Genomic DNA, 72089 nt, shown 5'->3' with positions numbered 1-72089 from the left:
TCTGTGTGCTGTGGTGCAGCTGGAGAACCATACACCGATGCAAGTGATGTCATTTTAGCGGAAAATGTAGTTTTTTACTTTCAGGGCTTTATAAACCTATACAGGTGTTTTTAAAAGTCATGTTTGACTTTATGCTTTTCTGTATCATTTCTGGGATGCTAGGAACTCAAATTGCACTGCTGGAAATAGTTTATTTTGATGCACCTGCTGTTTTTTTGCAAATTTGCAAGATAATATTTAATTTCGTTTTTCCTGCAGTACATAAAAATTGGTGTATCTCAAAAATAAAACTATTGTTAGGGTTCATTGTTGAGAGAGGAATCCATAAATAACCACAGATCCAGTCCAGTGTGCAATTAGACAGTATTTTAATAAACACATGTGTGAGTTCAACAACCCAATCAGTATTGAACTGTCTTTACCATATTCAGACAACAGTTTTATAGGGCTAAGATAGTACAGCCCCCTTTTCTGTTGCTAAGCAGATTTAACACATACGTCAGCCTAAACCACAATGACTTTTAACATAGTCTAAAACAGAACATCTTCTTCGGGTCGGCGCCAAGCGCTTCCTGTCTCCATCCTGCCCAGGCTTATCTTCCTGGAACATCAGGTGCACTTCCTGTACAAAATGTCACTCATGCACAACTTTGCAGTCATAGACTCATTTAGTAGGTAAGAGTTTATCTGTGTGTGTGTGTGCACGTGCGGGGGCGCGTGCGTGCTGTGTACTGTGTACGTGTCATGACCTCTCACTATTTGTGTCTATATGTGTGTCTCGCCCTTAAATGCTCTCACATCTCACCCGTTACACTTCTGACCTTCACGTGACCAGGAGCCACAGCTCTTTAATAAGCTCAAATGCAATCCTGTATAAAAGATTAAAATCATTTTCATAACACAGGTTTTCCTTCTCAGATCTGCCAATATGTTTGCTCCTCCTAATATAGTCTAAAAGTAACCCCAAGCAAAGCAATTTGAACTTTCCCCTATCAGTGATCCCTCTAAGCGTGTGTGTAATAACACCCTGCTCTTTGGCTTGCACTTAACCTCTGGCTTCAGTTTCACTTCTGCAAAAACATGCTCTGCAGACGCGTTCCGTTTCCTGTCTCATTTTGGCACAGAGTGTATTTTCCTATCTCTGCCCTTCTACACAGAAACCCTGAGATCATAGAAGCATTAAAAACATTTAAAATTATAGTTTAAAGTGGTTCTTCTTGGACCTGTAATAAAGACTGATATAATACCCATATATTTGAACATCTGAATGCATCTGGGAAAGCAACATCACTATTAATACTGAAATGATAATGATGATTATAGAGATAGCAGCAAATAATAGCAGGAAAATATTTCTATTCTTCACACTCCCACACTCGACCTCTGGACCACCAGAGGTCGCAATACATTATGTTGGGTCACTCCTTGGCCCCTTCAGCTGCTTTTGTCCACCCCTGACGTCATAAACTTTAGGATCACTGACCCTCTCTTATTCTCTTCATTCAAACCTGATTCAAGCTAATATTACTCAAAACATGAACCTAATTTTGTATTTGGTTTTTGACTTTTATTCCTATATAATCTTAAACATCACTCATCTCAATCTACAGCATTTTAACAGTCTTACAGCACTGCTGTCATATGTTTCCTGTTGTTCACTCTATTCAACATCCTGTACTGTCACAGCTCTGGCCTAAAATCACCTTTCACAAGAATATCATCATAAACACTTATTCTACACAAGGATCAAAGGAAAAACAATCATTTTAATCAACTAAGTGTAAACACATATAATCAATTACTCCTGAATAAATTTCATCATAGCTAAAAGCTCCCTAGGAACAACTTCTGCGTGTTGACACTAACTTCATTTTAAAACTCACAGTTCCTGTGTTATAACCTGTTTTAATATATCATTTTATTTCATTTTGCTGCTCTTAATGTAATGGTACATTCTAATTATATTTTATCAGTCATTATATTTTATCAGTCTTAACCAAAATATATATAAGCTTTTTTTCCTTTGCTTCTGTTTTAAACAAAAACTTGGTCACTTCAACAAGCATTTGTTATTTTGTAACTACATTTTATATAAGAGGACTAATTTAGAGCTGCAGGTGTTATCTCAATATTTTATATGTCACTCAGTTTAGCAAAACTCCTATTCAGTTCCTCTTTCTGTCATTTGTTATTGGGTCAACTCACATTCAGTTAAAAGCTGAAGGAATTTCAGGCCTTTTGCCTCAAGTCAATACTGTCATGTGTGTTAAGAACTCCATATGTCTGTAAGCGTGTGCAATCCTTCAATAACTCAGGTCATTCTCACAGTAGATTGGCTAATCATAATGTTAACCAAAAGTTTGTGACCCTCAAGAGACGACTCTCTGAGCCACAACTCCGTTAAAGGCACAAAAATGCAATGTGTATGAAAAAATCATTTCTACATATATAATCTCCAATATTATTCATTTGAGTCAGCGAGACTTTTAACATCCTCATAAAAAGCTCTCCTCTACCCTAGAAATAAATCTATTTACTATCTGTTTCTAAAGCCTACAATATAACAGCTTATCCTAAAAATCAAAAAGAAATCACACATTTTCTACTCATAAAATGTTCACTATTTTTCCCCAAAGCATATCCTTTATTCCCACAGTTTCCCTTTAAGTTTTATATACCACTTCTTATTAACACCAGCAATTCATCTTCTAAACAGAATTCAGTTCATTTTAATCCTCTCTTTAAAGAATTTAAAGAATTTTCCCATCTCTAAATTATCAAAAAAAACCCAATCGTTATAAAATCATAGTAAAACCCATTTCAAATTAAACAAATTAAATCTTAAATCCCTCTCTTTTTTTGACACATCTCATGTGGCAAAAAAACTCAACATGCTTCACCCAAGCTTAACAAATTAACAAGGGAAAAAAGGTTAGTCATATCATATCATTTCTCAGAACACTTCAGCCATCTTCCTCTCCGGTATTTTGCTCCAGCCCTGAAAACCTGTGTTTAAGGAATAAAATCAATTTAATTATTATGTCAAATCTTCTCCAAATCGTTGCTCCATCGAACTCTGGATCCTTGGAACTTCCTGAAAACAAAACCTGTACTTTACATTCCATACTCTCCCTTTATGATCCAGTCTGTGTCATGACAAAAAACAAACTTAAACAGAACAGTTATTAATCATGTGTTACCTCAGTTAATGGTAACTTGAATTTCATCAAACAATGTTTCCCTTTTAGCATTTGGCATTCTATAATGTAATAACATGATCCAACCCCAGTAAATAATTACCTCAAAGCACACATCAATATCCCAAAATCAGCATCCCCAGATTTAAGTCTCCCACTCCTCCTGTTTGTCAACCTTTTATTTATTTCCCCTCTTGGTCCCATCACTCGCATTCACACACATGCATTCACACATGATATTTTTGCTGATACTGCAGCCTTCTGCGCACGTCATCAGATGCTCCACATCAGCAAAATGAGCTCAATCATTTGTTTTATTTCGTTTTCCTTTTTTTTGGAAAATAGTTCGCTATACTTTTGACTGGATTGAATCGATCAATCCATTTTTAGACAGAGACTTGCCGCCAATCAGTCTCTGATTGTAATCAATTATAATTCTGTAATGCCCACCTGATTTTCGTACTTGGTAATTTTGTCAGCGCCGTCAGTTCACTCTCCTCCAGGCCTGCTTAAAACAAAAATGAAAAAAGAGAGCTGATTATTAGCTCATCAAAGTACAAAACAAAATCACCTGACAGGTTTCCCCGAGTGCACTACTACAAAAAATTTTGGGGCCCCTCTCAGACATATCCATGTCTTAATCAAACACCCTCTCTGGAAATAAAACAACAGCCTCCAAAATCAGAAACAATCTCAAAGTTCACCCTTTCAACACACCGAAAACCTCGTCAAAAGATCAAAGACCGTTTGCACAACGTCTCCCTTCCTCACTTTGCCATGTTTTCATTCAGCATATGATATAAACCGATTTCAACAACGTATCATCCTTAAATTATAAATTTCCTGTCCAAATCTGCTCCTCTGAGCAGACCTGACCACCGTAATCAAATATCCTGATACTTTACCATTATATTTTGCCAAATGATCCTCCACACCAACGCTCTCTCTTGAACTGAAAGCCTCCGACACACACGCACACAGGAAGTGTCTCTGCTCATAGACTCACAGCTCAACTGCCAACTTGACAAGAAAATTACATGTTTACACCTTATCACATTATTGAATGATTTTCATTTTCTTTCTATAATAATCACTTGCTTTAATCACTCAGTACGAGAGCACTCCTAAGTCACTTTTTTTTAAAACTGCTTTAGTCCCTTTTCTTCTGTTAATTCCCATAGCTCCTTTGAGTCAACTTCAACCTCAAGCTTTAAGTCTATTTTATTAAACATTCACACCATTCTATCACTCATACAAGTAGCAAGCTGATCTTCATTGCATACGCTTGTGTTCTTAGCCAGGTTTTTAATCAATGTCTCTATGCATTAAGCTTCAGGAGCTTGTCTTGGTAAGGTTAATGCATTCTTCTGTTTGTATGCGTATGTGTGTGTGTTATTTTTGCATATATGGCTTCACAGTCTCCCAGACCCTTCCCAATTCTCCAGTTAAGCAGTCAGTTTTCTTTTCCCCGAATTACTAACCCAAATTTTTGATTTCCCACCTTAAATTACCGCCCTCCTGGTCTTCAGCCAGGAGCTAGGGCTTGCTTTTCAGGTTCCTGGACACATCATGCTGTGAACAATTCAACCAGAAACTTGCCTTAACTTATCCATTGATGTTAACCTCTAACTTTCTTCCGACTGCTGGATCTGGAGAGTTGGTCCAAGCCTGCTTTACTCCTGAAAACAACAAAACTAAGACATTTTCATTATTATCACAAGTGCTTAAATGACCCATTTCTCTGTCTCTGGTCAGAAACACCAATTATGCCATGCATGTAAGCGTGTTCTTCCTTGCATTTTATGTATTCATGTTAATGTACTCTACATGTAAGCTGTTTCTTCATTGCATCTTAAATTATAATCAGTTTTACTTCATGCATTTTTACTGAGGTTTAGATTCAAACTATCTCACTTCCGATTCATTTCAAAAATAATCTCACATGTAACCATTTGTATGTGTTTTCTATTCATTAAGGTAATGACAATTATTTTCTTTCATTATTCTTACCTTTTCTAATGTTTACCTCTTTGTTATGCGGTGGTGGACATCCCTAAACAGTCATGAGTTCAGGTTTCAATTTTCAGTCCAAACATATCCTGTATTCTCGCAATTAAACTCGTCCAGCTTCATCTCTCACCGGTCTCTTTCTCCTTCACAATGTCCTGTTCGTGCTTCAAAGCTCCAGCAAACACAGTCTCAACTCAGCTGTTGTCTTCTTCTCTGTTTCTTTACAGTCTTCTCTTTTAAGTTAAGTCCCAGCATGGCAAAATATCACTCAATGTCCAGTGCTCTTCCACAATTCTTTAAAAAAAAAAAAAAAAAAAAAAAAAAAATGGGCAGGGATAGCTCAGTAGGTAGAGTGTCTGCCCCATGATCGGAAGGTCGGGGGTTCGACTCCACTGAACGGCTACCCTGAGGTACCCCTGAGCAAGGTACCGTCCCTACACACTGCTCCCCGGGCGCTGCATTGGTGGCTGCCCACTGCTTCACTGGGTGAATGGGTTAAATGCAGAGGAGTAATTTCCCTTCGGGGACTAACACAACACACTTTACACTTTACTTTACACTTTACACTTATCCCACTGTTCAACTGCCCAGCCTGTATTTTCACAGTACATGTTGCATTAATCTTACATGCTGCTGCTGGTCCTCAGTCGTCATCAGTGTTACTGGATCAGTGGCACTGTCGTTTGCCTGCTGTATTCAAGTCCACGATGTTCTGTCGGTCTTCATCAGGTGATTGACTGGCCTTTAAGCTTCTTCTCAGGGTCAAAGACAAAGTGAGAGATCAAGCTGCACAATTTCGAGCCAAAGCCTGGCTTATTTTCTCCCAATTCTATTAATCTATTGTTCTGGTGCTGCACTCAAGGTTCCAAAGTTGAGAGACGTCCACCTGTATTGACACACTAAAGCATACAATTAGTATCATATTCATTTTTTCTTAAAGGCTTCATTTGCTTCATGTGCCTCATCTATCTCTCTGTGTTCTTTCTTTACACACTCAGTTCCTTTTATGGGCATGCAGAGTTCCTGTTCACTATTTCCTGTTCTCCGCAGAGTCTGTCTCTCTTTGTATTTTGTAGTCTAAAAACCCTCTTTAATTCTACTAAATCTTGATCTAAAAAACAATACACCTTCATGTCACTCACACACATTTAAATAGAGCTCTTTCAAACATAAAAATAAACTCAACCTCTCATACCATCACTCATGCATTTCTTGAATTAAAAGCACTTTCAAACTTTAAACATCCTATTTTACATCACAAAAGAAATATATTTCACACTCCTTTATTTCATACACACTTTTAAATGCTCTATCCTCTTTCAGACGCCATAAATCGTCTCACGCGCACTGCCTTTTCTCTCTCAAACTTCCATTTTCCACTCACTCAGACAAATCATGCAGAGTCACTTAAATCAAATACTGACAGCATTCACACGGTTAAAATCACTCGAAATACGCTTTCATGCAAGTATCTTGGACATGCCTTCCATGATCAGAAAGAGCAAGTCAAAAGAAAAAAGAAAAAGAAAACTGAAACCTCTCATCGTCCTCACAGCTTCTCCCCACACACACATAACTGAAAAAATAAAACACACCTCCATTTATTACTCAAGATATATACATCTATCAAAATTCAGTCACTTACTATACATCCACACTAGTATATTCAAACTGTATTTATACACTTCTAATGAGCAAAACCAGCATCTTACTTACAGGCATTCAGCAATATCAGATAAAGCTCAATAGTCTCGAAACTGAAAGCAACCCTCTGCATGCGCGTCACCGCTCCTCATTTGCATTTACACACACACTCAGTGCACATCCGGCTGTGCATTGCTGACACAGAGACTGATCTTACTCATAGATCTCATATTTTATATTACAGACGTCTTTAATTACAACTGCACAGATTTTAGGCATTTTAAAACCTATATAATTTCGATAATTTACCATAACCGACTCGAACGGGCAAACCACAGGTTTTTTGCGACCAATTCATCAGACCAGACTCGAACTGCTCTGTCCAGATTTTCTAAACCTAACTTAATTTACAGGTAGCCAAAAAAGCGCAAGAATAGAGGACTTGAACCTCTAGCAATTTTGGAGATTCCCCAGTTTTCCCCGGCTTGTCGTGCCGTACTATCCCTACTCTTCAGGGTAGGTCAAAGATAAACGTCTTTATCCAGGAGGGAGCGTTACCTCCGAGAAAATGCGCTTCTTAACAGACGCCGCTGTCGTTCTAGAAAAATTTATAATAATTTGAACCAACAATCTTACCCTCCCCAACAAGGATTACGATTGAGGACAACCCTCAACAATTTCGGAGATTCCCCAGTACTCCTCGGATGTTGCCCGAAACTATCCCTACTCTTCAGGGTAGGTGAAGGATAAACGTCTTTACCCAGCAGGGAGCGTCACCTCCGAGAAACTTCTTAAAGGTTGCATAACCAATGGGACTTGAACCCACAAAATGACCAGATTCCCTACCACACTAAATTAGCAGCTCCAACTGCTTTAAATACACTTATTCTCTTTACTCTTTACTTATTTTCTCTTATTGTCTTTACTCAGTACTGTCACTTATACTTCATTATCATTACTTCAACCGGTAAACCTCATAAAAATTTCACCAAATTCAAAACAGACATTCACCAGTCATTTTCAGTGAGTAGACTTTAATTTGACATGTCCAATCTAGCACATTTTGGAAAATTCAACAGGTATGTGCCTTACCTTTGTTTAAGCCGGCTCGTCTCTCACTTCAAACCACTGACTCGCATCTGCCCATCTAATCACCACGGACCCTGGATCTCTCCATCTACACCAAAATTCCCTCTCTCACCGGAACGAGCCCCCAAATGTTAGGGTTCATTGTTGAGAGAGGAATCCATAAATAACCACAGATCCAGTCCAGTGTGCAATTAGACAGTATTTTAATAAACACATGTGTGAGTTCAACAACCCAATCAGTATTGAACTGTCTTTACCATATTCAGACAACAGTTTTATAGGGCTAAGATAGTACAGCCCCCTTTTCTGTTGCTAAGCAGATTTAACACATACGTCAGCCTAAACCACAATGACTTTTAACATAGTCTAAAACAGAACATCTTCTTCGGGTCGGCGCCAAGCGCTTCCTGTCTCCATCCTGCCCAGGCTTATCTTCCTGGAACATCAGGTGCACTTCCTGTACAAAATGTCACTCATGCACAACTTTGCAGTCATAGACTCATTTAGTAGGTAAGAGTTTATCTGTGTGTGTGTGTGCACGTGCGGGGGCGCGTGCGTGCTGTGTACTGTGTACGTGTCATGACCTCTCACTATTTGTGTCTGTATGTGTGTCTCGCCCTTAAATGCTCTCACATCTCACCCGTTACACTTCTGACCTTCACGTGACCAGGAGCCACAGCTCTTTAATAAGCTCAAATGCAATCCTGTATAAAAGATTAAAATCATTTTCATAACACAGGTTTTCCTTCTCAGATCTGCCAATATGTTTGCTCCTCCTAATATAGTCTAAAAGTAACCCCAAGCAAAGCAATTTGAACTTTCCCCTATCAGTGATCCCTCTAAGCGTGTGTGTAATAACACCCTGCTCTTTGGCTTGCACTTAACCTCTGGCTTCAGTTTCACTTCTGCAAAAACATGCTCTGCAGACGCGTTCCGTTTCCTGTCTCATTTTGGCACAGAGTGTATTTTCCTATCTCTGCCCTTCTACACAGAAACCCTGAGATCATAGAAGCATTAAAAACATTTAAAATTATAGTTTAAAGTGGTTCTTCTTGGACCTGTAATAAAGACTGATATAATACCCATATATTTGAACATCTGAATGCATCTGGGAAAGCAACATCACTATTAATACTGAAATGATAATGATGATTATAGAGATAGCAGCAAATAATAGCAGGAAAATATTTCTATTCTCCACACTATGAAGACACTCAAAATGAATTTCCTGTGGTTTCAAACTATTTTATAAAAATTTTTTGTATTTACAGTTTTGAGAGATAAACCTCTTAAATTTCTCTAACTACAAATATTTGTAAAAGAAAAACCCCAAAACAAACAAAAACGAGTTTTTCCATGTTCCATGTTTCAATTTTTTTGTAGTTTATTGCACTTTTTTGCAATTTATGTAGTTACTATGGAATGCATACATAATATTAAAATTTGGGTTATAACGGTTGTTTTGATGTATAGCAACTTGAAATGCTCCTAAAAATGGCACTACGGCATGTAAAAATATAAAGATAAGCTCTGGCGGACTTGGTTCTATGGTAGGTCTTAAAGGGTTAAAAAGGTGGTATTCAGAATACACTTACTTTGCTGAAATAAATGGATTACACGGTAGTCTTTTCCTGTTTCATATGTTAGGCTATGCCCTCTCCATTTTTGGTAATTCCACGCTGGTGGAAACCCAAACAAAACACACATTAAGAGGCTCTAATGCCTGCGTCTCAATCTCGTGGCCCATGTCACCTCTGCTTGTGGCCTGCATAATGACGTGAAGAAATATTTTTGAAAAATTATTATTCAAAAAATAATTTAATATGAAGGCAATAGTGTTACAGGCATAGCCCTAAAGAATGTAGCCTCATGGGCAGTGTGTGTAATCCATGCTGCAGAGAGAATGGACTGCAATACCCGTTATGTTTCTGTGAGCACGAGGGAGGGAGAAAAAGGAAAGTCAAAAGTACGAGTTTTTACTGACCAGAAACGGGAGATGGAAGCAGGGAAATATAATAATAACCACTGCAGCCAAAAAGAGTGCCTGACGAGCCCAGTTATAAGTAAGCTATTAAGACTCGACTATACATTGTGTTCGGGTTTTTCCTCCAAAATAATAATTTCTGTTAGAGCAGCCTTTCAACGCCTCTCTCTGTCTCTCACTAGCAAAGTTGACCCAGACAAAGTAAAGCTAGTTTTCAGCTATGAGCCCGACACAGGACCCAACTTATTAGCCAGAGGTCCCTTTACTACGGTTCTGAGCCGCAGACCTGTTTTATATATGTGTGGAATAGTTTTCTATACGAGATCACTGCAAAAAATGCAGCCTTACCAAATGTCCACCCTACTGTCACTCATTTTATATTAATATTTAAAAATCTAGTTGGTATTGGTATGGCTACTAACCTTCAGTAATAGTAATAAATCACACAGCAATAGTACATTCATGTAGTTGTAAAAAACATGATAATATATTAAGTAATCCAAAATATTCAGAACGTTACTCTCATTGAGTAATGGAATGGAATACATTACAAAATACATTGTGGGGCATGTGTTCTGTAATTTGTAGTGGAATATATTTTAAAAGTAACCTTCCCAACACTGCGTATGTTTTACTTATGTCATTTTCACTCCTTTGTTCAAATCTCTGGTTAGAGAACTGGTAAAGCGCCTGTCGTAAGCTATCCAATAAATTATCTCAAGGTCTTCCTGCAATTTATATTTGCGTACTATATTAAACTACATCTTTAGTGTGAACTGGGTGACACTACCCATTTGGTCGATTACACTCATTGCTCCCTCTGTCTCTAATAAGACTTTGAATTTCCCTTTCCTGTATATATTGTTCTAGAGTATTCCATTTGGATACATAGTCTCTGTCACACCAACAAATTATAGGTCTAATTTGTTATGCATGAAAATATTCTCTAAAGTTTTTCAATGCCATACATCCTTTATTTTTACTTATCTGTAGTGTAGCAAATTTCATTCTTGATCTATGACCATTCTATAGATATCTAGAGATGATTTTATCCCATAATCTATATTGTTTTCTGGTATCTCAATAGGCAGTGATTTAAATAAGTAGAGAAACCGAGAAAAAATACTTATTTTATAGTCTCTATTCTTGAACCAATATCTAATGAAAGAATGTTCCACCTGTCCAGGTCACTACTTTTCAGTGTTGCACACTTAGCGACTTTGTCGCTCTATTTAGCGAGTTTTCAGACCCCCGTAGTGACTTTTTTTCTAAAAAGCGACTAGCGACAAATCTGGCGACTATTTCTGGTGTTATTGGAGACTTATTTATGACGACTTTTTGACGTGAAAGCGCGTATCGCTCTTACTCTCAACAAGCAGCGGGTGCTGCCGTGGGCACCTTGCCCGTGCCATAGAGCGCACGGGCGGACTATCCTCCGCCCATGCATCCGTATGCGTCCAAACTGCAAATGAATCGCGCATGAGTGAAGCCACTGCTCCTGCACTCACTGTAATGCAGTCAGTTCTTCTTTTACTGTTGTGTTGTTTTCTGGATCACAAGGTTTAAAACTACTTATAAATACACACACACACAAAGTAACTCCACCACTCCAGCGCCTATTTCGGGTCACTTTTGCCGGTCCAAGCCGGATAAAGGAGTAGGGTTGGAATTGTGACATTAAAAAAAACAATAATTGCTAAAAGAAATGTAATTTGTAGTTCTAAATAAATTCTAAATGCATACATTTTTTACACACTTTATGTCTCTTCCATGGTGTTATTTTTCTCTCCTGCAACCTATAGGTTACAATCACATTAGAATGACCAATTATGCAAATTAGGCGATGATGTCATTCAGTGACTTCTAGCGACTTTTAGGACAGCCAATAGCGATTTTCCTTACTGAGGAGTTGGCAACACTGCTCCTTATCTCTTTGTCCATTTTAGTGAATGGACAAAGAAATAAGGAATGAACAATGGGCTGTGAGTTCAGTTCTTTGATCATTAATATGCAAATTGTCATGACCATTCATCAACAACTACTGATCACTTGGATTCGATAATGATCTGGTTCATATCTATACAGTGGGCCCTCGTTTATCGCGGGAGTTACGTTCTAAAAATAACCCACAAAAGTTGAAATCCGCGAAGTAGCCCACTTTATTTTTTATAATTATTATAGATGTTTTAAGGCTGTAAAACCCCTCATTACATACTTGACACACTTTTCTCAGACAGGCATGAACATTTTCACACTTTCCACTTTAAACACTCTCAAAGTTCAAACCTTCGTAGAAAATAAGTCCAGTATTATACAGGGTGGGCCATTTATATGGATACACCGTGATAAAATGGGAATGGTTGATGATATTAAAGTCCTGTTTGTGGCACATTAGTATATGTGAGGGGGCAAACTCCTCAAGATGGGTGGTGACCATGGTGGCCATTTAGAAGTCGGCCATCTTGGATACAACTTTTGTTTTTTCAATAGGAAGAGGGCCATGTGACACATCAAACTTATTGGTAATGTCACAAGAAAAACAATGGTGTGCTTGGTTTCAACGTAACTTTATTCTTTCATGAGTTATTTACAAGTTTCTCTTTGTTCACAGCCATTGACATGTCGAAGAGGTTAACACGTGAGGAGTGGATCGAAATTGTGTTGATATCTGGTGAACGCAGTAACCGGGCCATTGCAGCAGATTTCAATGATTTACTTACCTGGATGATTGAGTATGCATCAGGATACTTGGGAGACAGATTCTGTTCAGCATCAGCAACAATGTACCAGATGTGAGATGAAGAGCTAACACAGCTCAGGCAACAGTATATGATCAGCAGTTTAGAGGTATTTTAGACATTCAACACCAACAGATTCTTTTGTTTATTTAGTGTTTTTGTGTTTACACTAAAAACCCATCTTGTAGAGTACCATATATTATATTTTCTTCTGATCTTATACCAAGGAAGAGCTGGACTATTATTGCTGTTACCAACATATTAATAGAATAAAGGTAAACTTTCCTGATTTCATTTGCTATGTATAAGATCATGTATGTATCTGTGTGTACCTGCTCTTTGAGAATTATGCATGAAACGCATACATGGACAAAGCAAAGCAACTACTGTCATCAAGTTGAACACACACACATAGGACAAAACAAACAAATGGCCGACTGTACACTCATACACACAATAATAACATGGACTGAACCACTACTTACAACCACTATAGCACTTTATATAACTACTGTATAAATTATCCATATATCTCACTGATCTCAACTGCACTACTGTAAACTCTGTGTAGACAATCATACTGTACACTACAATATTAATAGTTTTACAACTGTTTATTAATACTCGCAATTGTATATCTACAATCTGTATACAGTGGCTTGCAGAAGTATTCGGCCCCCTTGAACTTTTCCACATTTTGTCACATTACAGCCACAAACATGAATCAATTTTATTGGAATTCCACGTGAAAGACCAATACAAAGTGGTGTACATGTGAGAAGTGGAACGAAAATCATACATGATTCCAAACATTTTTTACAAATAAATAACTGAGGAATGGGGTGTGCGTAATTATTCAGCCCCCTTTGGTCTGAGTGCAGTCAGTTGCCCATAGACATTGCCTGATGAGTGCTAATGACTAAATAGAGTGCACCTGTGCGTAATCTAATGTCAGTACAAATACAGTTGCTCTGTGACAGCCTCAGAGGTTATCTAAGAGAATATTGGGAGCAACAACACCATGAAGTCCAAAGAACACACCAGACAGGTCAGGGATAAAGTTATTGAGAAATTTAAAGCAGGCTTAGGCTACAAAAACATTTCCCAAGCCTTGAACATCCCACGGAGCACTGTTCAAGCGATCATTCAGAAATGGATGGAGTATGGCACAACTGTAAACCTACCAAGACAAGGCCGTCCACCTAAACTCACAGGCCGAACAAGGAGAGCCCTGATCAGAAATGCAGCCAAGAGGCCCATGATGACTCTGGACGAGCTGCAGAGATCTACAGCTCAGGTGGGGGAATCTGTCCATAGGACAACTATTAGTCGTGCACTGCACAAAGTTGGCCTTTATGGAAGAGTGGCAAGAAGAAAGCCATTGTTAACAGAAAACCATAAGAAATCCTGTTTGCAGTTTGCCACAAGCCATGTGGGGGACACAGCAAACATGTGGAAGAAGGTGCACTGGTCAGATGAGGCCAAAATGGAACTTTTTGGCCAAAATGCAAAACGCTATATGTGGCGGAAAACTAACACTGCACATCACTCTGAACACACCATCCCCACTGTCAAATATGGTGGTGGCAGCATCATGCTCTGGGGGTGCTTCTCTTCAGCAGGGACAGGGAATTGGTCAGAGTTGATGGGAAGATGGATGGAGCCAAATACAGGGCAATCTTGGAAGAAAACCTCTTGGAGTCTGCAAAAGACTTGAGACTGGGGCGGAGGTTCACCTTCCAGCAGGTCAACGACCCTAAACATAAAGCCAGGGCAACAATGTAATGGTTTAAAACAAAACATATCCATGTGTTAGAATGGCCCAGTCAAAGTCCAGCTCTAAATCCAATCGAGAATCTGTGGCAAGATCTGAAAACTGCTGTTCACAAACGCTGTCCATCTAATCTGACTGAGCTGGAGCTGTTTTGCAAAGAAGAATGGGCAAGAATTTCAGTCTCTAGATGTGCAAAGCTGGTAGAGACATAAGCTAAAAGACTGGCAGCTGTAATTGCAGCAAAAGGTGGTTCTACAAAGTATTGACTCAGGGGACTGAATAATTACGCACACCCCACTTTTCAGTTATTTGTAAAAAATGTTTGGAATCATGTATGATTGTCGTTCCACTTCTCACGTGTACACCACTTTGTATTGGTCTTTCACGTGGAATTCCAATAAAATTGATTCATATTTGTGGCTGTAATGTGACAAAATGTGGAAAAGTTCAAGGGGGCCGAATACTTTTGCAAGCCACTGTAGTTTTCATATTTCTGTAGCGTTTTCATATTTTTAACCATATGTATAACCTGTTCATAGCCTGTACACAGCTTGTAAACTAACTACAACTATAGCCTGTACATACTTATAGGTATAGTATATTCATAACATACCTTCATACCGTATACATTGTAACATACCTTTAATAGATCCATATTCTGTAACATATCTTTATTATTGCTAAAGCACTTTCTAAATGGATGCAAACTGCATTTCGTTGCCTTGTACTTGTGACATGTGGAATGACAATAAAGTTGAACTGTATTCTATTCTATTCTATTCTATTCTATTCTAAGTTAGACTGTGCTACACACTAAAATTCAACAATGGCATGGGAATAGAGCAGCTGCGAGAGAATTCAACATTAATGAATCAATGGTACGGAAGTGGAGGCAAGGCAAGGCAAGGCAAGTTTATTTATATAGCACAATTCAACAACAAGGTGATTCAAAGTGCTTTACAGAGATATTAAAAACAAAAACAAATAAAAAGCATGATTTAAATTTGATTAAAACAAGCAAACAAACAAAAACAAACAAACAAAACAGTATATAAAATCAAATATCAAAACAGTAGATAAAATCAGAACAGTAGATAAAATCAGTAGTTAAAAAGTAGGTTTTGAAATTTAAATTTAAGTGTGGATTTGGTGCTTTATTCAAATGCAGCTGAGAATAGGTGAGTCTTCAACCTGGATTTAAATAAACTGAGTGTTTCAGCTGATCTGAGGCTTTCTGGGAGTTTGTTCCAGATATAGGGAGCATAAAAGCTGAATGCAGCTTCTCCGTGTCTGGTTCTGACTCTGGGGACTGATAACAGACCGGATCCAGATGACCTGAGGGATCTGGAAGGTTCATACTGGGTCAGGAGGTCACTGATGTATTTTGGCCCTAAACCATTCAGAGCTTTATAGACAAGCATCAGAACTTTAAAGTCTATCCTCTGACGGACAGGCAGCCAGTGTAAAGACCTCAGAGCTGGACTGATGTGGTCCACTTTTTTGGTCTTAGTGAGGACTCTAGCAGCAGAGTTCTGAATGAGCTGTAGTTGTCTGACTGATTTTTTAGGTAGACCTGTAAAGATGCTGTTACAGTAATCAAGCCTACTAAAGATGAATGCATGGACTAGTTTTTCAAGGTCCTGTTGAGACATCAGATCTTTTATCCTTGAAATATTCTTGAGGTGATAGTAAGCTGATTTTGTTATTGTCTTAATGTGTTTTTCTAAGTTTAGGTCTGCATCCATCACTACACCTAAATTTCTCGCCTGGTTTGTGGTTTTTAGGTGTATAGATTGAAGTTCTCTGGTGACCTGTAGTCGTTTTTCTTTTGCACCAAAGACTATTACCTCAGTTTTATTTTTGTTTAGCTGGAGAAAATTGTGGCATAACCAGTCATTAATTTTCTCAATGCATTTACCAAGAGCCTGTACAGGGCCTCGGTCTCCTGGTGACATTGTGATATATATTTGTGTGTCATCTGCGTAGCTATGATAGTTTATTTTGTTGTTCTTTATAATCTGTGCCAGTGGGAGCATGTAAATGTTAAACAGAAGGGGTCCCAAGATGGAACCTTGGGGAACTCCACATGTGATACTTGTCTGCTCAGATGTGAAGTTACCTACTGATACAAAGTATTTCCTGTTTTCTAAGTATGTTTTGAACCAGTTTAGTATGGAGGAAGCAAGAAAAATGACTGTTTTGTTTCGCTTAATGCGCCTTATAAGCCGGTGCACCTTACGTATGAAAACAGATTTGCTCATCAACAGTGCACCTTATGGGCTGAAAAATACAGTACATGGAAAACGCAAAGCAACGACTGTCATGTGCTGCACACTAAATTTCAACAATGGTTATACATGGAAGCTTTTTGAAAATGAGAATGAACTAGATACTCTTACTGATTTTATCTGCATTTGCAGATAAAATCTGCAAATGAAAACCTTCCAGAGTTTCACAGAACAAAATAAAAGCATGTCATGATGTATGTGTGAATGACTCAATAACCTTTTGCTATCAGTCACTCTGTATGGTATCTTGTTTGAATAAGCTTGTATAATTAAAATGCATCAAAAAGGAGAAGTAGTTTCTATAAAGACAGTATCAACTGGAGTGTATCCTACTGACAGCTTCTTTCTATTCTGACAGGATGGTGACCAACTAATTATGTAAAAATGATCAAATTAAAATCTCATTTTACCGCATTCATTTTTCAGAGTGAATTTGGTGCTTTCTTCCCCATCATGTATTTCTTTGTATTCTTCTCAGGTTTCATTAAGATTATATAACATTTGGGTATGAAGATGCAAATTAGCAGTCCAAAACTGGAAGCAAGGATAGCAAATATTTCTACAGCAACACTGAACTTCCCAGGAGAGCTGACATATGCTGGGACAAATGTGATCCATACTGCACAGAATATCAGCATGCTGAAAGTGATAAATTTGGCTTCGTTGAAATTATCAGGTAGCTTTCGAGCTAAAAATGCAAAAATAAAACATAAAATAGCCAGAAGTCCTATATAACCAAGCACAGCCCAAAAGCCTACAGCTGAGCCTAGGGCACACTCCAATGTGATCTTGTCTTTAATCTCCTTAAAATTCTTAAATGGAAAAGGAGGAGAAGTTGTTAGCCAGATGATGCATATGTTAATTTGAATAAGAGTAAATGCTGTAACACAGAGTCTCTGCTGTGTCTGCCCAAACCATTTCTGAACATTACTACCTGGACGTGTAGCTCTGAAGGCCATTAAAACAACCATTGTTTTTCCCAAAAGACAAGAGATACAGAGGACAAAGGTGATGCCAAATGCTACATGTCGCAGCATACAGGACCAATCAGACGGCTCACCAATGAATGTCAGAGAACACAGAAAACACAGAATTAAGGAGAAGAGCAGCAGGAAGCTCAGTTCAGAGTTGTTTGCTCTCACAATAGGAGTTTTCCTATACTTGAAGAAAATTAGTATCACACCAATCGTCATGTGTGCCCCAAATACAGATGCTGCAGTGAGCAGTGCTCCCATAATTTCTTCATATGACAGAAACACTGCTTCCTTCTTTATACAGGCATCTCTTCTTTCATTTGACCAAAACTCAGGTAGACATCTCACACAGGTGACAGAATCTGGAAATTAATATTGAAGCAGATGTTACTTTTACCCAGTACAGTTGTTTATGCCTCTGCCATGATATATTCTACTGGTACTTTAGAATTAGAGGTTGAAAACAACATTATTATTGAATGACTGCCACACTGTTTTGTGATTAAGTGACAATTGACACACCATTCATCAGAGATTATCAATGTGGTACACTTTCCCCTAGAATTTTAAAGGAATATGCATGTAATTTTAAAAAAATTTCCTGAGAGCACACAGGCAGACACATACATAATTTTTCTGTTAGAAGAGCAAACATGTCCCTTTCATTCTAACAAGAAAGAGGAGGAAGAGGAGGAACCATCATGGAAGAATAGGCCCCTGCACGGTATGTATGCTGGCAGACAGAGGAAGTGGCTGACATCCAGAAATCCTACCAGTCCAAGAAAAAGCTGGACTGAAAGACAGTACAGAGGCACTAATCATGGCAGCAGAGGAACAAGCTCTGAGCACAAGATCCATAGAGGCTGGAGTCTATCACACCATGCAAGACCCTGGGTGCAGGCTGTGTAAGGATGCCCCTGAGACAATCCAGCACATAACAGCAGGATGCAAGCTGCTAGCTGGCAGGGCATACATGGAACGCAATAACCAAGTGGCTAGTATAATATACAGAAACATCTGTGCTGAGTATGGCCTGCAAGTCCCAAGGTCAAAATGGGAGAAACCCCCTCGAGAATGACCGAGCTAAGATCCTGTGGGGCTTTCAGATACAGATGGACAAAATGGAGATGGCTAACCAACCGGACATAGTGGCGATAGACAAACAGAAGAAGACGGCCGTAGTGATAGATGTAGCGGTTCCCAATGACAGCAATATCAGAAAGAAGGAACACGAGAAGCTCGAGAAATATCAATGGCTCAGAAAAGAGCTCGAGAAAATGTGGAGGGTGAAGATAACAGTGGTCCCAGTGGTAATCAGAGTGCTAGATGCATTGACTCCCAAACTAGGTGAGTGGTTCCAGCAGATCCCAGGAACAACATCCAAGATCTCTGTTCAGAAGAGTGCAGTCCTAGGAACAGCAAAGATACTGTGCAGGACCCACAAGTTCCCACACCTCAGGTAGAGGACCCGAACTTGAAGGATAAACCACCCGCAGTGGCAAGAGGGAGATTTTTGAACTATATATATCTACTTTTCTAAGGTAACATGTTCTATTACAGCTCAGTGCTTAAGTGGTAATAGTAGGGTAACGAGGCAGAAACAAAGTAGTAATGCAGTTATTTCTAAGTCATTACCATGCAATTACCAAAGTAATAACCACTTAATAACCAAGTAATATTATGGTAGCAACATTGGTTACAGTTAAGTAATATTATGCTGAAATTTATGTTAATGCATAATAAGGGTCCAAAAACTAAGTGTAATACTCCAGAAATACAGCTCGGTAATAGAGTGGTAATAGTAGTGTAATAAGGCAGTTTCCAACTAATAACTACTGAATTACCAGTGGTGGTTTCTGTGTAATAAGCAGGAAACAGAACTGCAAAATGCAAAACTGCCTCTCTATTTAACAACTTATTAATCAACTATTAAAGCAGACTTAAGAATGTTGTGATTACCTGGAAACACCTGTGGTAGTTTTTTCTGTAATAAGCATAAATAGAAACAGCCTACAAAGAGCTGGCTACCAGTAGGTGGCAGACTGCTGCCCACTGGGAGTCTGCCTTTTGTATTTTAGCCCTAGATAAAAACAAAGAAGAAGTAGTGTGTCTTTTTGGCTTGCTTCTTAGAGCGATGCTTGCACAAACCAATGGATAATAACAGTATATTGGACAAACGGGAGAACATAGATGGCATCTTATTTTTGTGTACTGGACATTTTAAAAATGTGTTCCACTTCCTTTCCTACCTGAAATATTTTTATGAAACTATGCCGTGAAAGAGGGTCCTTTACACTTCTATGCGGACCCAATGTATTCATATGTAATATTCTTTGTAGCTTAATTATTAGCATTTTGCATAAGTGTTTCCACTTCATTACAGACTTTCTGATGCCTGTTTCATTCATTCATTATAATGATCATGGTATTTAGGTGACAGAAGGAGACATGTGGCCTGGTCAAAACACAGAGAGCTGCACTCTAAAAGATCTTTAAATATAGTAAACATACCTTGTGTGCCACAGACTGCTCCCAAACACGAGGGGACAAATAATACCTCTAAAACACTTAAGTTGGCTTTATTAAACGTTAGCTTTAGCTGGGAAAACATTTTTAATTAATGATTTAATCACTGATTAATTAATTAATTTAATTAAGCAGAGTCTGGGGACGAGGGGAATGACCCGCCAATTTCCGGGGGCGAGGTCACTGAGGCAGTTAAACAACTCCTTGGTGGCAGAGCCCCTGGTGTTGATGAGGTCCGCCCCGAGTTCCTGAAGGCTCTGGACGTTGTAGGGCTGTCCTGGTTGACACGCCTCTACAATGTTGCGTGGAGATCAGGGGCAGTACCCCTGGACTGGCAGACCGGGGTGGTGGTCCCCATCTTTAAGAAGGGAGACCAGAGGGTGTGTTCCAACTACAGGGGGATCACACTCCTCAGCCTCCCTGGGAAAGTCTATGCCAGGGTGCTGGAAAGGAGAGTTCGTCCGCTAGTCGAACCTCGGATACAGGAGGAACAATGTGGTTTTCGTCCTGGTCGCGGAACACTGGACCACTGGACTTGAGGGTGCATGGGAGTTTGCCCAACCAGTCTACATGTGTTTTGTGGACTTGGAGAAGGCATTCGACCGTGTCCCTCGGGGTGTCCTGTGGGAGGTGTTGCGGGAGTATGGGGTGTCTGGCCCATTGCTACGGGCCATTCGATCCCTGTACAACCGTTGCAAGAGTTTGGTTCGCATTGCCGGCAATAAGTCGGACTCGTTCCCGGTGGGTGATGGGCTCCGCCAGGGCTGCCCTTTGTCACTGGTTCTGTTCATAATTTTTATGGACAGGATTTCTAGGCGCAGCCAAGTGGCGGAGGGCCTTCACTTCGGTGGCCTCAGAATCTCATCTCTGCTTTTTGCGGATGATGTGGTTCTGTTGGCTTCATCAGGTGAAGGCCTCCAGCTCGCACTGGAACGGTTCGCAGCCGAGTGTGAAGCAGCGGGAATGAGGATCAGCACCTCCAAATCTGAGGCCATGGTTCTCAGCCGGAAAAGGGTGGAGTGCCCACTCCGGGTCGGGGATGAGTTCCTGCCCCAAGTGGAGGAGTTCAAGTATCTCGGGGTCTTGTTCGCGAGTGATGGGAGAAGGGAGCCGGAGATCGACAGACGGATTGGTGCAGCGGCTGCAGTGATGCGGACGCTGCACCGGTCCGTCGTGGTGAAGAGGGAGCTGAGTGTAAAAGCGAAGCTCTCAATTTACCGGTCGATCTACGTCCCTACCCTCACCTATGGCCACGAGCTGTGGGTAGTGACCGAAAGAACGAGATCGCGGATACAACCGGCGGAAATGAGCTTCCTCCGAAGGGTGGCTGGCCTCTCCCTTAGAGATAGGGTGAGAAGTTCGGCCATCCGGGAGGGGCTCAGAGTAGAGCCGCTGCTCCTGCACATCGAAAGGAGCCAGTTGAGGTGGTTCGGGCATCTGACAAGGATGCCTCCTGGGCGCCTCCTGGGTGAGGTGTTCCAGGCATGTCCCACAGGGAGGAGGCCCCGGGGCAGACCCAGGACACGCTGGAGAGATTATATCTCTCGGCTGGCCTGGGAACGCCTTGGTGTTCCCCCGGATAAGCTGGAGGAGGTGGCTGGGGAGAGGGAGGTCTGGACTTCTCTGCTTAGGCTGCTGCCCCCGCGACCCGGCCTCGGATAAAGCGGATGAAGATGGATGGATGGATGGATTTTTATTTTTATTTTTTTATTTAACCTTTATTTAACCAGGAATGTCCCATTGAGATTAAAAACCTCTTTTTCAAGGGAGTCCTGGCCAAGAGGCAGCACATTTCCAAACAAATACATACAAATAAACAAAGTTAAAAATTACACAAAACAATTACACATTATTGAGGCAGTCTGTAGGCCTTTGAGTTTAGTTTTAAAAACATTTAAAGACAACAGTTCAGTCAGTTTCCAGTCTTTCTGTAACAGGTTCCACGAAAAAGGCGCAGAGTGGACAAAGGCTTTCTTACCCAACTCTGTGCGGACAAGGGGAACAGACAGCAGCAGCTGATCATTTGAACGCAAGGAGTAAGAACCACTATTTGTCCTTGTGACCAAAGTACAAATATAAGGAGGCAACAATCCAAGCATAGCTTTGTAAATAAAAGTGTACCAATGCCCCTGTCTTCTAATGGCCAAAGAAGGCCATTTTACTCTTAAGTACAAGTCACAATGATGGGTCAGATATCTACAGTTGGTGATAAACCTCAAGGAAGCATGATACATCGTGTCCAACATTAGAAGATGGATTTAATCACTGAGCACAGCCTTGATTTTATGTTTCTAACTGAAAACTTGGTTGGACCAAAGTAACAGTGGAGCTGTTCTCATCGAGACGACCCCTCCTAACTACAGTTTTATCAGTGAGGCCAGGGTGAGCAGGAGAGGAGGAGGGGTTGCTTTCTTATTTAATGAATCATTTCAATGTAAGCAGCTATCTCCTGGAAGTTTTCAGTCTTTTGAATATGTAGCTTTACAGCTGAAGGCCCCATCCAAAGTTGTGTTTCTTAATGTTTACAGGCCTCCCAAATACTGCACAGACTTTTTTAATGACCTCAGTGAACTGCTGTCTGTGATCTGTGTTGATTTTGACTGTGTAATTATTGTTGGGGATTTTAACATCCATGTGGACAACCCTCAGGACAAAGGGACTAAAGACCTGAGTAACACTCTGGGCAACTTTGGGCTGACTCAGCATGTAACAGAGGCCACACATAATAGAGGACACACTCTTGACCTACTGATCTCCAAGGGCCTGAGCATTTCAAAGGTTACTGTGTCTGATGTGGGCCTGTCTGATCATTACTGTGTTTTCTTTGAAAGTAAAATTTCAGCCCACACAAATATAACAACAGCAGTGATCACAAAACGGTGTATAACTGAACACATTAGTGAGATCTTTAACCAGGTCTTCCCATTAACACCTGACCTGTCCAGAGGTTCAGTCAATGAGCTCGTCAATAGCTTCAATGCTAAAATGTTAAATGTAATGGACACTATTGCTCCCATTAAGGTGAAGGTTATCTCTGGAAGGAAAAAGTCTCCATGGAGAAACTCCACACTGGTGAAAAATGAAAAAAGAGAGTGTAGGAAAGCTGTGTGCAGACGGAGAAAAACAAACCTCCAGGTTCATTATGACATCTATAAAGAGAAACTTCACAATTATAATTTACAACTGAGGAGTGCAAGGAGGTCGTACTTCTCTGATATCATCACTAAAAACAGTCATAACGCTCGGGTCTTATTTTCTACAGTTGACAGGCTAACAAACCCTCCTGTGTCAGTGGCAGCTGAACTTCATTCGACCATGGCCTGCAATGACTTTGCCAAATTCTTCACAGACAAAATCCAAAAGATTAGACAAGCAATTGGTACATCAACAGCAGATCCAGGATATGTACTGTGTCCACCGAAAAACTGTTTAAACACCATCAAACAGTTTCACCCTATTAACAGCAAAGACCTGGAGGACATCTTAGGTCAACTGAACTCCTCCTCTTGCTGTTTAGATGTCCTGCCAACAAGTTTTTTCAAAAAGGTCTCAAAGACTTTGGAGTCAGACCTGTTACAGATCGTCAACTTTTCTTTAATGTCAGGTGTGTTTCCAGAACCACTAAAAACTGCTGTAATTAAACCTATACTGAAAAAGGACAATCTTGATAAGACACAAATGAACAACTACAGGCCTATCTCAAATCTCCCATTTTTAAGTAAGATCATTGAAAAAGCAGTTTCTCAAGAGCTCAATTACTTCTTAAAACAGAATAACTGCTATGATGCCTTCCAGTCTGGTTTTAGACAGAACCACAGCACTGAAACCGCTCTGACCAAAGTGTTTAATGACATATGTCTGAATACAGACAGTGGAAAAATGTCAGTCTTAGTTTTACTGGATCTCAGTGCAGCGTTTGATACAGTTGACCACAACATATTACTCAAACGACTGGAGAACTGGGCAGGTCTTTCAGGAACTGTACTAAACTGGTTCAAAACATACTTAGAAAACAGGAAATACTTTGTATCAATAGGTAATTTCATATCTGAGCAGACAAGTATCACATGTGGAGTTCCCCAAGGTTCCATCTTGGGACCCCTTCTGTTTAACATTTACATGCTCCCACTGGCACAGATTATAAAGAACAACAAAATAAACTATCATAGCTATGCAGATGACACACAAATATATATCACAATGTCACCAGGAGACCGAGGCCCTGTACAGGCTCTTGGTAAATGCATTGAGAAAATTAATGACTGGTTATGCCACAATTTTCTCCAGCTAAACAAAAACAAAACTGAAGTAATAGTCTTTGGTGCCAAAGAAAAACGATTACAGGTCACCAGAGAACTTCAATCTATACACCTAAAAACCACCAACCAGGCGAGAAATTTGGGTGTAGTGATGGATGCAGACCTAAACTTAGAAAAACACATTAAAACAATAACAAAATCAGCTTACTATCACCTCAAGAATATTTCAAGGATAAAAGATCTGATGTCTCAACAGGACCTTGAAAAACTAGTCCATGCATTCATCTTTAGTAGGCTTGATTACTGCAACAGCATCTTTACAGGTCTACCTAAAAAATCAGTCAGACAACTACAGCTCATTCAGAACTCTGCTGCTAGAGTCCTCACTAAGACCAAAAAAGTGGACCACATCAGTCCAGCTCTGAGGTCTTTACACTGGCTGCCTGTCCGTCAGAGGATAGACTTTAAAGTTCTGATGCTGGTCTATAAAGCTCTAAATGGTTTAGGGCCAAAATACATCAGTGACCTCCTGACCCAGTATGAACCTTCCAGATCCCTCAGGTCATCTGGATCCGGTCTTTTATCAATTCCCAGAGTCAGAACCAGACACGGAGAAGCTGCATTCAGCTTTTATGCTCCATATATCTGGAACAAACTCCCAGAAAGTCTCAGATCAGCTGAAACACTCAGTTTATTTAAATCCAGGTTGAAGACTCACTTATTCTCAGCTGCATTTGAATAAAGCACCAAATCCGCACTTAAGCTTAAGTTTCAAAACCTACATTTTAACTACTGATTTTATCTACTGTTCTGATTTTATCTACTGTTCTGATTTTTGATTTTATATACTGTTTTGTTTGTTTCTTTGTTTGTTTGTTTTAATCAAATTTAAATCATGCTTTTTATTTGTTTTTGTTTTTAATATCTCTGTAAAGCACTTTGAATCACCTTGTTGTTGAATTGTGCTATATGAATAAACTTGCCTTGCCTTACCTTGCCTATTCAATTCCTGCTTATTCCCCCCTGTCCCATTTGGATCTTTAGCCATCAGAATTGTTGTTGTAAGGCCAAAAAAGATGCCCCAGACACCAAGAACCACCAACGCACCGACGTCTGAGGGCATCAGCCACTGGCAGGTCGTGTTGTGAAGGGAGATAGGCCTCCATACCTTGGAGAGCCTGAGATGTTCCCAGAGAGGTGGAGTCTAAGACCCGACCTGACATATAGAAACAGATGAACAGGCGCACACAGACACATACGTGCATTCCCACCCCCATATACAAATAAACAAATACTCAGCCCTCACCCAACGTGGAGACAGACACAAATAGACACTGTACACACAATCACACTCCCCAAACATACTCTATATCCCAGGTCCAGGTACCCTCACCCCCAGAGGGGCAAACCGTACCTAGACCCAGGAGATATAACCCTTTTCCCTGGGGTGGAGGCAAGCAGTCCGCCCCCTTATCTGCAGTAGCAGGGAGGCCCCGCATCCCAGACCCCAATCTGACGGCCAACACAACCTCCCAGCCCCCCGCCCCGACGGTTAACAGAGAACGGGGGTGAGTGAAGACCCCAAACTACCCCCAGGTTAGGCCCTCCAGGGAAAACGTCCCTAGGGAATCCTCAGCTGCCCTAAGCCAGTTTCTACCCCCATATCAACCACAATAGCGAAGGCAGGACCAAACCATGACCCACCACCCCCACTAGGTGATGAAGCCGATCAAAGGAGCCCAGAGGGATTGATCAAATGTGGTGGCAGAGGCTGTATCAAGACTAATGTGATCTATTAGATGGTTTTTATATTGGTTAGAATTAAGATTATTTTTATTTTTCCAGTTAATGAGGACCATTTTCTTGGCAATGCAAAAGGCCATAAAAACAATGTGGGCTGTGTTTATTTCTGTAGTGACCTCATCCAAGTTGCCCAGCAAACACACTAAAGGGGAGGCTGGAATATTAAATTTCAGACACTTTCATAAGTCTTCACATGTCCCGTGCCAAAACTTTTGAACTGGTGGACAGAACCAAAGAGCGTGGATGTATTGTTCGGTGTATTGCCTTGACAGTGTGACCAGTTGTTAGAAGACGCAAAGCCCATCCTGAACATCCAATGACCGGTATAGTGCACTCTAGGTAGTATTTCGTATTGTATTAATTGCAAATTGGGATTTCTGATCCATTTAAAGGTTTTTAAGCATATCTGAGACCAAAAGTTTTGGTCTAAGCTGATCGATAAATCCACTTCCCATTTTTCAATAGGAAGAGATATTGATTCATCTATTTTAGAAAGTGTTATGTATATTTTAGACAATAATTTGGGGGGTCTTAGAGTAAAAACTTTAACCACACTTTGTGGTCTTTGTAATTCAGCTTCACTAGGCTTAAATTTGTTTTTTACTATGGATTTAATTTGTTGATATTCCAAAAATCTTTTCTTGTTGATCCCATATTGTATAACTAGTGTGTAAAAAGAAATACAGTCTGTTCCTTCCAGTATATGTTCCAAGTATTTAATTCCTGTATAACTCCAATCTGGGAAGTTGATCATATTATTGTTTTGTAATATGTCCGGATTGTTCCAGATAGGTGTACATTTGCAAGGGATTAATGAAGACAAGTTTCATTTTTAGAAGCTCCCACCATGCTGTTAGAGAAGAGCTGATGTTGATGCTTTTAAAGCATTCATGTCGTTTGATGTTTGAGCTGATAAATGGTAGGTCTGAAATTTCTAGATTATTAGATAGTGCCTGTTCTACATCTATCCAGGGTTTATCTAAGAAGGTGTGTTTTAACCATCTTGAGATGAATTGAAGCCTGTTGGCTAAAGAGTAGTGATTGAAGTTAGGCAGATCTAGTCCTACTTTATCCTTGGTCCTTTGTAATGTTTTTAAGCTGATACGCGGGGGTTTCTCTTTAATTTAGACATATACTAGTCTAGAAATCTGAACCAATCTTGTGATGGCTTACTCGGGATCATTGAAAATAAATAGCTTATTTTTGGCAAGATCATCATTTTTATAGCGGCGACCCTTCCCATGAGTGATATGGGTAGAGATTTCCATCTAGCCAGATTGCCTTCTACTGTCTTTAAAAGTGGGATGTGGTTTAATTTAGTTAATTCTGCAAGCTTAGGAGAGATATTGATACCTAAATATTTAATATTTCCAGATTACAGTGGGGTAGATGAAGAATTATGGACAGAGCAATTAATTGGAAGAACTGTAGATTTTGACCAGTTAATTGAATAATCTGAGACTCTTGAGAAAGAGTTTATCAACGCAATTACCCCAGAGAGACTGGTTTTTGAGTTTTGGAGAAAAAGCAACACATCATCTGCATAAAGGCTAATTTTATGTTCTACATTCTTACACTTTATGCCCTTAATTGTTGTAGCCTGTCTAATTGCTGCTGCTAGTGGCTCAATAAAAATTGTAAACAATGAAGGGGAGAGTGGGCATCCCTGCCTTGTGCCCCTCTGGAGACAGAAGCTGGAGGTATTTGGTCATTTGTTCTTACACAAGCTGTTGGGGAATTATATAATAATTTTAACCAGCTTATGAAAGAGTTTCCAAAACCAAATTTGTGTAAGGTTGCAAATAGAAATTTCCAGTTAACTCTGTCAAACACCTTTTCTGCATCAAGAGACAATATTATGGTTTCAGTGTTTTTACTGCATGAGTAGTCTTTTAAATTAAATAATCTACGCGTATTTGTTGATGAGTGCCTGCCTTTTATGAAACCAGTTTGGTCAGGATGAATTAAAAGGGGGGTTATTTTCTCTAATCTCATTGAGCGAGCTTTGCAGATTATTTTGAGGTCTATATTTATAAGGGATATTGCACGATAGCTTGAGGGAAATATAGGGTCTTTGCCTGGTTTTAGTAAGAGACTAATATTTGCAGTATTCATATTTGGTGGTAATCTGCCATTTTCCTTGATTTCCTGTAGCATTCTGTAAAAAATTGTTGCCAGGGTTGTCCAGAATTCCTGCTTATTAAGCAGAAAATGCCAAAGGTGTTTCCTGGTGGTCATCACTATTTTTTTAAGTTTGGTTATTCATTTGTTATTAAATAGAAATAGGCAGTTTTGCATTTTGCAGCTCTGTTTCCTGCTTATTACACAGACTTTTTCACAAGTAATTGAGTGGTAGTAACTTAGAAATTGCCACATTATTACATATTTGTTTCTGCGTTGTTTCGCTAGTCCAATAACATTAATTTTAGTTCAATATTTCTTAACTATAACCACTGTTGCAACCATGATATTACTTTGATGATAAGTGGTTATAACATTATAACCAAGATGTCATAGAAAGTGCAGGCATGTATACTAATCTGTGGCAATGAGTTAAATATTTTCAAATATTTCAATCAGGCAATCTAGATGGAGATTATCTCTGCATAAAAGCATTCATCAAAATGATTAAATAGCTCTCGTATGGTCTTGCTTTGCAATGCACCAAAGTTAAAATGAAATATCACCACACCTGTAATGTTGCTGATTTCTCCCTCTGCACATCTTATACAGTCATAGCAGCAAACAGGCCTTCCTTTCTGGAGAACCTTGCGTGTTCCTGGGGGACATTTCTCACTGCAAACTGACACAGGCACCTGCATGATCAAGAACATTTAACTGTGAGTAGACATTGACAAAAACAATGTCTCTATGATGTTCTCAGTCAAAAAAAACCTCTTAACATTGAAGCATCAAAACCAAAATAAACAAATTAAGTACCTATGTTTAAAATTAAAAAAATAGACCAAAAGCATAAAAACACTGAAATTGTATGATAGCTTACCTGCTTTGAGTTTCTTGCCCAAATTAAAGACTTGTTTTGCAGATTTAGCTGTTTTTCTGGAACTAATGATGGATCATAAAGACCAACTGTGACAAACTCCATAATGCCATTTTCTCGTGGCTGCCAGTTTATAATTTCATACTTTGCTGCTGGATCTCCATTCTCATTAAAGTAAACCTCATCTCCTTCCTTTGTTGTGAAATGGATCTTTCGTATGTGTTGCAGAACCTAAGAAATATGTTATGACTCAATTCATTGCATGGCAAAGATTTTGCACACCTACTGACTGAAGAATACAAAAGAACTGGAAAATGAAGTTTTTGTAAATATTTTTAACTAAAAGATCTTTTCAATAATGTATCTTAATGTGAACACTGTGATGTAAATTAGTAAAAAAGCTCACCATGAATGGATCTAGCTGCACACTTTTGTTACATGTTTTATTACAGCTGAGGATGTTGTGAAGTGCATGGGCCACTGCATACACTCCTTTGTAGACATTGTTAAAGAGAGGCATGAGAGACATGTCAATGAAGCTATTTTGAACTCCAGTCACATCTTCGTGTCCAGTACACTCTCTCTGAATGTCTGATGATGGCGTTGACTGCGTAAATTTACAGTTAAATAATGTCTCCCAGAACTCAATAAACAGTTCATTATTTGATGAATTCAGTGGCTTCTCATTCAGTATAAACTCTCTCAGGCCAGTGACATGTGCTTTGGGAATGGAAAGACCAATGGAACCATCCAGTATGTGATGTATATCCATTTCTGCAGTTTGTGAATCAAATATCCAAGTCTCACTGCCTACCCACTGATAACCAGACAAGTTATGGTATGAAAACTCATGTATCAGCACATGAAAATCTGCACGGGCAAGGAATGTAACAATAACTTTGGAGGTTGAAGCCTTTATAATGTCAATTATCCTTTGTATTTTGGCAGATGGATCTGTTCTAAAGAAAGGTACCGAATACTCCAGACAGATGCCCAGTTGCTGTGCAGTTTCAGTGAATGTGGCCATGCCTTTATTTCCATAATCATCATTGGATCTGATAGCTCCAACCCAAGTCCATCCAAAATGCTTGACCAAATGTGCCAGGGCTCTGCTCTGGTAGTAGTCACTGGGTATTGTTCTGAGGAAGGATGGGTACTTGGTTTTGTCACTGAGACAAGCACATGTGGCAAAGTAGCTGATCTAGAATTAAAAATGAAAACCTTATATATGAAAAAGACAGACGATGAGGAAAGATGAAACTATTAAAAATAAAATATTCAAATATTTTATTTTAAAACATTTGAATATTTATATTTGAATATTTCATTTTAAAATAAAATATTCAAATATTTTATTTTTAGCATCTGTGAAGCATAGATACAAACATAGCAATTCTACTTAGTACTGGTACATAAAATGTACCAGGCAAAGCTTTGATCTAAGAAAATAAAATATTTTTTAAAAGTATTCAAAGATTTAAAAAAAAAAGATTAGATATGTAAAATACCCACCACTGGTATAAAAAAAGGTCCGGTGACAGTAGATACTGCTATGCTTTTAGAAGAAGAGGTCGCTCCTATAATGGCCTGCACATGTGCAGGTCTGGTACATGGTGCCTTTGACGGTACAGACACAATTTCATTACCATTAGCTAAAGCCAGTGTAGCTCCAATGCTTCTGGCATCAGATCCACAAATGTCATAGATTTTATAGCCCACAGAGATTCCTGGTAGTAGGTCTGTACTGTTATTAATTTCCTCAATGGCAAAAAGCATAGCCTGGGCAAACTGCAAATCTCTGAAATTTAAACTTAATTGAGACAATTATGAATAATTTGCATTGCATTGTGTTCCTTAAAACAGACACAAATATTTATGGATAAATGTTTACATAGAAACAAAAGCATTTCTCATGAAAACATTTATGATAAGATATCCTTTATTAGTCCCAGACGTGGGAAATTTGTTTTGTTACAACAGAAAATGGACAGCGCAAAGTTATGTAGAAATATTAGAAAAACACTGACGAAAGGAATTTAAACAACTGAGAAAATCAAAATGTATTTTACTCTTCTTTTGATTCCAAACAGATTCCCTAGATGTAAATGGATTTGTAGTGTGTCATTTACCTGGTACATTGTAGTGGCAGAGGTTTGTTCATGTAGGAATCTTTTCTGTCTTTCCAGCCTGTGTGAAAGGAGAACACCCCACCCAGTATAATATCTCCATCTTTAAATAGCAGCAGGTTCTCAGGATCTCCTCTACGCCTGCACACTGGCTCCTCAGCATGAGAGGCAGATGCCACTAACAGCAGTTGCAGAAGTGCCCATCCTTTTTCTGGCCATCTTTGTGTTGATGTCATTTCTTAAGCTAAAACCTTAGTAGCATTAAAGTACTGCAATGACGATGATGTACTCATACTGGTATTTATACCTTTTGGTGCGGCATAAATAAAAATCGAATAAAGAGAGTTTATTCCCAGTAGATGTACAGATTCAACAAAATGAGGGAGACACTCAAATTTGCCATTTAATGTGGGTTCATATATGTAAAATAAGGATATACACAGGTTCATTTAAATATGAATTAACAATGCAAAGCACAATTCATTACAAATGAATATGTAGAAAAAATATTTTTCCAATACAGTACTTTTACAGAGTACTTTTTTACAGCACTCTTAGAGTTTTATGCAACAAGTTACAGTCATCCATTCACTGACACTTTCACATCTGTGACGCATAGACGTGATATTAAGATATGTCATCAGTCTGATACTAATTCAGTCTTATGTTTACATGACATGCTAAGGAAAATTTACACCATTGAACCCTACTCTAAGAAAGTGTCATGGATTTAACAATGTTTTTGAAGTGTGGTTTAAGAAATAAGAGTTTAAAGATTTTACAGCATGTGTGGCACCATCTTGAATCAGTACAGAACCTGATGTCACTTGGCTGGTTGTTTGGTGTTACACCTTTTGCTCGTTCACTGAAATGGGGTAATCCACCTGTGGGCCCTAATGCTTGGGTTTGTAGATCACTTTGTAAATGACAGTTGTGTGGATAAGTACTTGCTTGAGTCAGTTCCATCAGTGGTTCAACAGACCCACAAGTTGAAGCTGACACTGTCCCCTCTGTGTTTGCCGTTGAGTCATGTCATGTAGGACATGCAGATGTCCTTAACATTCAGTGAGTAACCAAGCACTTCCAACCAGTTTACACCAGTGTGGGGGTCAGTACTCAAGAACAGTAATGTATTGCGCATTATGTGTTACATTTAAGTAAAACAGTATGTTACACACTCCTAGGCTAAAGTTATTTGTTATATTACTCAATACTTTCTGGTTACTCTGTAAAATGACCAGTTATGCTTTTGGATGAGTAGCATTTTATCGCATAAAATATTGCTGATTGCATCCTATGGACATCTGCTCTGCCAGCTTGGTCTGTATACTGATCTAGTGAGGAAAAATCTAATCTGGCTTTAGCCTGTTGGTCCGGTGAACCACTGGTTCAACTTGGGAGACAGATTCCATTCAGCATCAGCAACAATGTACCAGATGTGAGATGAAGAGCTAACACAGCACAAAGGCAACAGTATATGATCAGCAGTTTAGAGGTATTTTAGATTTTCAACACCAACAGAATTTTTTTTATTCACTGTAAAAAATTTTTACACTAAGAACTCATGTTCTAAAGTACCATATATTATATTTTGTTGTAATTCTATACCAAAGAAGAGCTTGACTGTTATTGCTGTTACCAATATGTTAAGAGAAAAAAGAAAAACTTTCCTGATTTCATTTTCTGTGTATCTGTGTGCAGTGTTGGGGAGTAACGGAATACATGTACCGCCGTTACGTATTTAGAATACAAAATATGAGTAACTGTATTCCGTTACAGTTACCGTTTAAAAAGGTGGTATTCAGAATACAGTTACTTTGTTGAAATAAATGGATTACACGGCGGTACTTCCCTGTTTCATATTGTCGCGGGTCAGGACTGTTTGGGTTTGTTTGACAGCTACGTAATGTTGTTCCAGGCGGCAGCGTTACGGTTGCCATGGTTACAGGGCGACGCGCTCTCTCTCTGCGTGTTTCCTGGGTGAGAGAGCGCTTTGTTGTTGTTGTTGTTGTGCTAAGCTAAAAGGCAGAATGCTACAGGCATGGCCCTAAAGAATGTAGCCTCATGGGCAGTGTAGTCCGTGCTGCAGCGAGAATGGACTACCATACCCGTTATGTGTCTGTGAGCGAGGGAGGGAGAGAAAGGAAAAGTCCGAGCTGTCACGGAGCAAAAACGGGAGCTGGAAGCATGTAAATATAATAATAACCACTGCAGCCAAGAAGAGTGCCTGACGAGCCCAGCTGTAAGTAAGCTATTAAGACTGAACTGTACACTGTGTTCGTATAAATAAGTTCCGTTGGAGCAGCCTTTCAACGCCTCTCTCTGTCTCTGGCAAGCAAAGTTGACCCAGACAACAAAGTAAAGCTAGTTTTCGGCTACCAGCCCGACACGGAACCCACCGTATTAGCCAGAGGTCCCTTTACTACGGTTCGGAGCCGCGGACCTTCAGTAACAGTAATAAATCACAGCAATAGTACATTCACGTAGTTGTAAACAGCACGATAATATATTAAGTAATCCAAAGTATTCAGAATACGTTACTCTCATTGAGTAACGTAACGGAATACGTTACAGAATACATTTTGGGGCATGTATTCAGTATTCTGTAATGGAATACATTTTAAAAGTAACCTTCCCAACACTGTCTGTGTGTAGCTGCTCTTTGAGCGGACTATAAATCCTTCTCTCAAAAATCAACAGTGCAACTTATAATCTGGTGCGCATTATGTATGAATTCTGGTTGTGCTTACTGACCTCGAACTGATTTTATGTGGTACACGGCGCTAAAAAATCTGTCAAAAATGTTTAAGTATGACTTTGATAAGTTACAAAGGCGCACCGGTTGATGGATTGTCGGAGCATTACGGCTACTGTAGTCAGGAACATCGCGGAGTAATCCGGGTCCAAACATCGCTTCAGGTCCCAAAGTCAAACGAACAATGCGGCATCACTGAGAGTTAAAAACTGTCTAAATTCTTTCATCTTTAATAAAATGATCCGTGTTGCTGTTTTACCAGGTGTAACAATTAATTTTAACATCCAGGCATCCATGAAAACAGAATTTATTAAATTTAACAGAGTTAGAAGTTAGAAGGAATTTAGCTCGCTAGTTTCCATCTAAACATGATATTCCATGGTCTGAGATTTGTGAAAAAATTAAAATGTACAGCTCTGCTATCACTTCCAACATAAATGTACAGAAAACTAAACAGCAGTGACGTTTGTAGGGTTAATGAAGTTGGACTAGCTGGTTTATAATGATGTGCTACGTGATCGCTAGTGACACAGTTATGTTAGCATAACATTAGAACAGTGAAGCTGGAGGATGAATGCTAACTGTTTTCCACTCAATAAAAGTTAACATGAAGGTTCCTGATGGTTAGGGACAAATGCAATCGCATGACAGGATGCTGAAAACAGACCAAACTTCTGTCACGAGAACAACTCAGATAACCCATCGACAATACGAGGCTAGTCATTAATATACTGTAACAACATGGGAATAGAGCAGCTGCGAGAGAATTCAACATTATTGAGTCAATGGTACGGAAGTGGAGGAAGCAAGAAGAATGACTTGAGTAAAGTTTGACTTATCTGACTGTTTTTTTGTTTTTTGTTTTTTTGCCTGTCCCGTTTGGATCTTTAGCCATCAGAATTGTTGTCTGAAGGCCAAGAAAGATGCCAAGCGGATATACTTTACCAATTGGATCATCATGGCCTTGCCATATTGGTCCATTTGTTTGACTAGATTTTTTGGTTGTTACAGACGGGACAGACATGACTGGGGGATAGGACAGGGAGAAAAAATGAAAGAAAGAGAGGGAGAGAAAGAAAAATAGAGGAGAGAAGAGATGGTGAGAAAGGGGGGAAGAGAGAAAAAAAAAAAAAAGAAAGAAAAACAAACAAAACACCTGGATAACCTGTATGGGGATAAGAAAAAACAGACGTGAAAACAAACAAAAAAGAGCAACATAATAAATACAACACCATCACAATAAACTAGCTAACAGTAGATAACAGCAGATACTAAATATTACATGTTATTGTGCAGTACGCAAGATCGACAGCGCACAATGTGCTTTGAGGTAGCAGCCAAGAAAGGTGTAGCTTGTGTTTGTGAAAACCCGTGTGTACACCTGTGTGCACACCTGTGCAGATCGGCACGCTTGTATTCAAAAGGTTTCTCCATGTAATGATCTGCTAGGGAGTGTGGGGAGCCATAGCCCCGTCCCCCAGGGCATGAAACAGGTATGGAGGAGATCCAGGCCCCAGACATCCAGAGGCCCCAGAATATGAGGACCCAAGAAGGACCACCGGGGGGCAACCGTGCCACCCTCCTGGGAAGAGCTGAGGAGAGCCCCAAACGAGAGGTCACCCAGCAGCCACGGAGCAGAGGCCCTCAGGCACCCCACCCCCGGAAGGGGCCCAGCCTGGCCACAGGCGCCAGGCCCCGCCAATCGGCCACCTGGAGTGAGTCGGTACATACATGAGCGCCCAGCCCCAGACACCAAGAACCACCAACACACCAACGTCTGAGGGCATCAGCCACTGGCAGGGAGTGTGAGGGGAGATAGGCCTCCATACCTTGGAGAGCCTGAGATGTTCCCAGAGAGTTGAAGTGTAAGACCCAAGCTGACATATAGACACAGACGAACAGGCGCACGGAGACACAAACGTGCATTCCCACCCCCATATACACAAACAAATACTCGGTGTAGCTGCCCACTTGGAATTACCACTCATAATGCAGAGAGCTTCGACTGATGCAACTTTATTCTCTCCTCTTTAAACCACCGACAACATGGCACCGTGAAAACTATAAAGATGCACAAACAAATGCCATTATAACATTTAAGTAGAAAGTGCAGAAATATTCACATTTTACTGTATAGAAAATTATTTTGATGAACTCAAATCGTGACATTGACATAAATCAATAGCTTTTAAACAATTTATGTTACAGCATTTATTAAAATGAATTAATGACAACCTTTCTGTCTCTTAAATACATAAACAATTATTTGCAATCATTAAACCAACCTCTTTCTGCTTCCAAGGGTGCTAATCATGCTGACCCTGCTAGCAACCTCCTCCATGCACATCTCTTAGCCAGTCTTTCCACACCACAAACAAATGACATGCATATACAAAAAAACCCCCAAAAAACGAATTCAACCACATTGTGTAAACTTTCCAAGCTATAGCATGTGACAGGTATATAAAATACATAGTTTTGCATGAGTATTTTCAAAAAATAAAGGTTTTTACTCACTCAGAAGCAAAGTGTTTGTGTTGTTTCACTGAGAACAGAACAGGAAGTCTGACACAATAAAAGAGGAAGTGCCAAGGTACTCTTCAAAATAAAAGTCCAAGTAAAGTGGCTTTACCGGCATTTACACTTGGCACTCACCCGACGTGGAGACAGACACAAATAGACACTGTACACACATTCACACTCCCGAAACATACTCTATATCCCAGGTCCGGGTACCCCTGCCCCCAGAGGGGCAAACCGTACCCGGACCCAGGAGATGTAACCCTTCTCTCTGGGGTGGAGGAAAGCAGACCGCCTCCTTATCTGCAGTAGCAGGGAGGCCCGGCATCCCAGACCCCAATCCGACGGCCAGCACCTCCTCCCAGCCCCCCAGCCCCGACAGTTAACAGAACGGGGGTGAGTGAAGACCCCAAACCTTCCTCCCCCCGCTCATATGTAGTGTTGCTGTGTGCTGTTCTAAAGTGCATTTAAAACACAGGAGGGCATGGTGCTTCTTGCCAGAGAGCAGCACGGCTCCTCCTGAAAACCCTCAGTGTCTACATGCATTTAAAATTGAGGATAGGGCACCAGCGCCAGAAGTGGGTTTGAATACACAGACCATCCTCTGGACGCTGTATAACGTGCCCACCCCCAAGGCTCTATATGTATGTGTTATGAGAGTATGAATAATGTGGATGTCTAGGTTGCAGAATAAAATTGAGGCACAGGCGGCCAGAAGGGAACAGAGGGGGAGTGCCTCCCCTGCACCCTGGTGACACACCTGCACCCCAAGCCCTGCGTGTGTGTGGGTGTGGTGGAGCAGGAAGAGGGAGGCAGCTGAGGATGGGGAGGGAAGAAAGGGAGGGGCAAGTGGCCCCTCCCTGGGCCAGCTCTCCCGCTGACCCCAGTAGGCACCCCCACACTCTGGAACCCACCAGGGCAAAGGGGCCCAGGCCCATCTGGACCGGGGCCCGCAGCAGCAGCACCACCCTGCCCCACAGAGTCCGGGGCAGCCCACCCGACCCCACAACAGAGAAAACTGCAACCACCCCATCATCCAGTCTTCTCCCAGACTACACAAGACAATAGACACCCAGGTTGAGTCATTCTCCACCTCTCCAATATCTCTCCCCCACCTGCAGAGTGAGCTCCTGTAGAGAGGAGACCTCCTGCAAAGATGTAACATCCTCCCCACCAGTTAGAGAGCCCTGCAGTTGGGCCGATGCACCAGAGGTCCCCCGCACCGGGGCTGAGCCCCCATGCACCCACCCGCCCACCACCCCGGCGACAGAACAACCAGGACCCAAGGCCCCAAGGCCCAGCCAGAGCCCCAGCTCGGGGGTGGAGCACACCCAGACCCTCAAGCCTCCACACCCGTCCCGGACCCACCCTGGGGCAGCCAGGCTACCAGGCCAGTAACCAGCATCCGCCAGCACAAACCCTCCCCCATCTCCGCTGTACGCAGCCACAAGGAAAACACTGTCTAAGAGCCACCAGAGCCCCTAACCAGGTCATGACCACAACCTCCGCATTAGGTCCTCCAGGGAAAACGTCCCTAGGGAATCCCCAGATGCCCTAAGGCCATCCCTATCCCCATATCAACCACAATAGCGAAGGCAGGACCAAACCATGAACCCCCACCCCCACTAGGTGATGAAGCCGATCAAAGGAGCCCAGAGGGATTGCTCAAATGTGATGGCAGAGGCTGTATCAAGACTAATGTGATCTATTAGATGGTTTTTATATTGGTTAGAATTAAGATTATTTTTATTTTTCCAGTTAATGAGGACCATTTTCTTGGCAATGCATAGGGCCATAAAAACAATATGCGCTGTGTTTATTTCTGTAGTGACCTCATCCAAGTTGGCCAGCAAGCACACTAAAGGGGAGGCTGTAATGTTACATTTAAGACACTTTGATAAGTCTTCACATATCTCATGCCAAAACTTCTGAACTGGTGGACAGAACCAAAGAGCATGGATATAATTGTCCGGTGTATTTTCTTGACAGCGTGAGCAGTTGTTAGAAGACGTATAGCCCATCTTGAACATCCTATGACCAGTACAGTGCACTCTAGGTAATATTTTGCATTGTATTAAGTGCAAATTGGGATTTGCACTTAATTGGGATTTCTGATCCATTGGAAGGTTTTTAAGCATATCTGAGACCAAAGGTTTTGGTCTAAGCTGATCGATAAATCCACTTCCCATTTTGCAATACAAAGGGATATTGATTCATCTATTTTAGAAAGTGTTCTGTATATTGTGTATATTGTGTAACTAGTCTGTCAAATGGAATAAATTCTGTTCATTCTAATATTTGTTCCAAGTATTTAATTACTTTACAACTCCAATCTTGAAAGTTGATCATATTATTGTTTTGTAGTATGTCCAGATTGTTCCAGATAGGTGTACGTTTGCATGGGATTAATGAAGACTCTGTTATTTTTAGAAACTCCCACCATGCTGTTAGAGAAGAGCTGATGTTGATGCTTTTAAAGCATTCATGTTGTTTGATGTTTGAGCTGAAAAACGGTAGGTCTGAAATTTCTAGATTATTACATAGTGCCTGTTCTACATCTATCCAGGGTTCATTTAAGAAGGTGTGTTTTAACCATCCAGAGATGAACTGAAGCCTGTTGGCTAAAAAGTAGTGATTGAAGTTAGGCAGATCTAGTCCTACTTTATCCTTGGTCCTTTGTAATGTTTTTAAGCTGATACGCGGGGGTTTCTCTTTAATTTTAACATATACTAGTCTAGAGATCTGAACCAATCTTGTGATGGCTTACTTGGGATCATTGAAAATAAATAGCTTATTTTTGGCAAATCCATCATTTTTATAGCGATGACCCTTCCCATGAGTGATATGGGTAGAGATTTCCATCTAGCGAGATCGCCTTCTATTGTCTTTAAAAGTGGGATGTGGTTTAATTTAGTTAATTCTGCAAATTTAGGAGAGATATTGATACCTAAATATTTAATATTTCCAGATTGTAGTTGGGTAGATGAAGGATTATGGAAGGAGCAATTAATCGGAAGAACTGTAGATTTTGACCAGTTAATTGAATAATCTGAGACTCTTGAGGAAGAGTTTATCAATGCAATTACCCCAGAGAGACTGGTTTTTGAGTTTTGGAGAAAAAGCAACACATCATCTGCATAAAGGCTAATTTTATGTTCTACATTCTTACATTTTATGCCCTTAATTGTTGTAGCCTGTCTAATTGCTGCTGCTAGTGGCTCAATAAAAATTGCAAACAGTGAAGGGGAGAGTGGGCATCCCTGCATTGTGCCCCTTAGGAGACAGAAGTTGGAGGTATTTGGTCATTTGTTCTTACACAAGCTGTTGGGGAATTATATAATAATTTTAACCAGCTTACGAAAGAGTTTCCAAAACCAAATTTGTGTAAAGTAGCAAATAAAAATTTCCAGTTAACTCTGTCAAACGCCTTTCCTGCATCAAGAGACAATATTATGGTTTCAATATTTTTACTGCACGAGTAGTCTATTAAATTAAGTAGTCTACATGTATTTGTTGATGAGTACCTACCTTTTATGAAACCAGTTTGGTCAGGATGAATTAAAAGGGGGGTTATTTTCTCTAATCTCTTTGAGAGAGCTTTGCAGATTATTTTGAGGTCTACATTAATAAGGGATATTGGACGATAGCTTGAAGGAAATACAGGGTCTTTTGCCTGGTTTTAGTAAGAGACTAATATTTGCAGAGTTCATATTTGGTGGTAGTCTGCCATTTTCTTTGATTTCCTGCAACATTCTGTGAAAAATTGGTGCCAGAATCGTCCAGAATTCTTTGTAAAATTCTGCTGGAAAGCCGTCTGGACCTGGAGCCTTATTATTGGGCATACTTATCAGGGCTTCCTGGAGTTCACCTGGCGTCAGTGGCGAATCCAGTGCCATTGCTTGGGTATCTAATAATTTTGGAAGAGTTACGTTGTCGAGAAATTGATCAATTTCGTTTTTAGATGGGTTTATTTGTGGTGTATATAAAGTTTCATAGAAATCCCTAAAAATTTTGTTTATTTTTTTAAGGTCATATATTGTGTTCCCAGATAAATCTTTAAGACCACATATGGTTGTTTTTTAACTGGTTAACTAGAAATTGTCCGGATTTGTTACCGTGTTCAAAATTTGGGAGGCGAAGTCTTTGTACTAAGAATTGTGTCTTTTTATTAATAATTTCATTTAATTCAAGTTTTGCTTTGCGTATTTGTTCAATATTTCTTGATCTTGGTGGGACACATAGGCTTTTTGTAAGGATTTGATGTTTTTTTCTAATTCCTGAATATTTTTGTTTTCTTCTTTCTTCTTATGTGATGAGAAAGAAAATATTTTACCTCTCATCACAGCTTTCCCTGCTTCCCAGAGGACAGATGCTGATGTTCCAGTAATGTCATTATAGCCTAAATATAGAGTCCATTCTTTTTTAAAGTATTTGATAAACTCTTCATCTTATCTGACTTATCTGACTGCTTTGTTTCGCTTAATGCGGTGCGCCTTACGTATGAAAACAGACCCGCTCATCGACAGTGCGCCTTACAGTCCGAAAAATACGGTACATGGACAACGCAATGCAACGATTGTCATCTTTTAGAATGTGCTGCACACTAAAATTCAACTATGGTTATACATAGAGTCTTCTTGAAAATGAGAACAAACAAGATAGAGAATAATAGATACTCTCACTGTTTTTATCTGCATTTGCAAGTTATTCAAATGAAAACCTTCCCGAGTTTCACAGAACAAAATAAATGCATGTCATGATGAATGTGTGAATGACTCAATAACCTTTAGCTATCAGTCACTTGGTATGTTTTTTTTGTTGTTGTTGTTGTTTAAGTAAGTTGCAAAGTAAGTAATGAAGACACATCAAAAAGGAGAAGTAGTTTCTATAAAGACAGTATCAGCTGGAGTGTATCCTACTGACAGCTTCTTTCTATTCTGACAGGATGGTGACCAACTAATTATGTAAAAATGATCAAATTAAAATCTCATTTTACCGCATTCATTTTTCAGAGTGAATTTGGTGCTTTCTTTCCCATCATGTATTTCTTTGTATTCTTCTCAGGTTTCATTAAGATTATATAACATTTGGGTATGAAGATGCAAATTAGCAGTCCAAAACTGGAAGCAAGTATAGCAAATATTTCTACAGCAACACTGAACTTCCCAGGGGAGCTGACATATGCTGGGACAAATGTAATCCATACTGCACAGAATATCAGCATGCTGAAAGTGATAAACTTGGCTTCGTTGAAATTGTCAGGTAGTTTTCGAGCTAAAAATGCAAAAATAAAACATAAAATAGCCAGAAGTCCTATATAACCAAGCACAGCCCAAAAGCCTACAGCTGAGCCTAGGGCACACTCCAATGTGATCTTGTCTTTAATTTCCTTAAAATTCTTAAATGGAAAAGGAGGAGAAGTTGTTAACCAAATGATACATATGTTCACTTGTATAAGCGTGAATGCCGTAACACAGAGTCTCTGCTGTGTCTGCCCAAACCATTTTTTAACATTACTACCTGGACGTGTAGCTCTGAAGGCCATTAAAACAACCATTGTTTTTCCCAGAAGACAAGAGATACAGAGGACAAAGGTGATGCCAAATGCTACATGTCGCAGCATACAGGACCAATCAGAGGGCTGACCGATGAATGTCAGAGAACACAGGAAGCACAGAATTAAGGAGAAGAGCAGCAGGAAGCTCAGTTCAGAGTTGTTTGCTCTCACAATAGGAGTTTTCCTATACTTGAAGAAAATTAGTATCACACCAATCGTCATGCATGACCCAAATAAAGATGCTGCCGTAAGAATTGCACCCATAATGTCTTCATATGACAGAAATACTGCTTCCTTCTTTATACAGGCATCTCTTCTTTCATTTGACCAAAACTCAGGTAGACATCTCACACAGGTGATAGAATCTGGAAATTAATATTGAAGCAGATGTTACTTTTACTCAGTAAAGTTGTTTATGCCTCTGCCATGATATATTCTACTGGTGCTTTAGAATTAGAGGTTGAAAAACAACATTATTATTGAATGACTACTACACTGTTTTGTGATCATCAGAGATTATCAATGTGGTACACTTTTCCCTAGCATTATAAAGGAATATGCATATAATTTTAAAATTTTTTCCTGAGAGCACACAGGCAAAAAGATACATAATTTTGCTGTTAGAAGATCAAACATGTCCCTTTCATTCTAACAAGAAAGAGGAGGAAGAGGAGGAAGAGGAGGAACCATCATGGACGAATAGGCCCCTGCACGGTATGTATGCTGGCAGATAGAGGAAGTGGCTGACATCCAGAAATCCTACCAGTCCAGGAAAAAGCTGGACTGAAAGACAGTACAGAGGCACTAATCATGGCAGCAGAGGAGCAAGCTTTGAGCACAAGATCTATAGAGGCTGGGGTCTATCACACCAGGCAAGACCCCATGTGCAGGCTGTGTAAAGATGCCCCTGTGACAATCCAGAACATAACAGCAGGATGCAAGCTGCTAGCTGGCAGGGCATACATGGAACACAATAACCAAGTGGCTAGTATAATATACAGAAACATCTGTGCTGAGTATGGCCTGCAAGTCCCAAGGTCAAAATGGGAGAAACCCCCTTGAGAATGACTTAATGAGAATGAGTTAAGATCCTGTGGGGCTTTCAGATACAGACGGACAAAATGGAGATGGCTAACCAACCTGGTAGACAAGCAGAGGAAGACGGCTGTAGTGATAGACATAGTGATACCGAATGACAGCGACATCAGGAAGAAGGAACGGTATGTGGCTGATTTCTCTGTGGCCTTTTTAACTCTGCTTTTTTTTTTTTTATCCTGATAGCACAGACACTAAATGTTATACACCCCACTTGGTTGATGATGTTGTTAATTCTATGTTGTCCACAGGACACAGTGGCCCCTGTAAAGTTGAAAACTCCCAGATCTTCATCTCAACCTTGGTTAAATGACTCTATACAAGCCTTACGACGTGTCTGTCGTCCATCTGAGAGGAAGTGGAAAAAAGACAAGCTTCAGGTATCCCTTGACACTCTACGTAAGAGCCGCTCTATATAGTAGGACTCTTTTAAGACAGCTAAAGCAGCTTTCCTGTCAGATATTATTATGACTAATAGCCATAATCCCCGAATCCTGTTCAAGATCTTTAACTCTGATCAATCCTTGTCCTGGAATGTTGGATTTAGCCTCCCCAGCTCTATGTGAGCAATTTTTAAATCATTTTACAAGAAAAATTTTATTGTTAAGGGCCTGACTTTTACACCCGTCTGTGGTGAATCCTCTTCCTACTTTAAGATGCCCCTCGACTTTTCATCAGTTTGAGCCAATCTCACTTTCCACCCTCAAGAGATTAATTGAGCAGCTGAGAAATTCAAATTCTGTACATGACATTCTCCCCTCCTGCATTATTAAGGATGGTTTTGATGTAATGGGGCCTTATATTCTATCTTTGATGAACCTATCATTACTGGTGGGCTGTCTCCCAACTGCTTTTAAACACACAATAGTGCAACCTGTTCTAAAAAAAACAGCCTTGACCAGAATGATCTTGCAAACTATAGACCGATCTCCAAACTCCCGTTCTTATCTTCTTTTAATTACTAACTCAGGTCGCCCCGCTGTTTTAATTTTATTTACCTCCTCTTTGTTGTGGTGTGCCCCAGGGGTCTGTGCTGGGCCCTTTGTTGTTGTTTTTGTACCTGCTACCTCTGGGCTCTATTTTTGATAAATATAAAATCTCTAACCTGACGACATTCAAATTTATTTTCAATTGACTGATGATTTGTCATCTTCACTGGAGTGCTTGTTAGATTGCATGAAAGAGGTCAAAGATTGGCTGTCGGCCACTTTTCTTATTTTGAATGAAAAGAAAACTGAGATCGTGGTGTTTGATAGTCATATCCGTCGGGACCAGTGAGCCGTTCTATTTGGCCCCCTTGCCAGCTCCCTCTCTGACACTGTAAGCAATCTAGGTGTTTTCCTGGACAGTTCATTTAAGCTCGATAAACAAGTGTCCTCCGTAGTCAAATCTGGCTTTTATCAATTGCACCAAATCACTAAAGCCAATTATTTTACACCGTGTAACGATCTTGAAAAACTTATCCACGCTTTTGTGACTTCCAGATTAGACTACTGCAGTTCCCTTTACTTTGTTCTTCAATCCGTCCACCTTCATAGACTTCAGCTTGTTCTGCTGCAGCTCGTCTCTTTGCCGACCTTCTTAGCTTGTATACTCCTAGTCAAGCCTTAAAATCATCTGGTCAAGTACTCTTGGTCCAACCTAGGTCCCGCCTGAAGACCAGGGGCAATCATGCTTTTGTCTCAGCTGCACCGAACCTCTGAAATAGTCTTTGTGTTACTATTCATGCCTCGGATTCTATTCAATCTTTCAAAACACGGTTGAAAACGTACCTATTTAATTTGGCATTCCCCACTAGCTAGTGCTCTTATCTCATCTATTTTAACTTTTTACTGCATTATTCCTGATTCTCCTAGATAATATTTTAGATTTTGAATTGACCCTATCTCTGAACTGAGGCGATCTATTTTATTTAGCCCACACTCCTGGTTTAATTAGTGCTTCCCATCTGTTAGTATTAGTACTGGTGCTTGTTTTTGTACTTTGTTAATGTTTTATATCAATGACTTATTCCATTATTGTGAAGCACTTTGGTCTACCTTTGGTTTTAAATGTGCTATAAATAAAATTGTATTGTATTGTATTGTATTGGAAGGAACACGAGAAGCTGGAGAAGTACCAAGGGATCAGAGAAGAGCTCGAAAAGATGTGGAGGGTGAAGGTAACAGTGATCCCAGTGGTAATCGGAGTGCTAGGTGCAGTGACTCCCAAGCTAGGTTAGTGGCTCCAGCAGATCCCAGGAACAACATCCGAGATCTCTGTCCAGAAGCACGCAGTCCCAGGAACAGCTAAGATACTGTGCAGGAACCTCAAGCCCCACACCTCCTGTAGAGGACCCGGACTTGAAGGATAGACCACCCGCAGGGGCAAGAAGTAGCACGAGGTTGGACTAGCTGGTATATAACGTAGTACGTTTTATTACAGCTCAGTACTAAAGTGGTAATAGTAGGGTAACAAGGCAGAAACAAAGTAGTAATGCAGTTATTTCTAAATTATTACCATGCAATTACCAAAGTAATAACCACTTAATATCCAAGTAATATCATGGTAGCAACATTGATTACAGTAAAGTAATGTTATGCTGAAATTTATGTTATTGAATCATAAGGGCTTAAAAATTAGGTGTAATACTGTAGAAATACAGCTCGGTAATAGAGTGGTAATAGTAGGGTAACAAGGCAGTTTCCAACTAATAACTACTGAATTACCGGTGGTGGTTTCTGTGTAATAAGCAGGAAACAGAATTGCAAAATGCAAAATTGCCTCTCTATTTAAAAACATATTAATCAACTATTAAAGCAAACTTAAGAATGTTGTGATTACCTGGAAACACCTGTGGTAGTTTTTTCTGTAATAAGCATAAATAGAAACAGCCTACAAAGAGCTGGCTACCAGTAGGTGGCAGACTGCTGCCCACTGGGAGTCTGCCTTTTGTATTTTAGCCCTAGATAAAAACAAAGAAGAAGTAGTGCATCTTTTTGGCTTGCTTCTTAGAGCAATGCTTGAATAAACCAATGGATTATAACAGTATATTTGGAATGAAGCCCACATTCTAGCTACTACTGTAGGACTGGAAGGTAAGTAAAACCTTAGCTTATTCTATTGTTTATTATTAAGTTATATTTAGGGGCGTGTTTACTTTATACACAAAATGATAACACTGCATTTTTTCAATAGGACAGTCTGTATCTGTGAAATTGTTGCTCAAATAATTGCTAATTACATCACACTTGTTTAACATTGTTTTTCTTCTCAAACTTCTAATTTTTCAGTGTGCAAGTGGGCGACTTGGCGCTACTTGCTGCAGGAGAGGCTGGATCTTTGGATGGTTAGAGGGCAATCAGTGATGAATTGAGTGCAAAACTACGGTGTTGCGACCCCCACAACCCTGAATTGGACAAACAGGAGAACATAGATGGTATCTTATTTTTGTGTACTGGACATTTTAAAAGTGTGCTCCACTTCCTTTCCTACCTCAAATATTTTTACGATATTATGTATTGTCATCCATATATAAACTATGCTGTGAAAGAAGGTCCTCTACACTTCTATGCGGACCTAATGTATTCATATGTATTATTCTTTTAAGCTTAATTATTAGTAGTTTACCTAAGTGTTTCCACTTCATTACAGACTTCTTGATGCTTGTTTTATTCAGTTATAATGATCATGGTATTCGATTCCTGCTTATTAAAGAGAAAAAACCAAAGGTGTTTCCTGGTGGTCATGACTATTTTTTAAGTTTGGTTATTAATATGTTATTAAATAGAAATAGGCAGTTTTGCATTTTGCAGCTCTGTTTCCTGCTTATTACACAGACTTTTTCACAAGTAATTGAGTGGTAGTAACTTAGAAATTGCCACATTATTACATATTTGTTTCTGCGTTGTTTCGCTAGTCCAATAACATTAATTTTAGTTTAATATTTCTTAACTATAACCACTGTTGCTACCATGATATTACTTTGATGATAAGTGGTTATCACTTTATAACCAAGATGTCATAGAAAGTGCAGGCATGTATACTAATCTGTGGCAATGAGTTAAATATTTGAAAATATTTCAATCAGGCAAACAAGATGGAGATTATCTCTGCATAAAAGCATTCATCAAAATGATTAAATAGTTCTTGCATGGTCTTCCTACATATGTAACATTGCTTTGCAATAAACGAAAGATAAAATGAAATATCACCACACCTGTAATGTTGCTGATTTCTCCCTCTGCACATCTTATACAGTCATAGCAGCAAACAGGCCTTCCTTTCTGGAGAACCTTGCGTGTTCCTGGAGGACATTTCTCACTGCAAACTGACACAGGCACCTGCATGATCAAAAAGATGTAACTGTCTATAGACATTGACAAAAAAAACTGTCTCTATGATGTCCTCAGTCAAAAAAACCCTCTTAATTTTGAAGCATCAAAACCCAAATAAATAAATTAAGTACCTGTGTATAATGAAAAACAGACAAAACACATAAAAACAATGAAATTGTATGATAGCTTACCTGCTTTGAGTTTCTTGCCCAAATTAAAGACTTGTTTTGCAGATTTAGCTGTTTTTCTGGAACTAATGATGGATCATAAAGACCAACTGTGACAAACTCCATAATGCCATTTTCTCGTGGCTGCCAGTTTATAATTTCATACTTTGCTGCTGGATCTCCATTCTCATTAAAGTAAACCTCATCTCCTTCCTTTGTTGTGAAATGGATCTTTCGTATGTGTTGCAGAACCTAAGAAATATGTTATGACTCAATTCATTGCATGGCAAAGATTTTGCACACCTACTGACTGAAGAATACAAAAGAACTGGAAAATGAAGTTCTTGTAAATATTTTTAACTAAAAGATCTTTTCAATAATGTATCTTAATGTGAACACTGTGATGTAAATTAGTAAAAAGCTCACCATGAATGGATCTAGTTGCACATTTCTGTTACATGTTTTGTTACAGCTGAGGATATTGTGAAGTGCATGGGCCACTGCATACACTCCTTTGTAGACATTGTTAAAGAGAGGCATGAGAGACATGTCAATGAAGCTATTTTGAACTCCAGTCACATCTTCATGTCCAGTACACTCTCTCTGAATGTCTGATGATGACTCCTTAAACTTACAACTAAATAATGTCTCCCAGAACTGAATAAACAGTTCATTATTTGATGAATTCAGTGGCTTCTCATTCAGTATGAACTCTCTCAGGCCAGTGACGTGTGCTTTGGGAATGGAAAGACCTATGGCACCATCCAGTATGTGATGTATGTCCATTTCTGCAGTTCGTGAATCAAATATCCAAGTCTCACTGCCTACCCACTGATACCCAGACAAGTTATGATACGAAAACTCTTGTAGCAGCACATGAAAATCTGCACGGGCAAGGAATGTAACAATAACTCTGGAGGTTGAAGCCTTTATGAAGTCAATTATCCTTTGTATTTTGGCAGATGGATCTGTTCTAAAAAAAGATACAGAATACTCCAGACAGATGCCCAGCTGCTGCGCAGTTTCAGTGAATGTGGCCATGCCATTATTTCCATAATCACTGTTGGTTCTGATAGCTCCAACCCAAGTCCATCCAAAATACTTGACCAAATGTGCCAGGGCTCTGCTCTGGTAGTAGTCACTGGGTATTGTTCTGAGGAAGGATGGGTACTTAGTTTTGTCACTGAGACAAGCACATGTGGCAAAGTAGCTGATCTAGAATTAAAAATGAAAAAGTTATATATGAAAAAGACACAAGATGAAAAAAAAATGAAGCGGTTAAAAATAAAATATTTAATATTAGTGTAAAAATACAAAAATAACAATTCTACTCAGTACTGAGTACATAAAATGTACCAGGCAAAGCTTTGATCTAAGAAAATAAAATATTTTTAAAAGTATTCAAAGATTTAAAAAAAAGATTAGATATATAAAATACCCACCACTGGTATAAAAAAAGGTCCGACAACAGTAGAACCTGCTATGGTTGTAGAAGAAGAGGTCGCTCCTATAATGGCCTGCACATGTGCAGGTCTGGTACATGGTGCCTTTGACGGTACAGACACAATTTCATTTCCATTAGCTAAAGCCAGTGTAACTCCTGCGCTTCTGGCATCAGATCCACAATCATCATAGATTTTATAGCCCACAGAGATTCCTGGCAGTAGGTCTGTACTGTTATTAATTTCCTCAATGGCAAAAAGCATAGCCTGGGAAAACTGCAAATCTCTGAAATTTAAACTTAATTGAGACAATTATGAATAATTTGCATTGCATTGTGTTCCTTAAAAGAGACACAAATATTTATGGATAAATGTTTAAATAGAAACAAAAGCATTTCTCATGAAAACATTTAAGGAAAGGAATTTAAACAACTGAGAAAATCAAAATACATTATACTCTTCTTTTGATTCCCAACAGATTCCCTAGATGTAAATGGATTTGCAGTGTGTCATTTACCTGGTACATTGTAGTGGCAGAGGTTTGTTCATGTAGGAATCTTTTCTGTCTTTCCAGCTTGCGTGAACAGAGAACACCCCACCCAGTATAATATCCCCATTCTTAGATAGCAGTGGGTTCTCGGGATCTCCTCTACGCCTGCACACTGGCTCCTCAGCATAAGAGACAGATGCCACTAACAGCAGTTGCAGAAGTGCCCATCCTTTTTCTGGCCATCTTTGTGTTGATGTCATTTCTTGAGCTAAACCCTTAGTAGCATTGAAGTACTGCAATGACGATGCAATACTTATACTGGTATTTATACACTTTGGTGCAGCATAAGAAATAAATGAATAGTGACTGTAGCTGACGCTGAAATGTTTGTGTTGGTTGCCATGACAACACCAGTAGCGCATCTGAGATCGTTATGTTGTTTTCTGTTTGTTTTCGTTATTTGGTACTCATGTTTGTGTACATTTGCAGTAGGAAAAGATAATCTGTGAATCCAGTAATACATCCTGCTTATAAGAAACGTTTTTGTTAAAAATTATTGGGAGAGACAAGACAGAGCGGTAACACGGCGGACTTTTTGGAATGTACAACTTTTCTACTGCTGGTTTTACAAGGCGTACACGGTAAAAAAAAACCATTATGCTGTTAATTGTTAACACTTGTGCACTTTGTGGAAGGAAATAAGTGGCTGAGTTGTATGTCATATGTGCTATTGACATTATTTTACTTGTTTCTAGTTTTCACGGTGCTCCATGATTGTGAGAGGAATAAAAGAATTGTGGACATCAGTACGAAGCGTGGATTCTTTCGACCAGAGTAGATACAGTGAAAACGTGTCCCAATCCATCTGGAGGCTTTGGTGTGCAAAGCTCTTCTCATCCTGCAACAAGCTACAGGTCTCGATTTGCAACGCGCTTCTCCTCCTGCAGCAAACTACAGGCTTCGGTGTGCAAAGCTCTTCTCATCCTGCAGCAAGCTACAGGTCTCGGTTGCTTCTCATCCTGCAGTGAGCTACAGGCTTCAGTGGACACGTCGCTTTGCATTCTGTGACAACCAAACGGGAGCTGCAGATTCAGCGGACACTCCAAGAAGTGGTTTCAGGCTAAAGCGTGAGTCCTCAGGCTATATTGCGCAGTTATTATGCCTCAAGAGTTGATGGATAGAACATGAGCTACAAATTTGCTATAATGGACAAGAAATTAATAGTGTTCAAATTTCAGACTGTGTAAAAAAAAAAAAAAAGACAATCTGTGGAAGTTCTGGTAATTATTGTTGCTTTCTTACCTATTGTTTGCAAGCTTCATGAAGGCTGAAACTGAAGATTTATTTGCTGTCATACGTAAGAATCTAAGCTAAGGTGGCTTTGTGTTAATTTTAATAATTGTCCGCCTATTACATCCATTCCATTTTTTAATTACCTTAGATATCTTGTCCTCTTCATAAGATACCCCCTTTAAAGTCTGAAAATGTCTAAAGATGGTCACAGTCACCGTGATGTTATGTCAGAAGTACAAGATGCAGGGGATTTGGAAGAGGGAAAAAGTGTAGTGTCTGAGAAATCTGAGACAAAAACAAGAAAATCCTCTCGTGAAAGGCGATTAACGCCAAAAATGCAGGAACTGAAAGATCAAGAGTTAACTCAAAAGGAGAAGAGGTTCAAAGCAACATATGAGAAATGGAAAAGCAATGTAAGAGACATTCGCACAAGGTTAAAGCAAGTATGCTCTGAGTGTGACATGTATAATATGATGGATGAGGCTGAGAAGCTAGAGTCTGAATTAAAGGAACAGTATGACAGAATTCGACTCCAAACCTCACCAAGTCAAGAAATTCGAAGAAAGATCGATGCATGCTCAGCCGTGACGGCCGATTTGCTTCAGCTGATGAGAGTACGTCTGACTGAAGATGAAGGTGAGTTTGACACGGTGGCAGAAAGATCAAGGTTACGCATGCTACTTGATAATGAATATGCTAGGTCCATATATGGATCCACAGCCTCCAGAGTTACTGCACCCAGCTGTCACAATTCCAACCATCTCTCAGAGTCACCTAGCATCTCAGCTATGAGGGCGGAAGCAGCTGCTCAGCTGGCTGCAAAGAGAGCCGAAATTGATATGGAAGCTGCCATCGAAGCTCAGCGTCAGCAGTTGAGAAAACTTGAAAATCAGAGGGACATTGATGTCATTCAGGCAAAGCTAAATGTCTACACTGAAGAAGAGGGAAGGGATGGGACATGCAGTCCTCCATTCAGCAAAGTGAGTGATGCACGCCCCTTCGCTCGCCACATCCCAGATGAAGAACGGCAGGTTGCACAAAACGAGACATCATTGGTCCAATTGCTACAAGAGTCATTAGCCCTCACTCGCTTGCCAACTCCAGAACCTTCTGTATTCTCGGGTGATCCTCTGAAGTTCACAGAATGGAGCATAAGCTTCAAAGCCCTTATAGAGAGACGATGCTCTGACCCTGCAGACAGGCTATTCTACCTGCAAAAGTACATAGCAGGTGAGGCAAAATCTTTTCTTGAAGGCAGCTTCTACAGAAAAGATGAAGAAGCCTATCAACAAGCATGGGATAGGTTAAATGCTAGATATGGCCATTCCTTTGTAGTGCAGCGGGTTTTCAGAGAGAAGCTAAATGGGTGGCCGAAGATTGGTGGAAAGGAATATCTCAAGCTAAGAGAGTTCAGTGATTTCCTCCAAACATATAGTAATGCCATGCCTCACATAAAGGGCTTACAGGTTCTTAACAACTGTGAGGAGAATCAGAAAATACTAGTCAAGCTTCCTAATTGGGTGACATCTAGATGGAACCGTTATGTCACAGAGCAGCTAGATCGGGGCAACGACTATCCAAGCTTTCATGAGTTTACTTCCTTTATCTCTAAGGAGTCACGCATAGCATGCAATCCAGTGTCATCCTTACATGCCTTAAGACACTCTGCAGAGGCACCACCCAGAGAGATGAAGCGTTCAAAAGCAAACACGTTTGCCACAAATGTGAACCCCCCAATTCCATCAAGCTCCACCGCTAAATCTGACCTTGGTGAAATCAAGTTGAGAGATGCAGAGAAACCAAAGAAATGGAACACACCAACACAAAATTCCAATAATAGCCAGTGTATTTGCTGTAGTGAGAACCATTCCATACATAAATGCAAGAGGCTTATGGACATGTCTGTAGAGGATAAGAAAAAATGCATACTTGAAAATAAGTTGTGTTTTGCATGTCTAAGAAAGGGTCACAATTCTAAAGAATGTAGAAACAGGGCCACGTGTGGCATATGCAAAAAGAGTCACCCAACGCCATTGCATGAAGATCGTTCTACAGCAGGAGCACCATCAATACAAGGCGCAGTTGAAGAAAGTACGTCGTCATTATCATGTTGTGTGAGTGGAGGTGAAGGTGGGAGTACGTCGATGATAGTCCCAGTGTGGATCTCAACACTTAGTGCTCCGGACACTGAAACCCTAGTATATGCACTATTGGACACTCAAAGCAGTCACACATTTGTTGATCAGGAGGTGTGCGAAAAACTGCAGGCAACAATGGAACCAGTGAAACTTAAACTTTCCACCATGATGGGGAGAGACTCAGTCGTGAAGAGTCAAAGAGTATGTGAGCTCAAAGTTAGAGGATTCTCCTCTAACATTTCCATCAGCTTGCCTCCAGCCCACACAAGGGACTTCATTCCTCTTGACCGTGCACATATTCCCACTTGTCAGACAGCCAACAAATGGAAACACCTTGTCAGCATAGCCCAGGAGATACCTCCGTTGATGGACTGTGGTGTTGGATTGTTGATTGGATACGACTGCTCCAGAGCGTTAATTCCAAGAAGGGTCATTACTGGGGGCGACTATGAGCCTTATGCTATTGAGTCGGACCTTGGTTGGAGCATTGTGGGAAGCGCACCACAGCGTATGCAGGCTAAAGATGTGACTGGTTTTTGCCATCGAGTGTCTGTCAGAGAGGTGCCACCCATAACACCATTTGCTGTCATCAAGGCCCTTGTCAGGAGTTTTCCTGTAGTGCAACTCAGGTTGGAATAAATGACACACAGACAGGTTTGCAAGTTTAACGTGCACACGGGTGAGAGCTCAACGGAGACTCACACCCTGCAGCAGTTGTCAGCCTTTATTTATACTCAAGCATATTTGTGTAGCATGTTCTTCTCAGAGACGTACAGGAAGAGATAAAATAGAACTGTGCTGCGTGCAGGCTTCCTGTTGAGCTTGAGCTGAATACTAAAAGAGCAAACACATCTAGAAAATAAAATGTACTTTTAAGCATAAACATAATAAAATCTTTTGACATTCCCTCCTGTTGTTTGATCTTTTCTTCTATATATGTACACAGCAACTCACTAACATTGTATCAGTCCATGGCCACTTGTAAACATTTTTAGCCAAGACATCATAAAATAGTGGGTTTTGTGAGTATGTTATATCCAAATGTCTATCTCATTATCATCTTCTTCATTCTGTGATAGGTTGATGTAAGCATGAATTGAAGCAGTTATCATTTTTGATACCATGTTCTTCAAACAAGGTATGACACATGAAGTGAAAAGACACAATAACAGTAGTAGAACACCAACAAAAACAAGTCCTTTAATCAGCAGGGACTTCCAAGAGCCGCTTAAAAGCCACGTGAGCCAGTCTTCTGTGTTTGTGACATAGTCTTGTTGTTGTGCATCCCGAAGTTGTCTGAGTGTTTTCAGAGCATCAGTCATGTTGGATGAGTGTATATTATCTGGAATGTATGTGCAGCATGTGTTGTTAAAGAGGACACATAGTCCTCCTTTCTCGGCGAGAATCATGTCCAATGCTACCCTGTGTTGCATTACTGCAATGCGCAGAGCGTCAATTTCTTGATTCTGTTCGTCGTTGGTTTTACATGAAGCATTCAGAAAAAGTCCAAAACGGTAGTTTAGAGTCTCTATTCTTAAAGCGTGTTTTCCTACCCCCACCCATGGGAAGAGTGCGTGAGCAACCTTTTGTCTTTCAGTCCAGAGTTTAAATTCCTCTGGGACATCGGAACCCCACATGGAATCATGCTGCTTGAGGTCTGGGGTGCTTCGTCTTTTCCTTGTTGTTGACGTGGCGTCCACGGTTATCTTGAAAGTGTGGTCAGATATGAAAATGGGAGCGCACTGACCTGTCCAATTCCTAGGAAGGATAAAATAGGCTCGTTGGCCACAGAGCCAGGCCATTCTTTGCACCCAATAGGTGCCATTCGAGATGTTGCTGCTCTTCACTGGTCCTCCAGGAGCGTGTGTCTGTACTGCTTTGCAGTTGGTGGTGTTTCCATTGGCGTGGATCCGTGTCCGATTTTGCAGACATAAAACCTGGTGACAGAAGCATATCTCAAGAAGATATTTGCTTCCTGCAGATCTTGAAAGACAGAATCCAACAAAATAAGGATGGTCACCTGGAGATGCCTCTCCCTTTCAAAGCTCGTCCGCATCTCCCAGACAACAAAAAGCTGGCGTTAGTACGGCTGAAGCATCTAAAGAGGAAGCTGGACAGAGATCCAAAATTCAAAATAGACTATGTGAGATTTATGGACGGCATCTTCAAGGATGGTGACGCAGAGAAAGTGGAAAACCAAGCAGAGCTGGGGAAAGTCTGGTATATCCCACATCAAGGAGTCTACCACCCCAGAAAACCAGGCAAAATCAGAGTGGTTTTCGACTGCTCTGCAAGGTATGAAGGCACCTCCTTAAACGACCATCTACTAACAGGACCCGACCTCACAAATAGCCTAACAGCTGTCCTGTGCCGCTTCCGTAAGTATTCCATCGCAATCGTGTGATGTGGAGAAAATGTTCCACAGGTTTCATGTGAGCGAGGATGATAGAGACTACTTGCGGTTTCTCTGGTGGGAAAATGGAGACACAAACTCTGAACCCAGAGAGTACCGCATGAAGGTTCACCTGTTTGGAGCATCATCCTCCCCTGGCTACGCCAATTATGGGATGAAACACCTTGCCAGTCAATGTGAGAAAGAGTACCCCTCCGCAGCTAGTTTCGTCCGGAAACATTTCTACGTCGATGATGGTCTCATAAGTGTGGAGTCGGTGGGTAAGGCAATTGAACTGGTCAAAGAAGCCCAAGCTGTGTGTGCTAAAGGAAAGCTGCACCTTCATAAATTTCTCTCCAACAGCCGAGAGGTCCTTGACTCTGTTGATGTGCAGAGCGTGCTACAGAGGTAAAGAAAGTTGATCTTAATCACGATGATTTACCAGTCCAAAGAGTGCTAGGTATAAGATGGAACGTTGGAAATGATAGCTTCTCCTTCAAGGTGTCGCTTGAGGAGAAACCAGCAACGCGTCGAGGGATTCTCTCAATTGTGGCCTCCTTGTATGACCCTTTAGGGTTTCTAGCCCCAGTCATTCTTGAAGGAAAAAGAGTGCTGCAAGAGATGTGTCAGAGAGGCACAGGGTGGGATGAGCCACTACCCAAGGACCTGAAGTTAAGGTGGGAGACTTGGATGAAGGATTTGGAGAACCTGGAAAGAATTGAGATTCCAAGATGCTTCATACCTGACAGCCTTGGTGAGATTCAGAGAGCCGAGCTTCATCATTTCTCTGATGCAAGCAGTCAAGGGTATGGTCAGTGCTCTTACATCAGAGTGGTAAGCAGAGAAAGGATATGCTGCTCCTTGGTCATGGGCAAGGCAAGGGTTGCACCAACCAAAATAGTTACCATACCCAGACTTGAGTTAACTGCTGCAGTAACCTCGGCAGCTGTGAGTAGCATGTTAAGGGAGGAGCTGGAGCTCAAGATTGACGACGAATATTTTTGGACAGACTCAAAGGTCGTGCTTGGTTACATTAATAATGAAGCAAGAAGGTTCCATGTGTTCGTGGCAAACCGCGTTCAGAGAATTCGAGAAACCACCGATGCACGGAAATGGTATTATGTTGACACAGGAGAAAACCCTGCTGATCATGGCTCGAGAGGCCTCAAAGTAGCTGACCTCATCAAGTCAAATTGGTTCTCTGGTCCCAGCTTTCTATGGGAAAGAGAGATAGCCACAAAACAGGCTACTTCAGATTTGCTGGTGGGAGACCCTGAGGTGAGGACTACTCAGGTGTTGAAGGTTGATGTAGCAAGGCAGTTTGACATCCAGAAGCATCTGCTGCGGTTCTCAAGATGGACTACAGCTGTCAACGTCATTGCTCGTATCCAGCGGCTGGCAAAGAGGATCAGGACCGCTGAGCCTTTAAACGTGGAAGAGAGAAAACAAGCTGCACAGACTCTCGTCAAGCTTGCACAACAAGATGCCTTTCAAGAGGAGTTAAACGCACTCAGCCAGAAACCAGGAAGGCTGCCTTGCAACCACCAACTCTTTCAGCTTGACCCATTCCTCCAAGATGGCATAATGAGAGTAGGAGGAAGACTGAGGAAGGCATCTGTGCCTCTCGAGTTAAGACACCCAGTGATCCTTCCTAAAGATGGTGCTGTTACAAACCTCATCATTGCACACCATCATACTAAGATACAACACCAAGGCAGAGGACAAACCCTCAATGCACTGAGAGCCAATGGTTACTGGATCGCTGGTAGAAGTAAGGCTGTAGCCCAATACATCAGGCAGTGCGTACAGTGCAGGAGAGCCCGCGCGCAACCAGAGGAGCAACGGATGGCAGATCTACCTAGTGACCGTGTTGATCCCACACCACCATTCACTTATTGTGGTATGGACTGCTTTGGTCCTTTTCACACCAAACAAGGTCGCAAGGATCAAAAACGGTATGGCCTCCTCTTCACATGTCTTTGCTCAACGGCAGTGCATATAGAGATGTTGGAGGATTTGACGACTGACGCGTTCATCAATGCTTTGCGCTGCTTTATTGCCCTTCGTGGAGCTGTTAGGCACATTAGGTCCGATCAGGGAACTAACTTTATGGGGGCAAGAAATGAGATGGCAAAGGCTCTGAAAGAACTTGATAAGGAAAGAGTGACTGCATACCTAGCAGAAAATCAGTGCGACTTCCAGATGAATACGCCCCACTCTAGTCATGCTGGAGGTGCATGGGAGCGTCAAATCCAGACAGTGAGAAGTGTACTGAGCATGGTCCTTGCCTGCAGTGTGGGAAGGTTGGATGATGCTTCATTAAGGACATTCCTTTATGAAGCTATGTGCATCGTGAATAACCGCCCACTCACTGTTGATAACATGAACGACCCCAAAAGCTTGGAGCCACTCACACCAAACCACTTGATCACCATGAAATCCTCAATCCCACTTCCACCTCCAGGTAAATTTGTCAAGGAGGAGCTGTACGCCAAGAAACGGTGGAGAAGGGTCCAGTATCTGACCGAGCAATTTTGGCACAGATGGAGAAAGGAATACCTGGCCAATATTGCTCTGAGACAGCGATGGCATACACCAAGACGTAATGTGGAGGTGGGTGACATTGTGATTCTCAAGGAGGAAGATGTTCCTCGCAATGAATGGAAACTCGCTAGGGTTGTGGAAGCACATGAGGATGATGATGGACTTGTACGGAAGGTGACAATCCAGACTGGTGATCGGAAGTTAGGAAAGGGAGGCAAACGCCTCGTCCAACCCTCAATCATTCAAAGACCCATTCAGAAATTAGTGGTCCTGGTGAAAAACAGCTAAAATTGGAAATGTCATTCATTGATTAGATTCCCCTTCTAAAATAGAAGTTGTCATTATGCTGTACTTCATGCACATGTTGTGGAGATGTAAATTCTGTTCATATTGTTGAATTCATTTGTTGAGAAAAGAATATTGTTTATGTCAATGCAAGAGTGTTTAACAACAACATGGTGCTTGGGAATTACCATTGATTTAATGAACAATGCAAGTGTATTTACATTCACAATTGTAATAATCAAAGGTAATTGGTGGGAGTGTAGCTGACGCTGAAATGTTTGTGTTGGTTGCCATGACAACACCAGTAGCGCATCTGAGATCGTTATGTTGTTTTCTGTTTGTTTTCGTTATTTGGTACTCATGTTTGTGTACATTTGCAGTAGGAAAAGATAATCTGTGAATCCAGTAATACATCCTGCTTATAAGAAACGTTTTTGTTAAAAATTATTGTGAAGTAGTCACTTCCTGTGAGTCGCGGGAACCGGAAGTTGTGCGCGGGAGAGACAAGACAGAGCGGTAACACGGCGGACTTTTTGGAATGTACAACTTTTCTACTGCTGGTTTTACAAGGCGTACACGGTAAAAAACATTATGCTGTTAATTGTTAACACTTGTGCACTTTGTGGAAGGAAATAAGTGGCTGAGTTGTATGTCATATGTGCTATTGACATTATTTTACTTGTTTCTAGTTTTCACGGTGCTCCATGATTGTGAGAGGAATAAAAGAATTGTGGACATCAGTACGAAGCGTGGATTCTTTCGACCAGAGTAGATACAAAGACCGTTCATTCCCAGTAGATGTACAAGTTCAGCAAAATGAGGGAGATACTCAAATTTGCCATTTAATGTAGGTTCATATATGTAAAATAACGATATACACAGGTTCATTTAAATATGAATTAACACTGTAAAGCACAATTCATTAGAAAGTAATATGTAGAAAAAATATTTTTCCAATACAGTACTTTTATAGAGTACTTTTTTACAGCACTCTTAGAGTTTTAGGCAACAAATTACAGTCATCCATTCACTTACACTTTCACATCTGTGATGCATAGATGTGATATGTCATCGGTCTGATACTAATTCAGTCTTATGTTTACATGACATGCTAAGGAAAATTTACACCATTGAACCCTACTCTAAGAAACTGTCGTGGATTTAACAATGTCTTTGAAGAGTGGTTTAAGAAATGAGTGTTTAACGATTTTACAGCATGTGTAGCACCATCAGAACCTGATGTCACTAGGTTGGTTGTTTGGTGTTATATTTTTTGCTCGATGCACTGAAATGGGGTAATCCACCTGTGGACCCTAATGTTTGGGTTTGTAGATCACTTTGTAAATGACAGTTGTGTGGATAAGTACTTGCTTTAGTCATTTGCATCTGTGGTTCAACAGACCCACAAGTTGAAGCTGACACTGTCCCCTCTGTGTCTGCCGTTGAGTCATGTGGAAAAACCAAGCATCGCAATCAGCTGGCAGTGCAGATGTCCTTAACGTTCAATGAGTACCCAAGCACTTCCAACCAGTTTACACCAGTTTGCAACCAATGTTCCCTCTAATTTTTCATGTGTCTGAGCAAACACACAAACTCCCTGAGTGGTCCCTTTGACTATTGTCAGCGACATTAGATGTGTACAATGTGGTTACGACAGCATCGCATCCATCGATGTTATATGTTTTATAAAAAGAGTCAAATTACAGTATTTACATTTCTGTTAAAATACCTTTAATCAAGAGCTTGAGCCCACTTACAGTGAAAATTACAACAAACTTTTTTTAATGACCTGTGCACTATGTTAACGCTATTGGAAGTATGAACATTTAATTTTAAGTATGGCAAAAAATGAACTGCCAACCAAATCAAGCCTACTATAAACTCCAATTTTGAAACTTAACATTTTTATTATAAAGCTCTGACTTGTGTTATGATGAGTATGAGCCAGTCTGTGAAGCTCCTGGTCCTCTTGTCCTACTGCAGTCTGGGAGACAGTCCTACTGTCCTGAAACTCTTTGTCTGCAAAATACAGTATATAATGACACAATTATTTGCATTTCTAATACTCATAAACTACTGACAGTATTTAATGATCAATGTCCATAAATGAAAACTAAATAAATGACACTAGATGAGCAGAAAATTGATTAAGAGCTTAAATTTCACCTTTTTTTTTCCCGTCTGTCCTTCTCATGTCTCCAGTGGTTGTACACTTCGTCCGGGTTGATGGCCTCGTCTGCTTGCAGTTTTGACTTTATGCGCATCAGCTGGTCCAAATGGTCCACCTCAAGATGATTTCTGGATGCTGTTTTGATACGATTCATTAAACTAAGGCCTCTTTTGCAATCCGTACTGGATGATTGAAATGTAGCACAAATATCCACAAGCTGTGAGATGTGTTTTAGCTCCTCACATTTTACCGTTGCAGCCACCATATCTGAGAATGTGCTGATTGACCCATGTTTAAGTTTTTGCCTCATTATGTACTTGAAATCACAATATTCACTGTTTATGACCTCCACTGAATGTGGATGGTAGAGAATGGCCTCATACTTCTTTGCCAGCCTGGCAATGTCTGCTGCTCCATACTCAAAACTGATGTCTGTTCAATGCCTCAATGTCAAATGCAGACCACTCCCTTAATTCATCCTCTGGAAAACCAGCATTCAAGTGATCACAAAGATTACGAATAACACGAGTAATCTCACCGGTATTCCTGCCATCACCAGATGAGGCCCTCCTCGCCTCTTTGACACAGTCACTCCACTTAACATCCTTTTCTCCTGTCAAGTATTGGGAACGCAACTTCTCAATCTTTGCTCTTGCCAAGCAGTGCCCTTCCATCACAGTCAGGTTGCATCTTTGAAAAGAAAGACATAGGTGTGCCAGCTCACCCAAAACATCTCCCAGAGCGGTGAGAATAACCTTGAGGTTTGAATCGGTTAGCTTTTTGTAACAGTAATTTGCCACTGGATCTCTGTTATCACTGAATTCTCTCTTGCAGTATTCTTCCAGCACAGTGTAGTTAATCAGAACAGCATTTACAGCTTGGTGATGCGACAGCCATCGCACTTCACTCAGAGGCCTGAATGACAGTGCATCCTCATCAAGAACTTTTGCTGGTCTTCCAATTTCCGCCCCTTTACAGTGGATCTAGAGAAAGTTGAGTAAACCGTTCTAAGAAGAGTTTTCACATCACGCATCAAAGGTACATCTTTCCACACATCACCAATGCCCAAGTCCTCTCTGTGGGACACACAGTGTTGTTCAGTTAGGTGTGGTAGTCGCCGCTTTAATAAAGCTGCAACTCCGTTGTGCTTTCCTAGCATTACTGAGGCACCATCGGAGGTCAGCGTCACCATTCTCTGCATGTCTAATTCATGCTTGGTGTAAAACTGAGTTATTGCCTGCACAATATCGTGAGCAGTGCATGCTGTCAGCTGGATGATGCCACCAAACACAGTTTTATGGTTAACGTTATTTTCCTCCCTGTATTTAATATACAAGACTAGCATTTTGTGCACTGTTATGTCTGTGCTCTCATCTATGATCAGGGTGTGCCAAGGTGCATTTTTAACTTTACACATTGTCTCATTCTGCACTACTTGATTAATTGAATTCACAAACTCAAAGGTATAATTTTTGCTTCGCCAGCTTTCTGGTATACTCACATACTTCGCCATGTGATCGTGAATTTGTTGAACCGACAGCATAGAAGAATTAATTTTGGTGGCTAGTACAATATTGTCGATGAGAACTTTAACTTCTTCGGGGTTGGATTTCTTTATGAGTGACAGCTCATTCCTCTTCTCTTGGTCTTTGGCACTCTCTCCCAACAATGTACTGATCCCCATTCCCATCGTACATCTTCTCACAGTTCCAACTGCTTTCAAATGACTTTTCTGTTAAATGTGGCGCTTGAGGTATTCCAGCTTCCATTCTGTCCACGCTTTTCCCTCCGAAAACTCGCTTGCAATTTTAGCTTCGCAACATGTTTTGCAGAGCAGACCTTTCTCACTCGAAAAAGAAAAAATCACACCCAGTTTCACAGTTTTTTCTTCCGCTTGCACATATTCTGACAGCCATTTCATCTTAAAAGAATCGCATTTCTTTTTTACTTTGGCTTGGTGAGGGGATGTGCCACTGCCCGTTCGTTTTGCCATTATCATAAACGTTCAACATAAGCAGCACTCCACATCAGCCACACCCCTTTGCTAACTAAAACATTAGCGGCACTTAAGGATGGTGTCATAACCTGTCCACGATTTTGATTAGCTGCGTGTATTCGAATGTGAATCGCATCATTGGCTGGAGCAGCCAGTCACCGGTCACGCAAAACAGAATGAATTGTTAATGTATTTATTTTAATTTCAATTCAGATTAGATTTTTTTTGTGTGTGCAACGCAGATTTTCTGTGCGCAGAGACCGTGCCGGCAGTGCGCAATTGCGCACGCGCAAAGCTTAGAGGGAACATTGTTTGCAACCAGTGTGGCGGTCAATACTCACGAACAGTAATGTATTGCACATTATGTGTTACATTTAATTAAAACAGTATGTTACATACTCCTAGGCTAACGTTATTTGTTACACTACTCGATACTTTCTCATTACTCGGTAAAATGACCAGTTATATTGTTTGGATGGGCTGCATTTTATCGCATAAAATATTGCTGATTGCATCCAACGGACATCTTCTTTGCCAGCTTGCCAGATGTAAGATGAAGAGCTAACACAGCACAAAGGCAACAGTATATGATCAGCAGTTTAGAGGTATTTTAGATTTTCAACACCAACAGATTTTTTTTATTAACTGTAATTTTTGTTTCCACTAAAAACTCATGTTCTAAAGTACCATATATTATATTTTGTTGGGATCCTATACCAAAGAAGAGCTTGACTGTTATTGCTGTTACCAATATGTTAAGAGAAAAAAGTAAAACTTTCCTGATTTCATTTGCTATGTATCTGTGTGTAGCTGCTCTTTGAGAATCATACATGAAACACATACCATATTTTTTGAACTATAAGGCACACTTGGAATCCTTTAATTCTCTCAAAAATCGACAGTGCGACTTATGTATGAATTCTGGTTCTGCTTACTGACCTCAACCCCATTTTATGTGGTACACGGTGCTCAAAAAAATTTTCAAAAAAAGTTTGAGTAAAACTTTGAAAAGCTGCGAAGGCCCACTGCTTGATGGATTGTCGGAGCATTGCATCTACTGTAGTCAGGAACATCGCGGTGTAATCTGGGTCCAAACACCGCTTCAGGTACCAAAGTCAAACGAACACTGCGGCATCACTGAGAGTTAAAAACTGTCTAAATTCTTTCATCTTTAATAAAATGATCAGTGTTGCTGCTTTACTATGTGTAACAATTAATTTTAACATTCAGGCATCCATGAAAACAGAATTTAATAAATTTAACGGAGTTAGAACTTAGCAGGAAGTTAGCACGTGAGTTTCTGTCTAAACATGATTTGTCATGTTCTGACTGAGAGATTTATGAAAAAAATGAAACATACAGCTCTGCTATCACTTACAACATAAATGTAGACAGAAAAATAAACAGCAGTAACGTTTGCAGGGTTACTAATGTTTAATGATGTGCTATGTGATCACTAGCGACACAGCTAAGTTAGCATAACATTAGCACAGTGAAGCTAGAGGATGAATGCTGTTTTCCACTCAACAAAAATTAACGTGAGGGCTTCCGATGGTGAGGGACAAATGGAATCGCATGGCAGGATGCTGTAAACGGACCAAACTGCAGTCAGGAGAATAAATGAGATTATCCTTCCACAATATGAGGGTAGTCATTAATATACTGCAACAACATGGGAACAGAGAAGCTGCGAGAGAATTCAGCATTAATGAATCAATGGTACGGAAATGGAGGAAGCAAGAAGAATGAGTTGAGTAAAGTTTGACCTATCTGACTGTTTTGCTTTGCTTAATGCGCCTTATAATCCGGTGCACCTTATGGTCTGAAAAACACGGTACATGGACAAAGCAATGCAACTGCTGTCATCTTTTAGTCTGTGCTGCACACTAAAATTCAACAACAGTTATACATTGAAGCCTTTTGAAAATGAGAATGAATAAGATAGAGAATAAGAGATACTCTTACTGATTTTATCTGCATTTGCATGTTATTCAAATGAAAATCTTCCAGAGTTTGACAGAACAATATAAAAGCATGTCATTATGAATGTTGGAATGACTCAATAACCTTTAGCTATCACTCACTTGGTATGGTTTATTTGTTGTTGTTGTTTAAGTAAGTTGCAAAGTAAGTAATGAAAACACATCAGAAATGAGAAGTAGTTTCTATAAAGACAGTATCAATTTGAGTGTAAACTGCTGACAGCTTCTTTCTATTCTGACAAGATGGTGACCAACTAATTATGTAAAAATGATCAAATTAAAATCCCATTTTACCGCATTCATTTTTCAGAGTGAATTTGGTGCCTTCTTCCCCATCATGTATTTCTTTGTATTCTTCTCTGGTTTCAGTAAGATTATATAACATTTGGGTATGAAGATGCAAATTAGCAGTCCAAAACTGGAAGCAAGGATAGCAAATATTTCTACAGCAACACTGAACTTCCCAGGAGAGCTGATATATGCTGGGATAAATGTAATCCATACTGCACAGAATATCAGCATGCTGAAAGTGATAAACTTGGCTTCGTTGAAATTGTCAGGTAGTTTTCGAGCTAAAAATGCAAAAATAAAACATAAAATAGCCAGAAGTCCTATATAACCAAGCACAGCCCAAAAGCCTACAGCCAAGCCTAGGGCACACTCCAATGTGATCTTGTCTTTAATCTCCTTAAAATTCTTAAATGGAAAAGGAGGAGAAGTTGTTAGCCAGATGATACATATATTAATTTGAATAAGAGTAAATCCTGTAACACAGAGTCTCTGCTGTGTCTGCCCAAACCATTTTTTAACATTACTACCTGGACGTGTAGCTCTGAAGGCCATTAAAACAACCATTGTTTTTCCCAGAAGACAAGAGATACAGAGGACAAAGGTGATGCCAAAAGCTACATGTCGGAGCATACAGGACCAATCAGAGGGCTGACCGATGAATGTCAGAGAACACAGGAAGCACAGAATTAAGGAGAAGAGCAGCAGGAAGCTCAGTTCAGAGTTGTTTGCCCTGACAATAGGAGTTTTCCTATACTTGAAGAAAATGAGTATCACACCAATCGTCATGTGTGCCCCAAATAAAGATACTGCAGTGAGCAGTGCTCCCATTATTTCTTCATATGACAGAAACACTGCTTCCTTCTTTATACAAGCATCTCTTCTTTCATTTGACCAAAACTCAGGTAGGCATCTCAAACATGTGACAGAATCTGGAAATTAATATTGAAGCAGATGTTACATTTACTGAGTACAGTTATTTATGCCTCTGCCATGATATACTGTACTGGTGCTTTAGAATTAGAAGTTGAAAAACAACATTAATATTCAATGACTACTACACTGTCTTGTGATTGAGTTTGAAATGGGTCCTTTACACTTCTATGCGGACCTAATGTATTCATATGTATTATTCTTTTAAACTTAATTATTAGCATTTTGAAAATGTGTTTCAAGTTTATTAAAGACTTCTTGATGCTGGTTTCATTCAGTTATAACGATCATGGTATTCAATTCCTGCTTATTACACAGAAAAAGCCTAAGGTGTTACCTGGTGGTTATCACTAGTTTTAAGTTTGGTTATTAATGTGTTATTAAAGAAGAAATAGGCAGGTTTGCATTTTGCAGCTCTGTTTTCTGCTTATTACACAGACTCTTTGACAAGTAATTGAGAGGTAATAACTTAGAGATTACCATATTATTAGACTTTTGTTTCTGCCTTGTTTCCCTACTATTTCCACTTTTTACCTAGCTTTCCACATTATTACCCCTAGTCTTTGGGACCTTATTGTCCAATAACATCAACTTTAGCTTAATATTTCTGAACTGTAACCACTGTTGCTACCATGATATTACTTTGATGATAATTGGTTATCACTTTATAACCAAACTGTAATAGAAAGTGCAGGCATGTATACTAATCTGTGGCAATGAGTTAAATATTTTCAACTATTTCAATCAAGCAATTTAGATGGTGATTATCTCTGGATAAAAGCATTCATCAAAATGATTAAATAGTTCTCTTATGGTCTTCCTACATACCCAACTTTGCTTTGCAACACAGCAAAGTTAAAATGAAATATCACCACACCTGTAATGTTGCTGATTTCTCCCTCTGCACATCTTATACAGTCATAGCAGCAAACAGGCAGAAATAGGCAGTTTTGCATTTTGCAGCTCTGTTTCCTGCTTATTACACAGACTTTTTTACAAGTAATTGAGTGGTAGTAACTTAGAAATTGCCACATTATTACATATTTGTTTATGCGTTGTTTCGCTAGTCCAATAACATTAATTTTAGTTTAATATTTCTTAACTATAACCACTGTTGCTACCATGATATTACTTTGATGATAAGTGGTTATCACTTTATAACCAAGATGTCATAGAAAGTGCAGGCATGTATACTAATCTGTGGCAATGAGTTAAATATTTTCAAATATTTCAATCAGGCAAACAAGATAGAGATTATCTCTGCATAAAAGCATTCATCAAAATGATTAAATAGTTCTTGCATGGTCTTCCTACATATGTAACATTGCTTTGCAATAAACGAAAGTTAAAATGAAATATCACCACACCTGTAACATTGCTGATCTCTCCCTCTGAACATCTTATACAGTCATAGCAGCAAACAGGCCTTCCTTTCTGCAGAACCTTGCGTGTTCCTGGAGGACATTTCTCATTGCAAAGTGACACAGGCACCTGTATGATCAAGAACATTTAACTGTGAATAGACATTGAGAAAAACATGTCTCTATGATGTTCTCTGTCAAAAACCCCTCTTAATGTTGAAGCATCAAAACCAAAATAAACAAATTAAATACATATGTATAAAATGAAAAACAGACAAAAAACATAAAAACAATGAAATTGTATGATAGCTTACCTGCTTTGAGTTTCTTGCCCAAATTAAAGACTTGTTTTGCAGATTTAGCTGTTTTTCTGGAACTAATGATGGATCATAAAGACCAACAGTTACAAACTCCACAATTCCATTTTCTCGTGGCTGCCAGTTTATAATGTCATACTTTGCTGCTGGATCTCCATTCTCATTAAAGTAAACCTCATCTCCTTCCTTTGTTGTGAAATGGATCTTTCGTATGTGTTGCAGAACCTAAGAAATATATTATGACTCAATTCATTGCACGACAAAGATTTTGCACACCTACTGACTGAAAAATATACAAGAACTGGAAAATGAAGTTCTTGTAAATATTTTTAACTAAAAGATCTTTTTAATAATGTATCTTAATGTGAACACTGTAATGTAAATTAGTAAAAAGCTCACCATGAATGGATCTAGTTGCACATTTCTGTTACATGTTTTATTACAGCTGAGGATATTGTGAAGTGCATGGGCCACTGCATACACTCCTTTGTAGACATTGTTAAAGAGAGGCATGAGAGACATGTCAATGAAGCTATTTTGAACTCCAGCCACATCTTCATGTCCAGTACACTCTCTCTGAATGTCTGATGATGACTTTATCACCTTGAACTTACAATTAAATAATGCCTCCCAGAACTCAATAAACAGTTCATTATTAGATGAATTCAGTGGCTTCTCATTTAGTATGAACTCTCTCAGGCCACTGACATGTGCTTTAGGAATGGAAACACCAATGGCACCATCTAATATGTGATGTATATCCATTTCTGCAGTTTGTGAATCAAATATCCAAGACTCACTGCCTACCCACTGGTACCCAGACAAGTTATGGTATGAGAACTCCTGTAGCAGTATATTAAAATCTGCACGGGCAAGGAACCCAACAATCACCTTGGAGGTTGAAGCCTTTATAATGTCAATTATCCTTTGAATTTTTAAATATGGATCTGTCCTAAAAAAAGGTACAGAATACTCCAGACAGATGCCCAGCTGCTGTGCAGTTTCAGTGAATGTGGCCATGCCATTATTTCCATACTCATTATTGGATCTGATAGCTCCAACCCAAGTCCATCCAAAATACTTGACCAAATGTGCCAGGGCTCTGCTCTGGTAGTAGTCACTGGGTATTGTTCTGAGGAAGGATGGGTACTTGGTTTTGTCACTGAGACAAGCACATGTAGCAAAGTGGCTGATCTAGAATCAAACATAAAGAACTTATAAATGAAAAAGGCAGAATGAGGAAAGATTAAGCTGTTAAAAATAAATTATTCAAATTTACTTTAAAAATATATTGTGAAAATACAAAAATAACAAATGTAAAATGTACCAGGCAAAGTGATCTAATATTTCAAATATTGTTTTTTTAAGTATTGATAGATTTATTTTTTTTTTAAAAGATTTTATATATAAAATACCCACCACTGGTACAAAAAAAGGTCCGATGACAGTAGCTACTGCTACGGTTGTAGAAGAAGAGGTCGCTCCTATAATGGCCTGCACATGTGCAGGTCTGGTACACAGTGTCTTTGACTGTACAGACACAATTTCATTACCATTAGCTAAAGTCAGTGTAACTCCTACACTTCTGGCATCAGATCCACAATTGTCATAGATTTTATAGCCCACAGAGATTCCTGGCAGTAGGTCTGTACTGTTATTAATTTCCTCAATGGCAAAAAGCATAGCCTGGACCACCTGTAAATCTCTGAAATTCAAACTTAATTGAGAGAGTTATGAATAATTTGCATTGCATTGTGTTCCTTAAAACAGACACAAATAATTATGGATAAATCTTAAAATAGAAACAAAAGCATTTCTAATTAAAACGTTCAATGGAAGGAATTTAAACAACTGAGAAAATCAACATACATTATACTCTTCTTTTGATTCCCAACAGATTCCTTAAATGCAAATGGATTATTGTTGTGTCATTTACCTGATACATTGTAGTGGCAGAGGTTGGTTCATGTAGGAATCTTTTCTCTCTTTCCAGCTTGTGTGTAATGAGAACATCCCACCCAGTATAATATCCCCATTCTTAAATAGCAATGGGTTCTCAGGATCTCCTCTACGCCTGCACACTGGCTCCTCCGCATGAGAGACAGATGCCACTAACAACAGTTGCAGAAGTGCCCATCCCTTTTCTGGCCATCTTTGTGTTGATGTCATTTCTTGAGCTAAACCACTTAGTGGCATTAAAGTACTACAATGACAATGAAATACTTATTCTGGTATTTATACCTTTCAGTGCGGCATAAGAAATAATTGAATAGAGACAGTTCATTCCCAGGTTCAGCAAAATGAGGGACATGCCCAAATTTGCCATTTAATGTAGGTTCATATATGTAAATTAAGGATATACACAGGTTCATTTAAATATGAATTAACAATGCAAAGCACAATTCATTACAAATTAATACGTAGAAAAAATATTTTTCCAATACAGTACTTTTATAGAGTACTTTTTTACAGCACTCTTAGAGTTTTAGGCAACAAATTACAGTCATCCATTCACTTACACTTTCACATCTGTGATGCATAGATGTGATATTAAGATATGTCATCAGTCTGATACTAATTCAGTCTTATGTTTACATGACATGTTAAGGAAAATTTACACCATTGAACCCTACTCTAAGAAACTGTCATTGATTTATCAATGTCTTTGAAGTGTGGTTTAATAAATAAGTGTTTAAAGATTTTACAGCATGTGTAGCACCATCTTGAATCAGTACAGAACCTGATGTCACTAGGTTGGTTGTTTGGTGTTACATTTTTTGCTCGATGCACTGAAATTGGGTAATCAACCTGTGGGCCCTAATGTTTGGGTTTGTAGATCACTTTGTAAATGACAGTTGTGTGGATAAGTACTTGCTTGAGTCAGTTGCATCTGTGGTTTAACAGACCCACAAGTTGAAGCTGACACTGTCCCCTCTGTGTTTGCCGTTGAGTCATGTGGAAAAACCAAGTACGCAATCAGCTGGCAGTGCAGATGTCCTTAACGTTCAATGAGTACCCAAGCACTTCCAACCAGTTTACACCAGTTTGCAACCATTGTGGCGGTCAGTACTCAAGAACAGTAATGTATTACACATTATGTGTTACATTTAATTAAAACAGTATGTTACACACTCCTAGGCTAAAGTTATTTGTTACACTACTCGATACTTTCTCATTACTCTGTAAAATGACCAGTTATGTTGTTTGGATGAGCAGCATTTTATCCACTGGATGCATCCAGCGGACATCTGCTCTGCCAGCTTGGTCTGACGCAGGAAGGAAAAATCAAATCTGGCTTTAGCCTGTTGGGCCGGTGAACCACTGGTGCACCCACGCAAACAGCCTCTCCTCCACAAAGTCGTCATATATAAAGTACTCTACAACACTCAGCATTACAGTTAACAAGTGGATTCTCCCATTTCAGTGCAGCAAGCCAACAAGAAAAAAGTAACACCTATTGCTTAAAAGATGGAAGGTGAAAGTGGACAGTATATCCTTGTTTTGTTTTTTTTAACATAAAACTTATTTCCGCTGCTAGGAGCAGTATGACTCTTTTTAGACCAGGGCTCCATGGAGTAAAATACCCTTAATACATCTAGAGTTTATTGTCCACCTTCAGTACTTAGACTTTGTGTGACTGACAATGGGCCAATCTACTTGGGAGACAGATTCCATTCAGCATCAGCAACAATGTACCAGATGTGAGATGAAGAGCTAACACAGCACAAAGGCAACAGTATATGATCAGCAGTTTAGGAGTATTTTAGATTTTCAACACCAATAGATTTTTTTTATTAACTGTAATTTTTGTTTCCACTAAAAACTCATGTTGTAAAGTACCATATATTACATTTTGTTCTGATCTTACACAAACGAAGAGCTCAACTGTTATGGGGGTTACCAATATGTTAAGAGAAAAAAAGTAAAACTTTCCTGATTTCATTTGCTATGTATCTGTGTGTAGCTGCTCTTTGAGAATCATACATGAAACACATCCATGGACAATGCAAAGCAACTACTGTCATCAAGTTAGACTGTGCTCCAGTCAACAATGGTTATACATGGAAGCTTCTTGAAAATGAGAATGAACAAGATAAAGAATAATAGATACTCTTACTGATTTTATCTGCATTGGCATGTTATTCAAATGAAAACCTTCCAGAGTTTGAAAGAACAATATAAAAGCATGTCATTATGAATGTTGGAATGACTCAATAACCTTTAGCAATCAGTCAGTTTGTATGTTTTGTTGTTGTTGTTGTTGTTTGAGTAAGTTGCAAAGTAAGTAATGAAAACACATCAGAAAGGAGAAGTAGTTTCTATAAAGACAGTATCAACTGGAGTATAAACTGCTGACAGCTTGTTTCTATTCTGACAAGATGGTGACCAACTAATTATGTAAAAATGATCAAATTAAAATCCCATTTTACCGCATTCATTTTTCAGAGTGAATTTGGTGCCTTCTTCCCCATCATGTATTTCTTTGTATTCTTCTCTGGCTTCATTAAGATTATATAACATTTGGGTATGAAGATGCAAATTAGCAGTCCAAAACTGGAAGCAAGTATAGCAAATATTTCTACAGCAACACTGAACTTCCCAGGAGAGCTGATATATGCTGGGATAAATGTAATC

At 39.8% G+C, this 72089-nt stretch overlaps 6 protein-coding genes across 7 annotated transcripts in view; 2 read left to right on the top strand and 4 right to left on the bottom strand.

Annotated features, from left to right (window-relative positions):
• Positions 1-17146: 17146 nt before the first annotated feature.
• LOC100710817 (extracellular calcium-sensing receptor-like) lies at positions 17147-48320 on the bottom strand. Its single transcript, XM_025898437.1, has 9 exons — positions 48250-48320; positions 47848-48075; positions 47539-47662; positions 31417-31474; positions 30800-31097; positions 29694-30488; positions 29291-29518; positions 28979-29102; positions 17147-18060 (listed from the first exon to the last, which is right to left on the bottom strand). The coding sequence occupies exons 1-9, from the start codon at positions 48250-48252 to the stop codon at positions 17147-17149; spliced, it is 2772 nt and encodes a 923-aa protein (XP_025754222.1). The 5' UTR covers positions 48253-48320.
• LOC100710546 (extracellular calcium-sensing receptor-like) lies at positions 41371-42667 on the bottom strand. Its single transcript, XM_025898439.1, has one exon. The coding sequence runs from the start codon at positions 42507-42509 to the stop codon at positions 41697-41699; it is 813 nt and encodes a 270-aa protein (XP_025754224.1). The 5' UTR covers positions 42510-42667; the 3' UTR covers positions 41371-41696.
• Positions 48321-50313: 1993 nt separating the features above from the next.
• On the top strand, positions 50314-61117 carry LOC106097706 (uncharacterized). Of its 2 annotated transcripts, XR_003213887.1 has the most exons (3): positions 50314-50396; positions 50511-50882; positions 60610-61117. XR_003213887.1 is itself a non-coding variant. In XM_019345392.2 (2 exons), exon 2 carries the CDS (start codon positions 51240-51242, stop codon positions 53823-53825), a length of 2586 nt encoding a protein of 861 aa, XP_019200937.1. In that variant the 5' UTR covers positions 50314-50396; positions 50511-51239; the 3' UTR covers positions 53826-54010. The 2 variants fall into 2 exon arrangements, 1 of the variants encoding a protein (XP_019200937.1); XM_019345392.2 differs by lacking the exon at positions 60610-61117 and having other exon boundaries at positions 50511-54010.
• On the top strand, positions 56166-59202 carry LOC112842180 (uncharacterized). The gene is made up of 2 exons (XM_025898438.1): positions 56166-58986; positions 59097-59202. The coding sequence occupies exon 1, from the start codon at positions 56200-56202 to the stop codon at positions 58408-58410; it is 2211 nt and encodes a 736-aa protein (XP_025754223.1). The 5' UTR covers positions 56166-56199; the 3' UTR covers positions 58411-58986; positions 59097-59202.
• A 3744-nt stretch (positions 61118-64861) lies between the features above and the next one.
• On the bottom strand, positions 64862-69509 carry LOC100710284 (extracellular calcium-sensing receptor-like). Its single transcript, XM_019367258.2, has 6 exons — positions 69391-69509; positions 68874-69171; positions 67854-68648; positions 67452-67679; positions 67144-67267; positions 64862-65775 (listed from the first exon to the last, which is right to left on the bottom strand). The coding sequence occupies exons 1-6, from the start codon at positions 69465-69467 to the stop codon at positions 64862-64864; spliced, it is 2436 nt and encodes an 811-aa protein (XP_019222803.1). The 5' UTR covers positions 69468-69509.
• A 2387-nt stretch (positions 69510-71896) lies between these two features.
• The window catches only part of LOC100710018 (extracellular calcium-sensing receptor-like), a 4816-nt gene continuing 4623 nt past the window's right edge, over positions 71897-72089 (bottom strand). The window contains exon 6 of the mRNA XM_019367259.2: positions 71897-72089. This exon is cut by the window's right edge and continues 721 nt beyond it. Within this exon, the coding sequence (XP_019222804.2) occupies positions 71897-72089 (193 nt within the window).

Source organism: Oreochromis niloticus, linkage group LG14 (assembly GCF_001858045.2).
Source record: "Oreochromis niloticus isolate F11D_XX linkage group LG14, O_niloticus_UMD_NMBU, whole genome shotgun sequence".
NCBI classification, from domain to species: Eukaryota; Metazoa; Chordata; class Actinopteri; order Cichliformes; family Cichlidae; genus Oreochromis; species Oreochromis niloticus.
Note: the sequence above shows the minus strand (reverse complement) of the source record. Positions and strands in the feature narration are given on the sequence as shown.

Coding starts and splice junctions, on each gene's coding strand:
- LOC100710817 (XM_025898437.1), bottom strand. Junction 47,663..47,847: donor GGGCAAGAAACTCAAAGCAG/GTAAGCTATCAT, acceptor TTGATCATGCAG/GTGCCTGTGTCAGTTTGCAG. Junction 29,519..29,693: donor TGCAGCTAGATCCATTCATG/GTGAGCTTTTTT, acceptor CATATTTCTTAG/GTTCTGCAACACATACGAAA.
- LOC106097706 (XM_019345392.2), top strand. CDS start 51,240: ATGTCTAAAGATGGTCACAGTCACCGTGATGTTATGTCAGAAGTACAA.
- LOC100710546 (XM_025898439.1), bottom strand. CDS start 42,509: ATGGGTGCAATTCTTACGGCAGCATCTTTATTTGGGTCATGCATGACG.
- LOC112842180 (XM_025898438.1), top strand. CDS start 56,200: ATGTGTCAGAGAGGCACAGGGTGGGATGAGCCACTACCCAAGGACCTG.
- LOC100710284 (XM_019367258.2), bottom strand. CDS start 69,467: ATGTTCTCATTACACACAAGCTGGAAAGAGAGAAAAGATTCCTACATG. Junction 69,172..69,390: donor CTGCCACTACAATGTATCAG/GTAAATGACACA, acceptor CTCTCAATTAAG/TTTGAATTTCAGAGATTTAC. Junction 67,680..67,853: donor TGCAACTAGATCCATTCATG/GTGAGCTTTTTA, acceptor TATATTTCTTAG/GTTCTGCAACACATACGAAA.